The 72,089-nt window shown below is 36.9% G+C and overlaps 1 pseudogene; it reads left to right on the top strand.

The window, feature by feature from the left end:
* The first annotated feature begins 33,083 nt into the window (after nucleotides 1-33,083).
* On the top strand, nucleotides 33,084-33,769 carry LOC140523040 (smoothelin-like protein 2 pseudogene; annotated as a pseudogene).
* The last annotated feature ends 38,320 nt before the right edge of the window (nucleotides 33,770-72,089 follow it).

Here is a 72,089-nt window from a genome sequence, read left to right as displayed (position 1 = left end):
CACACCTATTGTTATCTAACAGGCAAGGTATTCAGGTGCAAACTACACAGCCGGAGAGCTTAATTAGGGTCAGGAAGGCCTGAAGGTGCTCAGCGTGGAGGGGCCCTGACAGACAGAAGGCCTCTCCTCCCTTTTTCCTCTCTTCGCTCTCCCCTCCCCTTCTCTCCCCACTTACACTTCTGCTTCCAATCTCTTACTGTAAGATCTTTGCCTCCTTGGGAGATTTCTCTCTCCCTCCTAAGGAAGAGCTCCCCCTGCACATGTAACCAGGACCCTGAATAAAGCTTAATCCTTGTTCGACTCCGGAAAGTCTCTTCTCTCATACGTTTATCCGGTTTGGCCAACCGAAGACCTGGGACAGGTAAGGTAAGACTCGGGTAGCCCTCAGGCCTCTAGGCCTGGCAGTAAATCAGGTTTCCTCTACCTCCCCTCCCCCCCAAAAAAGGTTTCAAACATCTTAGTGCCTTTTCTCATAATGAAGAGAGAGAGAAAGAGAAAATGAATTGTGTCAACCTCCAGGTCCTTTATAGGGTAATGACACTTATTCTCTGAATCACATTGTCACCTTGATCCCTCTGATAAAATCTTCTTCATAAAGCCTAAAATACTCCCAAGATCTCCTTAATAACAAACTTATCCTAAAATTTCACAGCTTGCCATATGACTAAACAATTTTCTCAATGGCTTTCTAATGTTTTAATGCAACAGTAGTGCCCTCTGATCTGCCCACGAGCTCTCCCTGTCCCCTAAAGACTGTCTCTGAGTTAACCTAAATGCAGAAATAAAAAAATTATACATACATACATATATATATGCATGTGTAATATATTTTGGTGTATATATATATATACATATATATGTATATATATATGTATATATACATATATATATATATAAAACACAAATGAATGAAAGAATACATAGATGAATGATTGAATAAGAAAATAAATGCATGAACAAATAGCTCTGGTTGTATCATTCTCAGAGCCCACAAAGCACTAACATCCTGGAAAGTCTGAAAATTGTAACCTTAATACCTAGGCCCAAGAGAAAAAAAAATATAAAGATGATAAGGTGTTTTCCTCAGAACGAACCTTTGAGATACAGTATAACTATTCTTATGCTTGTTTGGAATTTCAGGACCATCACAATTTGACTCTAGAACATCTTTCTAGAGATTACATATACCACTTCTTCTTGCTTCTCTCCCCCTCCCTCTGCAGAACACAACCTTGTACTCTAGACATCTCAATTAGCCCACTTTCTCTTCCCCACACCTAACATTCCATCTCTGGCTTCTCCACCGTTTAAAGGCTTCTCTCCATACCTGAAATTCTCTCTCTCTCCTCACTTCCACCTCTGAATTTTTATCTCTTTTTGAGATTGGCTCAGTTTCGCCCTCCTATAAAAGGTCTTTATTTATTCTCCTCGATTATTAGTATTCTTCCCAGGCTCTAATTACTTTGTATTTACTTTGCATTTGCATCTTGCTTCTGCCCAATAGAATGTAAGCTAAAGTTGGGGGAAGGGACTCTTTCAAACAGATATTAAACATTTAATAAATATTTGCTCGTTGATTTTTCTTTTTTTCTTTCTTTTTTCTTTCCTTTTCTTTTGTGTTTGTTGTTTTTCCTAACATGCAGCACAGTGACTGGCTTATCATAGACACTTAATAAATGTATATTTAACTGAGTGAGAATGAGAATTGGCATGACTTTTGGATACATAGCCATTTATGTTTCAGAGTCTAGCATATAACCCATCTCCAGTTATAAAGACCACTTATCTTTCAGTATGTTAGACTATCTCTTCAGATTCAAAAGTTGACCACTTAAAGCCTACAACTGAAAATGAAAAAAAAAGAGAAATCCTTGAAATACTTTACATTGACCACTTTTATCTAACAGAAGTCACATTTCAGAAGTAGAAACACCCTAGGACCAGTGTGGCTCATTATGGAAGAAAGCTTATGACAGGCAGCAGATGCAGTAAGACTTGGAGAAGACAGGACAACTCAGATACTTCTCATAGCTGCATGAGCCTTTGCAAACCTTAATGTGCTGATAAATGCTAATTATTATATAAAACCTTAAACATAGCTTTCAAAATGCTCTACATGCATTTTTTTCTCCTCTTAATCCTCACAACAACCATGAGAGAGTCATTCTATTTTTATTTTGCAGATGAAGAAACTGAGATTGAGATATTAAGTGATTTACCCCAAGTCATTTGACTGGAACTATCAAAATGTGGATTTGAGCTTATATCCTCCTGATTGAGGTAAATAATTGGCTATTGGCGCATACTTTGGCACCTGCCTGTTGATCTCAGTCATCATAGATGCCAGAATTGGATGGAGTTGTGAATTTTAGGCACACAAATTTTTAAGAATCTCTTTTATTCCCAATGACAAGAGGCCAGCTCAAACAGAATTGAAATGAAATGGGAACTCTGAATTTTGACTATGGCATTCACAGGACTTTTCCCTGTTGGGGTTCCTTTCAGGAGGTGATTGAGGAATTCTTAAAATATTTGCTTTGTCCTCTGGTCCTAATAGATACAGATAATTTTCACTTATTTTCTTTCTAACAGTATAATTTCCAGGCATTTTTTTTTAGTCATGCTTTTCAGAGAGTCTAATGATTTTTAAATTAAATTTTCTTGATCTGTCTTTCAGGATGCTTATTTTTGATATCAAATACTTTACATTTTCTTCTGTCATATACAAAATTCCAAAAGACAAAGTGTCTGGGTATTAAAAATCAATTTATTAATTAGGCTAGCTGATAATCAATAAATTGATGATTAGTAGTTTTCTTCATTATTAAAGGCCAAGACACAAAGTCTTGGATTGTTTTAAATGTCCCTGTCTTCCTGACAACACAGTATTAGACTATCCCCTGACTAGAAAAAGGCAACCCTAATTGGCTGACAGTTAATAATGAGGTGAGTTAGGGGCTCTCATCCTCTCCTGATTACCATATCACTTAAGGGGGAAGGTCAGCTGAGAAAAGAAACTTGGTCAAGTTTTGAGCAGCCTCCAAAAATCCAGGCAAGGATTTCCTCGCAGATCAGCAACTCTCTGGCTTTATTTCTTCTTCAATGAGCTAGGTTGCCCCACACTATAATGAAGGGAGAAAGGATAGAACCTCATCCCCCCATACCTCTCCAACTCCCCCTCCCCCCCATCTAACTCCAGCTGGGTAGCTGGGTCCTATTTACAGGCCCACCCCAACCTAGATAATGAGGCCATGCCCACAGAAGAGACTTGATGCTATGACATTTCTTACCTAGAATTGGCTAGGGAGTGGTTTCTCTTTAACCTAGTATAAGAGATGACCTTTTGATAGAGAAAAGAATTTTATAAATTAATATTAATAATCAAATTATGCAGCATTAAAATTAATTTTCCCCATTTTATGTTTTCAATCTTCTTTGTTCTAATATTTCTTGCTGTCTCATTGGATCATTGATTTCTCTTTCATCTACTTCAGTTTTTAGGCAACATAATTGCATGGGCAAGGTTTACCACTTTCTCTTCTAATTATTCTTGTCCTCATTTTTTTTTTTCCTACAGAGGTTTTATTTACCTTTTTAAAAAATTCCTTGATTTCTTCTTCCTAAGAATTCATGTGGAATTCATAAATTCACAATTCAAAAATTATGATTTTTTTTTTCCTTTGAGTCCCTGCCTGCATTTGTTGTAGGGTTACTTTTTCTTTTGGAGGTTTGGTCATGCTCTGTGTCTTCTGCATTCTTATGCTGACTTCTACCTCCAAGGATCCAGGGTTGGAGAACTTGCAGCTGCTTTAACTTGAGTGTCCACCATTTCTATGGTCTTTTAGCTTTTGACTGACCAGCCAGGATTGGGTTAGAAGAAATGCCTTATTAGAGTTGTATGTTGGATTTTTTTAATAATAATTATTTTGTTTGATGTGAACTTAAGGGATTTGCTATAGTAGAATTGGTAGCTAGACGAGGAAGCTGGATATTTAGGCACTCATCCTGATGGAAATTCTCAATTATCTAGTATTCAATAAATTTGAGAAAAAATTACTAAAGGAAGAACTCCTGATATAATTAGGTTCAGATCAGCATCTTGTAACACATACCAGAACAGTTAAATGTATATATATAACTTAATATTCAAGATACATGTCATAAATAGAGAGAAAGAGAGAGAAGACAATGAAGAAGAGAGAACAAGCTATAAGTACTTTTGAAAAAGTACTTTTAACAGCTACTGTCAGAGAATTCTTAAGGAAACAAGGGGTAATGGAAACATATATACATATATATATACATATACATACATATATGTATATATATGAATAATGTGGAGAAATAGAACCAGTATAGTACTTTTAATTTTCACACAAAGATTGTTCAATGATGAGCTCACACGTTTCATGTTCAAACGTAGGAAGCAATAAAATGACATCAGCTAATAGTAATGGTAGCAGATCACTACCAACTCAGCTCACTTTCTTGATTTTTTTACATCCTCAACAATTTCTTATGCACCCCTGCAAAACCTTGACCTTGATACTGACTTTCCTGGATTCCTAGCTTTGAGTATCATTTTGTGTATGTATTATCTATCACATATCAATATTCATCATACATCTACTTAAATTTGACTATACACAGATAGAGACACATAGATAGATATAGACACTCACACACATACATATAATTATATTATTGGTTTTGGTAGTTAAGTTGGTCATGTGAAGGTTTTCAAGCAGACCCACATTCCTTGAGGAATATATATTAACAATGAAGAAAAATTCCAAGTGAAATTTCAAAATAAAGGAACACCTCCATTTTGTGAATTATTATACTAAGAGATAGGATAGGAAGTAAGAACTACTCCAGGAGTTGAGACCCTGTGTTTGAAAATAGTGAAAGGAAAATTTTTCAATGGTATTTTGCCTAGAGTCTGTGAATATCCTGGAGATTGACTTAAAACTGGAAGAATTACTATGGAGCTGCTCTGGGTGTCAAAGCCCCATGAAGGAGGCCTTAAGCCACTTATTTCTGAGTAGGTGAATACATTGTAAAATGAGCAGTTAGGATCCAACCAAAAATCCAGGGACATCCTCATGAGACTAGACTGAAGCAAGTATCTTCTAGATAAGGCCAACACAGAGAACTAAGCCAGAAACCATAAATTTTTAAAAATTAACTGTCCAAGGAAATTGACAAAGATAGTGCTACTTCTTGGTTAAGATGCAGAAGACAAAGCACGGTACAGAGTTAGGCGGTGGGTGTGTCCTAATACCAAGCAGGAGCCAATTTCTGATTCCAGAATAGAACTATAACCAAAAAAACAGGAGAAAGCAGAGCCTAATTCAGGCATCCTCATATCGAGAACAAAGATCAGTAACTTCTGTACGGTGGAGGAGACAAGACCTATCACTGGTATAACATGATCCCACTCTAGGATTACAATGATACGTAAAATCTGACATTAGCTGCTCCTTGTAATGATATTAAAGGGGATAGACCATACCTGTGTGCCACAGTTGACACAAAGAGATAATTAAAAAACAGCAAAGCAAAGCAAAACAAAAATGAAGATGTAGATGTGATCAAATGGGGAAAAGCATAATTTTAAAATTTCTGTGTTGAGAGAATCCCAAAATCCTAGAGAAATAAAACAGCTGTGATAACTGTGAAACAGATACAAGCACAGGTTTTTTTGGGGGGGGGGGGCAGATTGGAGCAAAAATTAGAAAACCCTACCCAACTAGTTTACATTTGAAGGAAAAAAAAAAACAAACCTCACTTATTAGAAGAGGTACAAAGAAATAGGAAAACAAAGTTAAAAACTGAGAATGTAAAAAAGTAAATAGCATATGTACTGTCAAAAACAACTGAAAAGAAAAACAAGACAAGGAGAGATAATTTAGGAATCTTTTTTTCTCCCTGAAAACTATAATCATTTTTAAAGAAATCATGAAAGAAAATTGCCCCAAACTTTTAGAGACAGAAGGAAAAATTAAAATAGAAAGAAGGTACTGGTTAACTTTTGAAGTAATAATAATTAAAATAATAATTATTTATAATATTAAAGCTAACATATAGATAGAGATTAGGAGGAGTCAGGCACTGTGCAAAGTCCTTTATAATTACTATGTAATTGCTGTATCATATCCTGACAGCAACTATGGGGAGTGGATGCTTTTATATCCCAATTTTATAGATGAAGAAGAGGTAAACAGAGGTCAAGTGACTTGCCCAGGGTGACACATCTAATATCTAAAATTGGATTTGAACTCAATTCTTCTGACTCCAGTTTCAGCACTTTATCCACTGTACTACCTAAATGTCTGAAACACTCATAATATTAAACAATCAGAGAAACATCAGAGCACAAATCTAGAGTTTTAAAGTTCAAAAAAATATGCTATGCAGAGACAAAATAGGGGAAAGGCATACGTATTTATAAAGCACCTACTACGATGCAGGCATTATCTCATTTCATATCTCATTACAAATATCTCACTTCTCAACAACCTCGTACGGTAGTTGCCGTTATTATCCCCGTTTTACAGTTGAGCAAATTGAGGTAAACCAAGGTTAAATGACTTGCCAAGAGTCACATAGCTATATAGAATCTGATGTTGAATTTGAATTCAGTTTTTTTGGACGAGAATTCTATTCATTCTTACCCACTAGTTGCCTCGGAAATCAAGGATATTAAGTACAAACCAAGCAGTTAGGATCACAAAATACATAGCAAGAATTGATATAGAAGAAAAGGAAATTATGAAATACGATATACCAAAAGGTACAATTTAAAGCCAAAGTTTACGAGCATAAACAATTTATCCTGAAAAAGAAAATGTAACTATATAGGGGAGAAAATGTGCCTTCAATTAAATAGAGGACTTCAAAAATTCCTGTTGAGAAGACAAGACTTGGGCCTTTAAAACACAAAGATATGTACTATCAAAAGCAATGGACCTGGAAAATGGAAAGGTGAGACTTTTTAAATAATTTGAAAAGTATAAATGATAATTTTGCTATTACATTTTAATAAGGGGAAAGAGATTAGCTTCTTTCTAGTGTTCCTAGGTTGTGAAAATGTTCCATGTTTCCCACAGGTATTCCGATTTTCTCAATCTCAATTTTGACATTGGATTCCAATGTTTCTTGAAAGTTTATCTTCATTCAGGTTTCATTTTTCATGCTGTTTTTCTGCAACACCTATAATTCTTGGATTATCTCTTCACATCCTCTCTTCAAGTTCACCATTCATGTGTTCTTCTGATCTTAGGTATTGCTTGTAATTTCCCCCCCCATTATGTTTCCCCTGTGTCTGTGGAATTTTGTATTTTACTTTAATACTTTGCAGTTTTTAAAATTTACCGATATGAAGATTGCTTCTTCTTTTGTATTATTATCTTTAGTCCCTCATTAGACTTACTGATTTCTCTGACTTGTGGTCTAATGTCTACTGAGTTTCATTGTTTTTATTTCTGATGTTTTCCCTTTGATTGATCTTATAAACCAGTTTGAAAGTTCTCATTCTTCCAATGTCATTTCAGAAAGCTTTCTGGAGTTTGTCATGCTATCTTCCTCTTCTTTAGCAGACTTTGTCTCAGTTGCCTTTGTTGTGAAGTCTAGTGGTGATAGAAAAAATCCAGAAATTTTCTGCCCATTCCCTAGACATTTCTGTCTCTTTTGAATGAGTAGTTTGAAAACCCATCTTTGAATAATATCTATTACCTTCAGATGATAAGAGTGGTACCTTTAAGAGATGCACTCCTCTAGGCTTCATCATTCTTTCTGTCCTTTCTGCATCTGACTCTTTTTAGTCTTTATACTGGCACCTGGGAGCTGGTCACAAAGAAGTTGGGGAAGGGTCTCCCAGGTGCCCCAAGAAGCCCTCAAAATGAGATCTGTTCTCAATTCCTTTTCCACTCCCACCAGCTGCTTCTTTCTATCATCATGAATTTTAATCATCAATGAATTTATGATTTCCTCCCTCTTCTTTCTCCTCCTCTTTCTTTTCTTTCTGGCATCACAATCTTTCACAGCTGTCTCTTTTCCTTTTTCTTTAGACTTCAGCTGGTCAAGTTCACTGGCCTTAACTCCTCTTAAGTGAATTTCTCTATGTGGCATAGTAAAGACTGGATAAATAAAATTTCACAGGCCATGGATTGCACTGGGCCAGCAAGAGATAAGTCAGACAAGCCCACTCTCCCAGTACATCTCTTGCTCTTATATTTGGAACCATGGCTTGGAAAATGCAAAAGAGTTAACTCTGAAAGCTATGTCAAAATTTTTGGCAGGCTCACGTGTAGTGGGGTAATGAAAATCCTTGGCCCTTCTATAATTTGAGAGAGGATGATTGGAAATGCTGAGAACACTGTGAACAAAGTACTAGTGAATCGGTTTTCATTTAATTTTTTTTTTCTTTTTTGCAAGAATTCTTTATTTAGCCAACGATGTGGCACAGTAGGAAGTTTTCTAGACTTGGAGTCAGGAAATACTGAGTTCAAATCCTATGTCAGACATTTGCAAGGTGAATGACCCTTGGCAAGTCTCTCTCTCAGTTTCCTAATATGTAAGATTGGGGTACTCCATGGGATTGTTGTGAGAATCAAATGACATAAAATATGTAAAACACTTTGCAAATCTGAAGCACTATATAAATGCCAGCTATGATGATTGTTATTAAGGCTTTCCACATATCTTTTTCTTTCCTTCCAGTTGAAGAGTTTTGTAAATTTGAGAGCTGTTTTGGGTATGTTTGGGAAAGGTCACTCCTAAGAGATCTCATAATCTGCCATCATTCCAGGATTATCTCTGTGGAGTTCTCTTTAAATGCAACATGCCTATATATTTACTAGAAAAAATTGTAATTATATGGAGGGTCTTGGAAGTTAGTCTTTGAAAATAGTGAGAATGTTTCTGCACAGGGGACATGACCTTTAAATTTCCCCCAAAGGCCTTTATGTTTAGGCAAGAAAATAAGAGCAAGTTAGAGGATAGCTTCAACATGTGTGTTTCACTTTGCAGGTTTCACTTCCCTCTCCACATTCCTTTGTCATTCTTAAAGACATTACAATAAAAAATAACCCAACATCTGTGGTTGATGCTTCAGCCAAGAACTATATTTAAATGAATTCTACCCTTACTGTGCAAGCATTTCAACAGCCTAACCAATAATAAAGGAGAGGAGGGGTATTAAAGAGGTAGAAATCTAGATAAATATACAATAATTCTAACTAATTAATAGGGCCAAGTGGTTCATGTTGGCTAAAGGAAATATGTTGGGGTGATGAAGAGGAAATAAAACAGATGTATTCTGGGTAAATTTGCTCTGGGCCTGTTCATATTGCCAAAACCTTATTTCAATGAGTGCCAACACTAGAGAATTCCTCCAGGGAAATTCTTGTGCTGGGAAGGAAGGTATCTTATTGTTTTAGAAAAATGCCTCCATATTTCAGGTCACAACACAGCACTCTGATGAAATTGATTTACAGAACGTAATCCTTGTCAACCCATTTCCTTCTGAGAATCACAGAATATAAGAAGTAGGACAGCTTTATATATTCTGGGGTCAAGTCTGACTTCCCATCCAATCTATAAATCCATTACAGAACATGCCTCATATGTCTTCATCTAGTCTGTGTTGAATTCTTCTAAGGACAGGGAGATCACAACTTTACAAGGCATGACTTTCTTTGTTGGGCATGTTCATAATTGTTTTTTATGTTGAGCTAAGACATTAACATAGTTCCAGTTATGCCTGCTAGAACAACATAAAACTAGCTTACTGCATCTTCTACATGGTATCTGAATATAGCTATTATGTCTCATTCATTCATTTAACAATCATGTTTAACACCTACTGTTTGCAAGGCAATGCAGTAGATACAAATATGAGTAAAGCACCATTCCTAACTTCAAGGAGCATCAGTTTAATTCAACAAGATTTTATTGAATAATATTTTTAAAATCTATTTTAATATCTATTAAATATATATTTTATTGAACATCTATCTGTTAGATACTTTATCAGTAACTGAAAATAGAAAAATATGACAGTCCTTATTCTCATAAAAATCAGAAGATAATTAAAGCATACAAGATAATTATAACATAGAAAATGATAAGAGTATTTTTCTTTTTACCAGTTATGTAATTTCAATGTGAGAAGGAACTTCTTTATACCAAGAGAGAGCAGTACCTTCTCTGCAGCTTATGAAGCTAAGTGATTTACTCAGTCTCACAGGCAATATATGTCTAAGGCAGCATTTGAAGTAAGATCTTCCTGAATCTGAGGTCAACTCTCTATCCACTATTTCACACTACCTCTCAGCACACATAAGAAATACTTTTATATATTAAGCAGAAAAGATATTAGTAATATAGGGAGAAAGGAAATATTTTAGCTGGAGTATATTGAAGGCTTAATGGAGAAAGCAGCATCTGAGCTGAGCCTTGGAAGAAGGGAAGAGTTGTACCAACTGAAAAAGTGAAGATGCGGAGATGCAGAGACTGGAGAGGGTGCCATGTACAAATATATGAAGATGGATGATAGCAGATTTTCTGAGGACTAGTAGTCAGATTGGCTACAAGGCAGAGTCTATGAAAAGGAGTAGTGTGAAGTAAATTGAGAAGGTAGGTTGGACCCATGCATGTCAAACTAAGAATCTTCTATTTTAGTCTATATGATATGGGGAGCCATTGAATGTTTCTGAAGCGGTGAGTAAGCTGATTAAACTTGTGATTGATATGATTACTTTGGGAAGAGTGGAGCTAGGAATGCTGTGAAGATGTTCCAGGAAAGAAGTAATAAGAACCTGAACACATACTTGTTGACTTTAATTGAAAAAGAAAAAAAAAATGAGGTGGTCAGGAGTTTCAGAGACTAATGAAAAATCAATGACAATGGGAACTAAGGGAAGAGCCAATGAATTTATTTGTTCCTGAAGGGTATCAGTGGCTTTAACGTTATTCTATGGAAGAATTAGCTTGCAGGTGTTTGATGAATACGGGGAGAAAACCCTGGCAGTTATAATAGAATTCAAACTGGATATGGATCAACAGTGGCCAAGGAAATAAATGCATTCTTAGGTTTTCCCAATAGAAACTAGATTTCAGATGGAGGGAGATGATACTCTTGTCATATTCTGCCCTGGTCACATCTCTTCCGGAATATTGTGTTTTGCAGTAGGAGTCAAATTTTAAGGACCTTGGAGAGCTGAAGTATATCTACCAGAAAGCTGTAAGGATGGCAAAAGAACTCAAAGCTATATAATAAAATGATTGATTGAAGAAATGGGGAAAATTCACTCTGAAGAAAAGACAGATGAGATATGATAACTGTCCTGAAGTATTTGAAGGGTTGTCATATAAGGCAGAACAAGATAGGGCTTATTTGACTTTGTCTCAGACAATGAAAATAGGAGCAAGGGAGGAGGCTACAGAGGAACAGATTTTGGCCTAATGATAAAAATAAAAACTTTCTAAATCAGTTATTGTTGTTCAAGAAGGGAATTGCAAGGTAATAAATTCTTCCATCACTAGACATCTTCTAGTAGTACCTGAATCCTGGGAATGAAATTGAGGAAATTCCTGCTCATAGAAGAGTTGACAGTATATTGTCATCTTAAGGGCATTAACCTGAGATTCTATGATTGTGTGAGTTGATGGTGATGAAATGGAGGTACAAACGTAGATTAATCTTCCTGCGATATTTTTTTAGTCAAGGGGAAGAGAAAAACAAGAAAAAGTGGCAATGCCAATGGACATTTCTTTTCCAGGTAAAGAGTCCTGGGTATATTTGTTTAGAGAATTTAAAGACAAGTTGAGATGATAGAGTGAATATTACCAAGACATCAAGGTTGTGAAGGAGGTGGGAGGGACCAGGATCAAAGGCATGAGGAGAAGGGTTAAACTTGGCAACAAAGAGAACTATTTCTATGGTACCGGTTAGAAGGAGGAGAGAGGAAGATAATAGGTGGAGAAAGGTTTTGAGGTGTGGAAAAGGAAAATGAGGAAGATCATGAAAAGTAGCCTTAATACTGTTATTAGAATTTGAGGTAACAATTATTTCCTGAGAGTGGAAAGAATAGTAGAACTTAAAGAGAGAGAAGTTTGGGGAATATTACAGACATGTCACATAGGCTCGGTTGACTTTATTTAGCTTATATTTGCATTGTACCTACCTGATATTGTTTGATGACTTTTTTTAGAAGTGTTTGACATCTAGGAAAGTTGATCAGAGTAAATGGGTGGTGTTTGGGTCACCGAAATTGAAAAGTGGTCAGGAAGGTTCAACAAATGACCAAGTTGGCAAATGAATAAAGGATGGAGCTAAAAGAATTTCAGACCTAAAATGAATGAATAAAAGAAAACAAATTCATTAAGCCCTTCCTATATGCAAAATATTTTTCTCTGCTAGAGGGATACAAATAAAAAAGCAAGACAGTCCCTGCTGTCAAGAATTTCACAGTCTAATAAGGAGAGACAAAACATTAAGGAGCTTTTAACTGTAAGTCAGATGTCAATGATCTATATAGTGCAAATGGTACTGCACATTTTTAGTGTGTCTTCTTTGAAAAAATAATTGTGTCTGACATTGAGCCGTTTGAAAGTGCTAAGGACTTTGGTGGTACGAACTTTCTCTTCTATGTCCTCAGGAGCTGCAATTGATGGGGAGAAGGGGACTATATAACCTATTTATCTATATATGTGTAAGTACATATATATATTATATATCTTTATTCCTCTCTACAGATGACATAGCTATAGACATAGACATAGGCATAGGTATAGACATAAGCATTAGCACTGGCATAGACATACATAAAATTATTTTGACACCAAAATCCTTCCAACCCTAGCAAATGAGACCTAAAACCTTAGACCCTTTGACCAATCTTAATCCATAGGCCAGCATCTCAACAAAACTGTAGGCATTTTAGTCTTGGTCCTTCTCCAACACTTTCATTGCCTTCTCTAAATAACTGGATTTCTGTTTTCTGTCACATTTCTGTGGTGACTATATCTAGGCTCCCATACCATAATTTTCTTGGTTTCAGATACCTGATTCTGGATTTATTGATGCCAAATCTCTGTCAGATTAGACATTAGCTAATTAAGTAATATTCAGACACTTACATTTGGGCTGTTTCAAGCCAGCTTACAAATGATCCATTGGATCTTGTACACTATTAGAAACCTATTTAATGGTACTTAGGTCTTGCCTATTCTTTCCCTCCTAGACTGACCTCTATGTTCTGTTTTGGCCACCTAAATTAATGTGTTCCTATATCAGGCCCTTAATTGGTTCTCATATTTAGACCCTTTCATCTTGGTTAAAATTAGCATTTTTTGCTGGCAACAGCCTTGTCTTTTCTCCTTAGTCCTGCTATCAGCTGAGCATTGGTTATGACAGGCATCATATTTTTAAGGAACGCTTGTTTGTATGTAGCAATAGTCGTATATTTTCTTTTTAAAAATATTTTTCCAATTATGTGCAAAAACAATTTTAACATTTATTTATAAACTTTTGAGTTCCAAATTCTCTCTTTTCTTCCCTTCCTTCTTCTCTCCTTGAGAAGGCTTGCAAGTTGCTATAGATTATACATGCGCAGTTATGCAAAACATATTTCCACGTTAACCATATTGAAAAAGAAAATATACACCAAAAATTTCCAAGAAGAATTAAGAATTTTTTAAGAAGAAATCTTGAATTTTCACTGAGACTCTAATCAGTTCATTCTCTGAAGGTGATTAGCATTTATCATGATAAGTCCTTCATAAATGTCTTAGATCATTGTATTGCTGAGAATAGCTAGGTCATTCAGAATTGTTCATCATACAATCTTACTATTACTACGTACAATGTATTCCTGGTTCTGTTCATGTCACATCAATTTATATAATTCTTCCTAAACTTTTATGAAACCATCCTGCTTATCATTTCTTATAGTATACTAGTATTCCACCATAATTGTATACCAAAACTTATTCACTTATTCAGTCATTCCCTAATCGATGGGCATTTCCTCAATTTCCAGTTCTTTGCCACAACAAAAGATTTCACACACACATATGTGTGTGTGGATGTATATCTATATATCTATGTATATCTATATATACCTATCTATATCTATCTATCTATCTATCTATCTATCTATCTATCTATCTATCTATCATCTATCTATCTATCTATCTATCTATCTATCTATCTATCTATCTATCTATCTATCTATCTATCTCTTTCTCTATCTCTCCCGAGAGAGAGTGAGGAGAGGGAGGGAGGGAGAGAGAGAGTTTTATAATCCTTTGAGACTAGCTCCAAATTGTTCTCTGGAATAGTTGGATCACTTCACAATTACACCAACAGTATATTAGTGTCCTGATTTAGCTAATCCCTTCCAACATTTCTCATTTTTCTTTTTTGTCATACTGGCCAATCTGATAGGTGTGAGGTGGTATCTCAGAGTATTTTTCATTTACATTTTTCTAATCCATAGTGATTTGTAGCATTTTTTTTAAAGATAGTTATGGATGGCCTTGATTTCTTCTTCTGAAAACTACCTGTTCATGTCCTTTGACCATTTATTAGGTGGAGAATGACTTACATTCTTATCAATTTGACTCAGTTCTCTATATATTTTAGAAATGAGGACTTTATCGGAGGCACTGGCAGTAAAAACATTATTGTGATGATCATACAAATTTTTCTCCTGGTTCCATAAAGCCCCTTTTCTAAACATTTCTGTTTTCCTACCCTTTTACTTTCTTAACCTTACTCTCAGGCCTTTCATCCGAGCCCAAATGTGAGTGAGATAGGGCAGAGGTGGGGTAAAATGACTTAGTTTAATAAATTAAACTCTTTCAAATACCTGTATATGTGTAAGATTGCCTTGACTAGGCTCACAAGAAATAAATTCAAACAGCTAAATTTCTAGTTTTCCTTCATTCACGTCAACTGTTTTGTGTCCCACATGACCTCTATAAAGTTGAGTGATACAAAGCAAAGCTCAGAAAAACAGGAAGATAGTAAACCGCTACAGTCAAAATCCCTCCCATAATCTCCTATCAGTCAATTCTTTCTATGCTTTATCCATAATAAACATTCATCTTCTCAAGTACTTTCATTCTCTACATCTCACAGATATCTTCTCTCTATCTCTCTCATTCTTGCTCTGACTTCACATTCTCCCCCTTCATAATCTCTACTCAACAGTTAGCCAGTTCAAATCTACACTGACTTTTGCTTTCAATTCCTTTGTCCCTTTCTTATTGACTTCTTGCCAAATCTCCATCCGGAATTCCTCCTCTCATACTCTTGTGTTGTAGAGTGAAATTGGAGGAAATGATGAAACTGAACTGACTGGGTCTATTACAAATTAAAACTGTTTAATCTCAACTAGACCTTGACCTTTTATATCTCTTTAGTTGACTATCCCCACCCTCCAGGCTATTTCAAACCTTTTCTTCTTTCCTCAAGAAAAACTTACCATTGTCTCTCCTCTCCCTTACAGTTGAGAACCTCACCTCATATTTAGTGAGAAAATAGATCATTCATCATGAGCACCTTCTCTTCTATAGATTTGGCAGTGTATAGACATTATTTTCTCTTTACTTAAGTCTCTAGTGGAAAAAAAAATGGCTCTTCTTTTCACCAAGGGCAACTCCTTTACCTAGTACCCATGACCTCACCTCCAATTTTCTATAGGAAATTCTCCCTTTTATTATCTCCCACTCTAGTCATTTTTCCTACTGGTTCCTTTGCTGATGTCTATAAAAAAATACCCAAGACACCTCAGTTCTAAACAACAACAATAACCTCACTAGATAATGTCACCCCCTCCAGCTATTATTTTATAGCTCTCTTCTCTTTTTCAGCCAAAATTCTAGGGAGTGGGAGGGGAAGAGTGTTTATACCTACTGCCTCAATTCTCAACCCTTTGCACTCTCAATTCCAATTTCATCATTCAGTCTGAAATGCTTTTTCCAAACATACAAATTCTCTCGAATTCCAAATATAATAATCTTACCTCAGTCTTCATCTTTCTCCCTAGAATTTGACACCATTGGCCACCCTCTCCTAAATATTCTATATTTCTAGGTTTTTGTGAAATTGCTTTTTCTTGGTTTTCCAATACGTTTGACTGTTCTTTCTCCATTTGCTTTAATGATCATGTCTCATAGCATTACCTTCAACTATGGATGTATCTCAAGGCTGTATCCTGGGTACTTTTTTCTACATATATGTTTTTACTTGATAACATCAACTTCCATGGGTGTATTATTTCTATGCAAGAGACTCAGATCCCTATATCCAGTCCTAGTCTCACTCCTGACATCCAGCTGTGTATCTTCAGCTGCCCCTTGGTATCCTTATAAAGGATGTACTATTTTTGTGGTTATTATTCAGTTGTTTCATTCATGTCTAACTGTTCATAACTCCATTTGACTTTTATTTATTTATTTGGCAAAGATACTGGAGTGGTTTGCCATTTCTTTCTCCAACTCATTTTACAAATGAGGAACTAAGGCAAATAGGGTTGATGTCCATGGTCACACAGTAAATGTTTGAGGTCAGATTTAAACTCATGAAGATGGGTCTTCCTGACTCCAGGCTCAGTTCTCTATCTACTCTGCCACCTACCTGCCCAGTATTGAAAACAGGGGACAGAATAAAGACTAACAAAACACATAGATGGTGATAGAGAGAAAACTAGCATATACTTCCCACATAACAAGTCAATACTGTTGGGTTAATTGATAGATCAGCAAAAGCATTTTGAAGACACTGCTAAGAATGAGAACTAGGAAACATTTAACAAGATAATACGATGCTAGTAGGATGGAGCTATTTTCAAAATTGAATTTAATTTCTTTCTTTCCCCATCGCACAAACATCTTTGAATTCCTTTGTTACATTAATAGGATGCCAATGGACTCTGCCAGTTGGTTCCTAGCTATTTCATGAGCTTGGGAATTTCAACTTGTCACCTCTCCAGCTTTTATATGTGAGTGTACCTCAGGTGCCAGCAAGATTAGACAATGTTTGTGGCTTCAGCTAAAGTTAAATAGAGGCAAGAGCTTGTTCTCTTCTACAGATGAGGATGCCAAAGAATGAATGAATAGTCAAAGTCAACCCAAGTTTCAGCTTGTTGAGATACACACTGATTAGCTGACATGCGCTTTATTCTCAAAGTGAATGCATGTTCTAAGGAAACACTATACAAGGTCTTTGATTGCCACTGATACCCAATCTTGATTTTTTTTTTTATTTTTAAGGCACCATGGATCATATTCAGAGTTTCAAAAATGAGTTGTCATCCTCTTAGACCCACTAAAATATACACTTTTCTAAACCTAGAATTTGAGGACTAAAAAAGGAATGAGCTCCCTGATGTGTAAGTCAGAGGTGCCAGCAGAATATGGTTTGGTGGTTTTACAAAGCTCATAAGGTCTCTCAAGGTCAGACCTGTTACATTTTACCCCTTCAGGGCTTTCTGGTATCTTGAAGAGTTTGGAGAATCTATATTTTCTGTCATGACTCCAGTTCTCATTAGCTGTTTTCCCCATTTTAGCACCTCATTTGCTATCACCCTAATTTCATTTAACTACTTAATATCAGATTAGTTTTTTACAAAGGGATATTTACTTTACTAATAAAGCAAGAACAAACACAAACTTTTCCCTAGTACCTAGGAAGCATAATCCTCCCTATACCACCTTGTTCTTTAGAGAGGGTGGGGTAACATTTAGGCTCATAACTTAGCTCAGTTCCTACATAGCATTAGTCTAATCAAATTTAAATACAGATCCACAAATTATGACTCCTAGGTTGGCATTTCCAGACCTTACTCCTTAGTGCATCACCACTGGGATGAATGCAATTAATAGTCTTGATCCTTGGATTTCTGCATCCCCATTACTCATACTTTTGACCAGACAAGAGCCTTCACACACTGCATCTAGAATAGAAAGAAAAGGACAAAGACCTAAGCCTGTTTCTGGGGCTGCATGTCCTAAATGGGTAAAAGAAAGTAGGCAAGACTCATGTCTTCCCCATCCCCATGTGGAATGACTGAAAGAGTCCCTCACCCTCAAATGGGATATTGCAAAAGCTACTCATTTATTGAATGAGACTATTTTAAATAAGCTGGCTGTTCCAGTTATATACACAATTGAAAAGAAGCTGTTCCCAAACACATGGCAAATCAACAATGAATGTCCAAACATGCTCTAGGTCATCCGTCTCGTACAAAGTGGATCACAGCATCTTTCACTTGGATGATGCCATCTTAAATGATCTGGACAAGCAAATCCCCGTTAGAGTAGAATGATTAGCAGACCTGGAGTAATGAGATGTAGGTTTTATCCCCAGCTCTACCCCTAAGTGGCTATATGACTGACCCTGAGGAATCACCTTCCCCTCTACCTCTGTTTTCTTTTCAAGAAATAATAATAATTAACATTCATATGCCACATCAGCATTTATAAAGTTTTTACCTGTATTATCTCATTTGATTTTTACAATACTATGAGGAAGCTACTCTGATCCCATATTTTATTGATGAGGAAATCACAGTCAGAAAGATTAAGAGACATCTATGATCACACAGCTACTAAGTGTCAAAAGAAGACTCTTATCCCAGTTCCTATTTGTTCCAAGTCCAGCTCTCTTTTCAGTATGCCTTGAGAAAGTTGGACTGGAAAATCTAAGGTTTTTTCTAGCTCTAAAGCTCTAGATCTACCACAAACATTAAAGGAAAGAGAAAAATATCCAGTAAGAACATCTCCCCTTTAGCAGCTTTCTCTTTATTTTCTAAAAACCATATGCTAGCTTATCTACATAAAAAAAACTCCTTACAAAGATAGAGCAGAGACAAAAGAGGGAGATGTTATGGAGTTATCTGAATGGTTTTTATTTAGAAGGAATTGGTACACTGATAATAGAAAAGAATAAGAAATAGAAAAGTCTTAGGTAATGGTTCTTTATTATGATAGTGCTGCTGTGTCCAAAGGTAGCCTACACAGAGGCTACCTTTGGAAAAAACAACACCATATGCATATGTATATGTACACATATGTGTATACATGCATACCTATATATATATATACATACATTTATTAACACATATTCACAAATGTACATCTGTGTATGTGTGTACATTTATGCATATATGATATATGAATATATCATATATGCAAACATTATACATAGAGATGTATTGGATTCTTGCCAAGATGGGTTTAGCTTGGCTCAATGTTAATTATTTTGTGTAGGGCCTAATACAGTCCTAGTGGCTGGGGGAGGTGGGATGTAAAGGGATAGGATAAACTTAGGTTCTAAGTTTAGTTTTCTTTTTGGAGGATTTTAAAGTGAGAAAATTCTTTTGTGTCTCTATATGTAACCTTTGAACATTATAACAACCATAATGAGGGACTATTAAAATATTTTTCTGCTTCTTATTTTTTTTATTATCAGTATGCCAACAAAAAAGTATTCCAAGTAAAAATCACTTAAAGGAATCCATAGCAAATCGCTCTTTTGATCATTCATCTCAATTGCCCCTTCTCTTTCTTCTCCCTCCTTTTCAACCTCTCTTTCTCCTTCCTTTCCCTCTCCTTTTTTTCCTCTTACCTCTCTTCCCCTTCCTCTCCCTTTTTTTCCCCTCACCTTCCCTCTTCTCTTCTATTGTCCTGTCTCAACATGGTCTATCTTTTCTTCACATCCAGTTTGATCTATGAAGGTGAGTAAGGACAGAAAAAAGAAACAGAAGTGATTCACTGTAATTTCCTCTTTTCCACAGGAATAGTGATTTCAAAATCCATATGCAAAAATCCCTTACCTTTTTACTCTTTTCTGAATTTGATAGACTCAAGAGCTGTCATTAAGGCTGTTTTCCACTTAAGCAAGATAAATATATTATAAGGATATCTAGTAGATAGATAATTTTAATAATTCTATCCATCTTTCTTACCATTTCCAATAGTACTGGCATGTTACCAAGTCATCTACCAAATAACCTCCAAATTACAGTGGTTAGGAGAGTATGAGTGGCTCTTGGTTTCATAGCTGCTACTTTTACACTAGAGAAATGCCCACTTCTGATGATGTTTCCAGGACAAGTTTAAACATAATATATTAAAGGGTTATGCAATAGTTTGTCATAAAATGTGTAAGGCAGAGAAAGCTTTCAAAACAATCTCTGAAAATGGTGGAGTGACTACCATCCGTCTGGCAGAAGAGATAACAACATGATGATTGGTCACTGTTTCTCCCCCATGGAAGTTTCAAAAGCAAGTAGACACTCCTCAGCAGTGAAAATAACATCCAATCAAAGGGAAATTAGGGTAAAATAAGTGTAAACATATGAATGAAGAAAATCTCTGGAGGTACATGTATGAAAGGGAGATGGAAAAATCTGGAGAGCAAAGAAGCCATTTTCCAAAGGAATGTGAGCCACAGGCCTCATTCTATGAAAAGTTAACTCCCTGATTGGAGATTAGTCCCTGTGGCTTGGCTGGGTGCACAGAAGTTGTTTAGTGAGCAATAACGTGTGTTTCACCTTCTTCCCTAGGCAAGATAGGACAGAAACAAACAAACATGATTGTTCTCTCCAGAAAACGAAACAAAACCAAACTGCAGTCTAACACATTGGTGCAATATTTTCCCATTGAAAAAAGATCTCAGGGATTAAGAAGCACCAAACTCAAGCCAATGTCTCCCTTCCTTAACTCTGTTGTCATCCAAAGGTAGACTGCCAGCATGCAATTGGATTTTCTGAATTTAGTAGTTTATTGAGCTGCCCAAACAAGACCAAGCGGTAGTATAGACCAAGGAAGAAAATGTTAAGCCCACCTTTGACCTCATTTGATTGTACTTCTAGAAAGGCCATGGAAAACTGCCAAATTCACAACTGTTCCAACAGCTACAAAAGCAAATGTGGTAGATGAGTTGAGCAAGAGGCATCAACGAATAAAGTCAAGTATTTTTGAGCCTTCGGTTTTGTGATAGAAAACACCCCCACTTCTCTAAGAAATAAATAATGATCACAGTGATCAAGACAACCTCTTTGATATTTTGCCCTCTCTATGACTCCCATTCTGGAGGTTGGATTAAATAATTAAACAGGTGAACTCTCTCCTTAAACTAGAATCAAAACTGCTTATCATTCCTTTCTTGGAGGTCAACCTGTGTTGTGGAAGAGGTAGGGTGGAATACTGGGTTATGCCTAGAATCAGGAATAACAGAATATTGAATTATTCCTCTTCTACCAACTAGTTCTATTTGTTAGAGAGGGTTAGGTATTGTAGGGGATTGAGTACTGGAGACTAATCAGCAAGACAAGAGTTCAAATTTGACCTCAAACACTTACTAGCTGTGTGGCTCTGGGCAAGTCACTTAACTTAACAAGTCTGCCTCAGTTTGCTCAATTATAAAATGAGGATACTAATAGCACCGATCTCCCAGAGTTACTATGAGGAAAAAATGGAATAATATTCCAAAAGCCCTTAGCATAGTACCTAGCACATAATAGGTTTTAAATAAGTCTTTCCTTCCTTGCTTCCTTCTTTCCTTCCTTCCTTCCTTCCTTCCTTCCTTCCTTCCTTCCTTCCTTCCTTCCTTCCTTCCTTCCTTCCTTCCTTCCTTCTTTCTTTCCTCTATGACTATAAGCAAGTCACCCATATCTCTGGCAACTTCCTAAGTTCATAAATCTTTTTTAATATTTTTATCAGTGTCTCAGATAAATATATAAATGGGATACCAATGACTCACATTTCTTTTCACCATAAAGTTGTGAGGGAGAGAAAACTCTCAGAATGCAAGAGTACAGAATAGGGCTCCAAAAAGACCTTGATTAGCAAAGTTACTGTGTTAGATTCAGTCCGATGAAATTGAATAGGGGTAATTACAAAGTTTCACACTTGAGTTTAAAAAATCATCTTTGGAACTATAAAATGCAGCAGGAATAGTTGGCAGAAACAAACAAACCTTTAACGGAAAGCTAAATATGAGCTGAAAATGTGAAGGGGCAGCCACCAAATGAATGTGATTGTGAGCTGTATGAAGAAGGCAGAATTTCCTGAAGCAAGGAGGTGACAATCTCTCTTTATCTAGAGTATTGTCTTTGTTTCTGGGAAGCACAGCTCAGAAAGGAAATTGATAAGCTGTACAGTACCCAGAAGAGGTCAACCAGGAAAGAATAGGGTCTTGACTCAATGTCATCTTAGGACTGATTGAAGGAAGTTGGGATAATTAACCTGGAGGAAGGAAAGAAGGAAATGAAGGAAGGGAGGAAGGAAGGAAGGAAGGAAGCAAGGAAGGAAGGAAGGAAGGAAAGAAGGAAGGAAAGAAGGAAGGAAGGAAGGAAGAAAGGAAGGAAACAAGCATTTATTAAGCACCTCTTATGTGCCAGGCATACATACACATATACATATACATATATACACATGTATTCCAGGATCTGGTGACACTGGCTTCCTTGAGATTCCTCCCACAAAGCACTCCATCTCCTAACTACAACCATTTTCACTGGATGGAGCCTGTGACTAAATGTTCTCATCACTATAGTCTAATTTCCTTAACTTTCTTCATGTCTCAGCTAAAACTATATCTTCTACATCTCCTTAATCTCCAGTTTATCCTATGTAAATCATAGTTGCTTTAATTTTGTCTTTCCTATTGGGATAAAAGCTCTTTGCTTTTGTCATTCTTTATATCCCAACACATAATACAGTGCCTGGCACATTTTGTTATTGTTTAGTTAGTTTCAGTCATGTCCATTTCCTTGACACCTTATCTGAAGTTGCTTAACAAAATTACTGAAATGGTTTGCCATTTTCTTCTCCAGCTCATTTTACAGATAAGGAAACTGAGGCAAACAGGGTTAAGTGACTTGCCGAGGGTCACATAGCTAATAAATGTCTGGGGTTGGATTTGAACTCAGGAAGATGAATCTTCCTGACTCCAGGTTTGACTCTCTTATCACTGCATCACCTAACTGTCCATAGCCTGGCACATATCCATTATTCAATAAATTCTTGTTGACTTGACTTGTCTTCCTGATCCAGGGTACTTCTCTAAGGTGACCCAAGTCAAAAATATAGCCCATTTCTGGTCAATATGATTCTCTGGCTAGCTATGTGACAAGGGTCTCTTATCTCCACCCTGCTTCTGTTTCTGGGTCATCTGAGAAGTCTTCATGTTACTGTAGAAGCAGAAAGTTCTGTCCAATCCCACAGATTCTCTGGTGTCCACTGGCTCTCTTCCATCACTTCTTTGGACTAAACTACAACACAAAAAGTTGACTGACTCAGAGACACAAGTCTATCTTGATCTCCATCTCCACATCACTCAGCTCTCTGATAGTCTTTCCCACTCAGCCCCCCGAATCTCACCCTTTCTTTCCTCTAATCCATTGTCCCTTAATGTCTGTACCTCCTCTCTGGGATTCCCTTTAATTTACCTTGTATGTATCTTGTTTGTACCTGGTCATTTAGACATTGTCTCCCCATCAGAATGTGAGCTCCATGTGGGTAGGGACAGGTTTTGCCTTTCTTTGTATCCTTAAGCCTAGCATAGTCCTGGGACATAGTAAGCACTTAATAAATGTTTGTTGACCTCCTTACTTCAACGCTCTAGCTGAAGCACTCCATGACTGAGCTATGACAAAGGACATTTATAAATAATACACTTAAATAAAATATGTAGGAAGTGATAAACTAAGTACAGGGTACCCAAGAAGATGGGTGGACACAGTGAGTGGTCCTGGACTTTTTTCTCACATACAGTTATATTTCACCCAATAACTATGGAAATAATGGATGAATTAGATCAAGCATGTGGGAGTTAACAGACTATTTTTTTTCTTTTTTTCTAATTGTAAACAGAATACCAAAATCTTAGACATGGAAGGAAACTTAGCGATTAAGTAGTTAAAGAGTATGAATCATTTCACAAACACAGCACATTAGTGGCAAAGCAAGGGCTTGAACCCTGATTTCTTACTTCCCATTCCAAGGTTCTTTTCATTTTCATGGTTCTCTATGCTACTGTGAGTGGGAGAGAGAGAAGGCATGAGTTCCTCCATCCTAGATTTCTAAATACACATCCTGATTTCTTTAGAGGGAGACCAGTTCTGACTGCCAGTTGCGAAGGGAGAAAGGGAAAGGAGTTACTGGTGCTCTAAGAGACGCTATCTAAAAGTCCAAGGACAAATTATTTGCAAATGTAAGTATAAGAACTGGACTGATAGGAAAGAAGTTGATATAGTGGGAAAACCTGAGTACTCAGAATCTAAAAACTCAGGTTCTGGGAATAGCTCTAACATAAACAACAGATATGTGACCTTGGACAATCCATCTTCTTTCTCTGGGCTCTGGTTTCCTCATTTGTAAAATGAAGGGTTGGATTTAATCAGCTGTTCTTAACTAGGGTCTGTAGTTCCCTGAAAAGTATATAGATAAATTAGATTTCATGGGGTCCATGAACTAGGACAGGGAAAATATTATATTTTTACTTTCACTAACTTCGAACTGAAATTTAGCATTTCTTTCTATCATTTAAAAAATATCCTGAGAAGAGGTCCATAGGCTTTACTAGACTGGTAAAAGAGACCATAACATACAAAAATCATGTTAAGAACTCCTTCACCAGAAGAAGCTAAATGGTGCAGTAGATACAGTGTTAGGTCTAAAGTCAGGAAAACCTGGGTTCAAATCCAGCCTCAGACACACCCTAGAAATGTGATCTTGGATAAATTCCTTAATCTCTATGTGTCTGTTTTTTCAACTGTAAAATGAGGATACCAATCACACCCACCTCAGAAGGTTGTCATTAGGAGAAAATAAGACAACAGTTGTAAAGGTCTTAGCACAGTGCATATAGTTAGTGCTATATAATGTTAATTCTTTACCTTTCTTACTACTCACAACAATTCTATTGACTTGTGCTGTGTAGTCTGTTTCAGTTCTGGGATGAACTAGTCCCCTTTTCTGCTACCATTTTGTTAATCTGAGAAGAACCAAAGTACCTGAGGTGGGCTTGAATAGTAGGGGCAGGTGACACACTGAGTGAACAGTATTCAGATATAACAGCAATTCATATTTGAAAAGGTTTAGGGTTTTCAAAGTGCTTTCTTCACAATAACCCTGTAAGGGAAAATATCATTATCTCCGTTTTACAAAGAAGTTAAGTTATGGTCACATAGTTAATATCTGAAGCTGATTTTGAACCCAATTGCTCTGATTTCAGACAAAGTTATATTTTTAGTGACTTACTCAAGTTTACATTTTGCTCAAGTAGCAGATTAGGAACTGCTGGGCATGAAGTCAGAATGAGTTGTTTCAAATATGGCCTCAGGTAATCAATAGCTCTGTAATATTGAACAAGTCATTTAACTTCGATTGTCTTAGTTTTCTCATCTGTAAAATGGGGATAGCAAGTATACTTTTCTCTTAGGGTGAGGATCAAATGAGATGGTTATAAAACGATGAGTATAGTACCTAGCACATAGCAGTTAGTTAAGAAACATTTTCCTTCCTTTGTTCTGCCTTCTTTTTCACCTTTCCTTTTCTTTCTTTTCCTTTCTTTCTTTCCTTTCTTTTCCTTTCTTTCTTTCCTTTCCTTTCCCTCTCTTCCTTCTTTTTTCCCTCCCTCCCTATTTGAGTGAGAAGTATTGTGTATTAAATAGGAAAATCATTTCATCTCTCTAGACCTTAGCTTCCATTTCTATATGATAAGTTTGGACTAGATGATTTCCAAGTTCCCTTCCAAGACTAGCTTTATGATTTTATGAGTTGTAACTGAGGCCTATTAGACAGTCTGGTGTAGAGGAAAGACCACTTAACTCAAAGTTGGAGGGCCTGAGTTCAACTCCAGCTCTGTTCTTTGCTACCTATGTCATCATGGAAAAGTCACTTCTCTGGGTCAAAGTTTTCACATTTATAAAATGAAAATGTTGGCTTCAATCATCTTTAAAGTTCCTCTAATCTCTAAATCCTATGAAATATACGTGGATTAAAAACTTAAATATAAGAATATTCAAGAATATGAGTACAAGCATGGTGCACGCAGGAATGTCAAGGATACATTAGGTTTGTCTTCCACAGACTGAACTCACTAAATCCAATTAAAGAAGATGAAAACCCTCTAAGACAGCTAGGTAGCTGGTATTGAACTTGAAGTCAGGAAGACCTCTATCAGATACTTACTATCTATGTGATGCTGGAAAGGTCACTTAGTCTCTTTTTGCCTCAGTTTCCTCATCTGCAAAATAGGGATAATAGCATCTACTTCATAAAGTTTTTGTGAGGATCAAATGAGATAATAAATGTGAAGTGTTTTTGCAAATCTTAAAGTATTATCTAAATGTTAGCTAATATAAAAGGGGTGTGTGTGTGTGTGTGTGTGTGTGTGTGTGTGCGCGCGCACACGCATGCTTTTATCTGTGTATTACTCAGGAAGTTATGTCCCATGTCCATAGGAGTCTGTCTAAATTCAGCTCTCAGGAAGCCATACATAGAAATCTCTGAAATCTCACCCATCTCTCTCCAAGGGAGAACTTGAATCTTGCCAGCATAGGAGCAGAAAATTAGGGCCATGGTGTTGTCCTGCTCTGTTCTCCTCAGTGAGGGAAAGCCGTACTGGAATGATATTCATCTGTTCCCCTAAATGTTGTTAGTCTAGGTAAAACTTTCTATGTTTAAAGTTTTCCTGGTCAATATTTCTTGTGAAGGAGTATCCCAAGCTATATACAAAGACTTGACTCCCTTCTTATCAAAAGCCAGTTACATAAAGACCATCACAATACCCATTTATCCTAGTCACTAGCAATCAGAACTTGGAGAAGTTATGCAGATTATACTATACCAGGGATTATGTTGGCTAAGACCCTTCAGATCTGTGAAAATGTCCCCAATTTCACCCAAGGAGTAATTCCCAGAAATCTCTAGTGCAGCAAACAGGAAATAGGAGCATATTTGAAACTTCTTCCCAAGATCCTTTCTCCCTTCAAGATCTTTTCCCTGAAAAGAGACTGGAACAGCATTTATCTTTTCTCAAAGCTGGAAACTTTTCCCAAATGTAGTCCCAAATGCAATGGCATCTTGTACTCAATTTCTAGGGTTGAACCTTATTTTGCATTCATTAGACTCTTGTTTTCCCCTTTCAAATGGAGAATAACTATAATCCTAGTAAAGCAAGACTTATCTTAGCCTCCACCCTGAATGCCTGGTTACTCTGAGGTACTGCAGGAAAAAGAGAGCTGCACTGGAAATAGCCTCAAACATTTGCTTCTTGGTAGGTGCCTAGAATGATATCATCACCACTCCATGTTTAGTTTACATAGTTAAGAACCTAAGGTTTTGGTGCCACTATGGACTTTAGAAGCAAAATTCTGAAGAGTCCAAGAGGAAAAAGGATGCCAATGAGACAATATGGAGACCAAGACTATTATTTCCATTTATAAAGTTCCCTTTAGGGGCAGTCAGGAAAGAAAGAGGATAAAAAAAAAGGGACTCCTGGTCAATTTACATTCTGTCATCCTCATATCATATTTTTCAATTGTTCATTTTACTAGTTGAAAAATGTTTATTTTTTTCTTTTTTCCCAAAAACCATTAGTGGAAAGAGTACTTTTAATACATCTGCAATCAGTTAAGCACTCAGTTATAATGGTAATTATGGTGCAGACATGTCACCAAGATAACTTACCATCTTTTGTTTACAAGTCAGACTGGTTTAATTTCCTAAAGTGCTATAAAGTTGGAGCCTCCTCTACTCCTCCAAAGACAATAATGTCATGATTTTATTTCTAAGGCTGACAGTGGGTTACCGTTTAAATCAGGTAAAAGGCTACATTTGGATATACATACACACATATACATATATATATACACATATACTATTTTTTTTACTCTTCCACAATTTCCCTCCAAACCAAAGATTTATTTCTCAGGAGTATTATCTCTGTCACTTTCTCTGTCTATAGTAATCTTGAGGTGCTGAGAGGATCCCCTTTGTTCTAAACCTAACAGAGCAGAGCCTATATCTAGAAGTTATTTCCAGACTGTGCAATAAAGGCATTTTACTATGCTCAGACATTGTCATTCTTACTCTGCTATGAGCTTTTTGATCCCTATACTGAGTTGAAAAGTCATAGAATCTAATCATATCACTTATTATGAGTGCGATTCTAGAGAAATCACTCATCCTTTCTGGGCCTCAGTTTCCTCATCATACAATGCAATCCAGTCCAATCCAACAAACATTTATTCAATACCTACTAAGTGTAAGGCACTGGGTTGGACCCTGTAAAAGTAAGAAAAAAAAGTTTCTACCCTCAAGAGGTTTATATACTACTAGGGAGATATAACACATACATTGATAAGAACATGCAACATAATGAAGGGATTGGACTAGACCTCTATAGTGGTCATTTCCAAATGAATTTATTGATGGCATATAAAATATAGCATGTCCAAAAATAAACCCAGAAACTTCCCTTTTCAAATCGATTTCTAAGTTTCCAGTTTCTTCCACTTTTTCCGTAAGCTTGAAACTGGAAAGCTGTCATTCAGTCTTCTCTGTCTGTCTCTCAATCTTCACATCCAATCAGCTTCCAAGTCCCGGTGATTCTTTGTCCTGCATGCATTTACTTCCATTTAGACTACTACAGTTGTTCACTTATATTCTTCCCATTTCTAGTTCTCCAGGCCCCTCTATGTCCTATACAACACCATAACAATTCTGCACCTATTTGTCCTACACAGAATAATTCTTAATGCTTAGAAACCCTGTTGTCAGCATTCCCTGCTCAGAAACCTTCAACTCCCCCCATTTTTCTCAATGCCAACTGTATATGGTTCTTAGTTCTTAGCTAGGAATCCAAGACTCTTCCCAATCAGTCCTCAATATGCCTTTTAAGGCTTACTTCCCACAAGCTATTTTTTGCAGTTTAAGTTGTAGTGGATGGAGATCTGTCCTAGAATTCAGTAGGGAATGAGTTCAAATCTTGCTTCAATTACCTGCTGGCTATATGACCTTAGATACATCACTTAACTTCTCAGTGTTCTACATAACTTTCAGAGAAGATGAGTTGCAGAGATGGTATAGACCTACATTGTTAGTTAAGATTTCTTCACTTGAAAATGTCCTATGACACTGACATCACAGTTTTAGTCCTCATTACTCTTAATTTTTGAGAAAGACAAAATCTCTGCTGTTCCTGCTCAGGCTCTTGTGCTTCTCCATCACCATACCTATGATGGCGCTATTCATTTCTTGATATACTTTTCCTTATATCTGTGCCTGATGAAATTTTGTTACCTATTCAAGGCAAAATTCAAATGCTAATACAAAGTCTTCTCTATATGATCTCTTCTTCAGAATACTCATTTAACACTACTTATTCTTATAATGCTCGCTACTTCTGTTTGGTGAATGTATCATATTCTGCATTGCAATTTAAGCATAAGACACACATTTGTGTATGTACACTTAATTCATCTTCCCTACTTAATGGTATGTTTTGTTTATCAGGGTCAACATGCTATTCACTTTTTTATTGAATTTTGTTGTTAATAATTAATGTGCTAAATGAAAAAAAATAATTAATATAGGAACATTCATCATCTAAATAAAAATATGGGAACCTATAAACTAAAGCTTCTCAAGAGACCAATCTGGAAGGCACATAGATTTAAACTGATATTCCTTTCTCCTCACAACTTTTGTTAAAATAGTGAGAAATATTTACAATGTTATCACAGAGGCAGTGTGTTGTAATGGATCAAGGACTGACCTCAAAACCAAGAAGACTTGAGTTCATCATCTCACCTCTGATGCATACTGCCTGTGTCATCCTGGGAAAATCATCAAATCTGAGTGTTCTCAGCAACCATCTCAGAAAGTAAGTTGCAAAAAAGGTGCTAACATTTATAAATAAAAGGAATTTCAGGTATGGAGCTAACATGGTAGAGTATGGGAAGCACTATAACTGAGCTCTCCCTTCCAAACAAAGTTAAAATAATACCTCAAATTGAATTCTGGAGCACCAGAGGAAAAAAAGGTCAGGATGAAACAACTGCCCAGCTCAAGACAATTTAGGAGATTAGAAAGAGAGGTCTGTGGCACTGCAGTAGGCTCAGGCCTAGAGCCCACATGATGGCAACACTGAAGTGGACCTTGGACATGGCAATGGTAGCAGCACCAACTTTAGGAGCTCTTGAACAAGACATGGTAAGGGGATCATAAAAATGGTGAGAAAGAGATTACAGGGGACCCCTACCATAGCAGTAGGCATAACACAAGGCACTATTTGGTAGTTCCATTGTCTATACCCACTTCCAGATCAGTTCCAGGGTGGAGAGGAGTGCTTGCTGACGCAAAGAATTGGATGCCCTGAGAAGTAGCATCCTTCACAATCACAAGGAATCAGAAACCTTGAGAAACAGAATGATTTTGTCACAAGAGAGCAATGGTCACACTTCTCCCCATATAACATCACCTTAGAAGCACTGAAAGCATTCAAAGCCTGATGACTGATTCTGAAAACAGTAGAACAAAAACGTCTGAAGTTTGGAACTGTTCCATCCTGACATGCTAGGGAACAGAGTCTGACTTCAATATAAAGTTCAAGGTCAAGAACTGAGATGAAAAATGAACAAACAACAAAAATAGGACCTGACTGGGAAAAGCTATTATGGTGACAGGAAAGGTCAAGACACAAACTCACAAGAAGATAATGATGTCAAAATAGCTACATGCAAAGCCTCAAAGAAAAATATGAATTTGACACAAGCCCAGTGAGAATTCCTGGAAGAGTTAAAAATAAAAGACTTTAAAAATCAAATAAAAGAGGTAGAGCAAAAATTGGTAAAAGAAATGATAATGATGGAAGAAAATTATGAAAAGATAATTAACATCTCACTAAAAGAGGCACAAAAATACCAAAAAAAGAATACCTTAAAAGCAAAAATAAACCATCTAGAAAAAAGAGTAACAAAACTTCACTGATGAAAATAACACTTTAAAAAGCAGAATTAGTCGAATGGAAAAAGAGGTACAGAAACTCACTGAGGAATTGGACATGTGGAAGTTAATGGTTTTTATGAGATATCAAGTAGTAATAAAACAAAGTAAAAAGAATGAAAATAGAATAAAATATGAATTATCTACCAGAAAAAAAATTACTTGGAAGAAAGAGGAGAGATATTTTAAAAATTATTAAGTAGTCTGAAAGTCATTGATTTAAAAATAACCTAGCCATCATGTTTCAAGAAATTATAAAGAAGAATTCCTCTTATATCCTAGAATCAGAAGGTAAAATAGAAATTGAAAGAATCCACCAAACATCCTCAGAAATAGATTCCCAAATAAAAACTCCCGGGAATATTACAGGCAAATCCAAAAGGTCAGAGAAAATAATTCAAGCATCTAGAAAGAAACTATTCAAATAAAATGTACCACAGACAGACTCACACAAAATTTGGTAACTACCTTGTTAAAGAGCATAGGGTTCAAAATATGATATTTTGAAGGCAAAGGAACTAGTATTACAACCAAGAAAAATCTGCCCAGAAAAACTAAGTGTAATCCTTCAAGAGGTAAAAATGGATATTTAGTGACATAGAGGACGTTCAAATATTCCTGATCTAAAAAATAAAGCAAAATAGAGATGAATAGATAATTTGACTTCCAAATTTAAAATTTAAGAAAGCATTAAAAAGTAAACGAGAAACCACAAGGAACTCTATACTGTTCAACTACTTACATTTCTATATTCAAAGATGATTCATGTAACTATAAAAAAAACCTATTAACACAATTGGAAGGACTATATAGAGGGTTATAGGATTGAGGCAATTATGTTGGGATAATGTAAAAAAATGGATTCATTAGAAAGAGGGATACATTGGAAGAAGAGGGAAAAGAAAAGAATAATGAGAAAGTTTTTTCACATAGAAGAGATGCCCAAAGAACATCTTTTAGAGTGGAGGGGGAAATGGTATTTGGAGGGGGCCAATTCTGGAACCTCACACTCATCTGAGTTGGTTAAAAGGACTAAAAACACACATTAACACTCTTTTGGGTTTAGAAATTTACCTTACACAAGAGAGAAGTAAAAAGGGAAGGGGAAGAGAGAATAATAAAGGAAAGAGAGATTAAGAAAGAAGCAAAACAGACTTTTGGGGAGGGGTAGGACAAAAAAAAAAAGGATAAAATAGAAGAAAACAGAATGGAGGGAAATTCACAGTTGGGCTTCATAACTGTGAATGTGAATAGGATGAATTCACCCATAAAACAGAAGCAATTAGCAGAATGGATTAGACACCTGAATTCAATGATATGTTGTTTATAAGAAACAGACTTGAAAGAGAAACACATACAGTTAAAATTAGGGGCTGGAGCTGAATCTATTATGCTTCAGTTGAAGTAAAAAAAAAAAAAGTCAGAGGTAGCAATCATGATCTCAGACAAAGCATAAACAAAAATAGATGTAATTGGTGAAGTCCTGTGCAGAGCCCAGGGTGGAATGGCCAGGACATGGAGAGCATGTCAGGAGAGAAGCCTGCTGTGGCAAGGGCTCAGGTTTGAGTCTGACAAGGCACCTGCAGGGCTGCATGAGGGCTTCCAACATGGCTGTGGAGCACTGCATGGTCAAAGTGCTGGGGAGGGCAGGGCACTGATACTCACCTTGGCTAACAAGCAGAGCAGTGGCTAAGGGTCCATCTGGGGCAACTGGCATGCCACATGGAGGTGCTGGCTCTGGTCATAGTACTGCCCCTGGACAGAGGGTCTGAACCCCTGGTCAGACCAGCATCCCTTCATCCCATGGGCCTCATGATTCTTAGGCCATGGGCACAGCCTGGATCAGGAAGAACGGGATGATTCAGAAGTGAAGAGAGTCTCCAATGACTCAGTCACAGAAAACAGGCATCAGGTGAGGGCCGAGCTCCTTAAGCCCTTCCAGCCACCCCTCTCCTCCCCCAGAGTGTCTCTTTGAATGCCCCACCAGTCACTCACTGCAATAATCAGGGGAAATCGTGCCCCCAAACGTGTCCTGCTCTGGGGCCTCCATGGCTAACCAAAGGCACAACACAAGCCCCAGTGAATCAGTGAAGACCTCTGGCCAGCCAGAGAAGAGCCTCAGGAACACCAGCTTTGGGATAATCAATGCCTCATTCAACAACAAACGAAGATTCCAGCAGGTGGCCCCTCCCAAATCGCCATCCCCACCACTACCAGCCATCAGCAAGTGGAGCCTCGCAGGGAGTTGGTGAGATTCAAAAAGCTGTGGTGGAACCTGCAGGGCTTGGGTCCGTAAAGCACTCTTTGAGAAATGGGAACAAGATGCTGGCAAGGGCTGAGGAGAGTCACAGGCCAAGCTCAAATGCTCACAGAGCTTTGGTGTGGCCACTGCAACGAGCATCAAGCACATGCTTTGGGAATGGTGCTGCTCTAAGACCAATGGTTACTAGAACGTCGACCTTCAAAACTTGTCCTGTAGGTGAAGAGATGGCATGGCCTTCTGCACCCTCATCGAATCCTTCTTTCCAGAAACCTTTGACTATAACTCCTTGGACCCCAGTGAGAAGAACAAGAACTATGAGCTGGCCTTTGCCATGGCTGAGAACCTAGTCCAGTGCTACCGCTTCCTTTTTTGAGGTACACTGCATGATGGTGATGGATCACAAACCAGACTCCTTATGTGTCTTCACATATGTGCAGTGCCCTGTATGATCACTTAAGGTGCTTAGAGTGATGTCCTGGACCTGCATGCCTAAGGCTGTCCCAGAAGATCCTGCAGACCCTCTAGGTCAGTCCCTTCCATACATGGGGACAGCAATGATAGTGGCATTCCTGAACTGGAGCAGGAGGAGAAAGGATGCAGATATTGGTGTTATGAAATCACCCCCTTCCCCAGGAGAGTCCAGAATGGGAAAGGCTGAGGTGGCCCTTAGTTTTTCAGGGGCATTAGTACAAAGTGTCTTTATGGTGGTGTACCCCAGTCCAGCTGTGGAGCCTGCTGTGAATTCAATGTCAAAGCCCCCTCCACTGAGTGCCCAAGATGTGGCTGGGCTTCCCTCCCTGGGGGCCAGGGCTGGCGGGCTGGGGATGGCTGCTCTCTTTTTAGAGGGCTACTACAGATGTTTATGAGGTGATATGACCTCTGTTGATGCCTGTCTGTACATAAAAAATGTACCCCCAGGCTCAAAAAAAAAAGCTCTAATTTAAAACGATAAACAGCAAGCTGCATCTTGCTAAAATGAACTATAGACAATGAAGAAATAATAATAGTAAACATTTATGCACCAAATGTCATAGCTTCCAAGAGTTGGAAGTTGGTTGGATGTGAGGATTGAAAGACAGAGAAGATTAAGAATGCCTTTCCAGTTTAAAACTTATGGGAGAAAAGTATGAACAAAGGGGGTGCCTCTAAAAGACTTCAGAAACTTAGGAATTGATTTGAGACTGTGGGAAGCTTCTGGGTTTAGTTTTTGACGTGTTCTATTTGATGTGCATCAGAAAGTCCATCTGAAAATGACTAAGATATAGTTGGGATTGTGAAAATGAAGTATCAGAGGATCCATGATTAAAAAAAAATGCTATTGGAGGCAGTGTCAAAATGGTGGAGTAGAAGGACACACCTCTAACAACTCTCTCCCCACAACCCATAAAATACCTGTAAAAAATGACTTTAAACAAATTCTAGAACAGCAAAAGCCACAAAATGACAGTGAAAGAAATTTCCAGCCTAAGGCAGCCTGGAAGGCCGACAGGAAAGGTCTATCACACCAGATTCAGAGCAGAGAGCAGCCCAGCCTTGGCCTCCACATGGGGGGGACTGGACTAGAGCAGGCTTCAAGGCAACACCAGTAGTAGCAGCGATTCTCAGATTCCTTAACCCACAAATGCCAAAGGCAGCTTCAAAGGTCAATGAGAAAGCTCTTTCACCTGGGTGAGAAGGTAAAGCAGTGGTCTAGCCCCAGCCCTAAGCAGTAGCAGCTTCTGTTGTTGGAGCCCTGGCCTAAAGACCCTGGGGAAATCAGCTGCTGATCTGCATGCCAGCCCTGAGTGGCAACCCTGGGGTGAGGAGGAGGACTGGCTAGTGTGGTAGAGCTGGTGGAGGCTCGGTAGAGGGAATTCTACTGGCAGATCCTGGGCAGAAAATAGTGCTTGTAGTTGCTCCCAGACCAGAGTGTAGGTCAGGAGAGGGATAAATTCCTCTCCCTTGATTATGCTATGTTGAGGAACTGAGAACTTACAGGTCCCCAGAGTATACCTTCCTCTTGACGAAGAACTCCAAAGTCAAGTAACTGGCTGGGGAAAATGCCCCAAAAAAGGAAAAAGAATAACACCATAGAAGGTTATTTTCTTGGTAAGCAGGTATTTTCTTCCACCCTTTCAGATGAAGAAGAACTATTCATACCACCAGAGGAAGACCTAAAAGTCAAAGCTTCTACATACAAAGCCTCCAAAATAAATATGCTATGGTCTCAGGGATGAAAGAGCTCAAAAAGAATTTGAAAATCAAGTAAGAGAGGTGGGTGAAAAATTGGGAAGAGAAATGAGAGCAATGCAAGAAAATCACGAAAAGTGAGTCAATAGCTTGCTAAAGGAGACCCCAAAAATGGTGAAGAAATTAACAACTTTAAAAATAGACCATCTCAAATGGCAAAAGAGGCCCAAAAAACCAATGAGAAGAAGAATGGTTTAAAAAACAGAATTAGCCAGATGGAAAAGGAGGTTCAAAAGCTCACTGAAGAAAATAGTTCTTTAAAAATTAGAATGGAAGAGATGGAAGCTAATGACTTTATGAGAAATAACAAAACAAAAACCAAAAGAATGAAAAAATAGAAGACAATGTGAAATATCCTATTAGAAAAACAACTGACCTGGAAAGTAGATCCAGGAAAGACAGTTTTAAAATTATTGGACTACCTGAAAGCCATGATCAGAAAAAGAGCCTAGATATCATCTTTCATGAAATTATTAAGGAAAATTCCCCTGATATTCTGGAAGCAGAGGGTAAAATAAACATTAAAAGAATTCATTGATCACCTCCTGAAAGAGTTTCAAAAAGAAAAACTTGGAATACTGTTCCAAGGTCAAGGAGAAAATATTGCAAGCAGCCTGAAAGAAATAATTTGAGTATTGTGAAAATACAATCAGCACAACACAGGATTTGGCAGCTTCTACATTAAGGGATCAAAAGGCTTGGAATATGATCAAGAAGTCAAAGGAACTGAGATTAAAACCATGAATCACCTACCCAGCAAAACTGAGTATAATACTTCAAGGGGAAAAATGGTAGTTCAGAGAAATAGAAGACTTTTAAGAATTCCTAGCAAAAAGACCAGATCTGAATAGAAAAATCTGACTTTCAAACACAAGAATCAAGAGAAGCATGAAAAAGTAAACTGGAAAGAGAAATCATAAGGGATTTACTAAAGTTGAACTGTTTACATTCCTACATGGAAAAATAATATTTGTAACTCGTGAAGCTTTTCTCAGTGTTTAGGTAGTTGGAGGGATCACACACACACACACACACACACACACACAGAGCACAAGGTGAGTAGAATAGGAATGGATGATATGTAAAAAAGTAAAATTAAGGAGTGAGAGAGGAATATAATAGGAGGAGAAAGGGAGAAATGAAATGGGCCAAATTATCTCTCATAAAAAAGGTAAGAAAAAGCTTTTTCAATGGAGTGAAAAGGGGGGAGGTGAGAAGGAAAAAGTTAAGCTTACTCTCATCACATATGGTTTAAGGAGGGAATAACATGCACACTCAATTTGGTATGAAAATTTATCTTACACTACAGGAAAGCAGAGGAGAAGGGGATAAATGGAAGTTGAGGGGGATGATAGAAGGGAGCACAAATGAGGGGGGGGGCATAATTAGAAGTGAACACTTTTGGGGAGGGGTAAGGTCAAAAGAGAGACCAGAATAAATGGCGGGGAGGAGCAGGATAAGATGGAGGGAAATATAGTCTTTTATGGCATGACTATTATGGAAGTCTTTATCAAAACTACACATGTAGCCTATATTGAATTGCTTGCCTTCTCACTGGAGTTGGGTGTGGAGGGAGGAAGGGAAAGAAGTTGAAACTCAAAGTTTTAGGAATGAATGTTGAGAATTGTTTTTGCATGTAACTGGGAAATAAGAAATACAGGTAATGGGGTATAGAAATCTATCTTGCCCTACAAGAAAAGAGAGAAGATGGGGATAAGGGAAGGGAAGAGTGTGATAGAAAGGAGGGTGGAAGGGGTAATCAGAATGCACAGTGTTTTGGGGTGGGGGAAGGGGAGAGATGAGAAAATTTGAAACTCAAAATCTTGTGGAAATGAATGTTGAAAACTAAAAATAAATAAAATGGAAAAAATGCTGTTCACCTTCAGAAATGGTTCTGATTAAATCTAAGTACAGGTTTAAGCATATGTTTTTCACTTTCTATATGCTTCTTCACTAATATGTGAGGAAAATAAGAATTTTCTTATCTGAGAGTTCCCTATACCAAAGTATTTAAAAGGGTCATCCTATCCATAAGGGAAATGTGCAAGAGTCCATGTAATATTACATTTACATGTGCTTCACTTCAGAGGAACAGTCCAAATTTGTAGTTCACCTTGCCAAAGATCATTTAATATTAAAAATTAGTTAAGAATGTGGCTATGGGAAGTGTGAGGAAAGAGAATAAGGCAATGGAGAGCAAAGTGAACGAGAGCCATATATGGCTCCTGCCATCTGTCTTTTATTTTGGAGGGCAATCACAAAAATTCTTTAAGCAGTGTCAGCTTTGTGGTGGGTTAAGGATATTGATATAACCTTGCCAACAACTATGATTAGAAGGAAGCGAAGAAAGGGGAAGACAAAAGTGAAGATGAATTGCAATTTTACAGTGCCTTAACATCATTTACACTTTACAAAACACTTCAGAGAAAAGTGATTCTGAAGAGGATTTGAATATCTGATTTGATAATAGAGGGGTCTATATGGGAGAAGGAATCAGATTATATGATTTTGCAAAGTTCTCTTGACTGAAAGTTTCTGTAATTTTATTATAGCATGTTTCTTTGGGCTCCTTCTTTAAGTGTTATAACTCTGGTTGCATCCTCAGAGGATACCTGTGGTTCTGTACTCCTAGCATTATAATTCATAAACCCCAACTAATATTCATTTTATTAATTAATAGTAGGCATAATTAACTTTTTAATATTTTTATTCTTTAATTCATTTGTTTTTAGTTTTCAACATCCATTTCCACATGATTTTGAATTTCAGATTTTCTTCCCAAATCTGCCCTCCCTCACTCTGATATGGCATGCATTTTGTTTACCTTATTGACCAGTCTGCCTTCCCTTTTATCGCCCCTCATACCCTTCACTCTTACTTTCTTATAGGGCACTATAGATTTCTATATCCCATTGCCTGTATATCATTTCCCAGTAGCATGTAAAAACAATTTATCACATTTGTTTTTAAAACTTTGATTTCCAAATTTTCATCCTTCTTCCCTCTCCATCCATGCTCATTAAGAAGGCAAGCCATTCAATATTGGTTATGCATGTGTATAGTTATGCAAAACACTTCGATAATAGTCATGTTGTGAAAGACTAACTATATTTCCCTCCATCCTATCCTGCTCCCCACTTACTGTATTTTCAGTTTTGACCTTATCCCTTTTTGAAAGTGTTTGATTATGACTACCTCCTTCCTCAATCTGCCCTCCCTTCTATCATTCCCCATCCCCTTCCCCTTATTTTCCTGTAGTGCAAGATACCCATGAGTGTGTATGTTATTCGCTCCTTAAGCCAAATCTGATGAGAGAAACGTTCACTCATTCCATCTTACCTCTCCCCTCTTCCTCTCCTTTGTGAAACTTTTTTCTTGCCTCTTTAAGGTGAGATAATCTACCCCATTCTATCTCTCCCTTTCTCCTCCCAATATATTCCTCTCACCCCTTAATTTTATTTTTTTAAATATCATTCCTTCATATCAAACTCACCCTGTGCACTCTCTCTCTCTCTCTCTCTCTTTCTCTCTCTCTTTCTTTTTTCCTCCAACTAACCTAATAGTAAGCAAGGTCTTATGAGTTATAAATAAGAATACAAACAGTTCAACTTTAATAAGTCCCTTATGACCTCATTTTCTTGTTTACCTTTTTTCATGCTTCTCTTGATTCTTATATCTGAAAGTCAAAATTTCTATTCAACTCTGGTCTTTTCAGCCAGAATACCTGCTCTATTTCCATGAAATTCAGTTTTTCCCCTGAAGTATTATATTCAGTTTTGCTGGGTAGGTAATTCTTGGTTTTAATCCTAGCTCCTCTAACCTCTGGAATATCATATTACATGTCCTTTTATCCCTTATGTAGAAGCTGCTGGATCTTATGTTTTTCTGATTCCATTTCCACAATACTTAAATTGTTTCTTTCTGGCTGCTTGCAACATTTTCACCTTGACCTGAGCTCTGGAATCTGGCTAAAATATTCCTAGGACTTTCTGTTTTGGCATCTTTTCCAAGAGATTATCAGTGGATTCTTTTAATTTCTATTTTACTCTCTGGTACTGTAATATCACGGCAGTTTTCCTTGAAACTTTCTTGAAAGATGATGTCTACGTTCTTTTTTTGATCATGGCTTTCAGGTACTCCAATAATTTTTAAATTATCTCTCCTGGAGCTATTTTTCAGGTCAGTGCTTTTTCAAATAAGATATTTCACATTATCTTCTATTTTTCCTTCTTTTGGTTCTCTTTTATAATTTCTTGATTTCTCATAAAGTCATTAGCTTAAATTTGCTCCATTCTAATATGGCCTGTGACCAATTCATATTTTTCTTTCAGGCTTTTAATGGAGGTGCTTTGACTTTGCTGTCTTCTTCTGGTTATATGTTGTCATCCTCTTTGTTACCAAAGTAAGATTCTGTAGTCATAAGTTTGTTTGTGTGTTGTTTACTGATTTTCTCAGCCAGATACAGACCTCTCTGTTGAGGTAGGACTCTGCTTCAAGTGGGGGTCAGGTTCAGGGTGGAATTGGGGCTACTATTCCAGGTTTGAGGGATTTTGTATTTTGTTGAAGGTCTTTGCATAAACCCCCTGAGGGAACTGAGCCTGAGAGGCGGCCCTGCCCTGACCTGAGCACCTGAACTTGATCTCACACTGAACAGCAGACCCACCCCCACACAAAGCCCTGAGGCTGGGAAGCAGCATTTGATTCTCAGACCCCAAGTGCTGGCTGGGCGGATCTGGAGGCAAAGTGGGTGTGAAGAGAATATTCAGAAGTCAAGTCACGGGCTGGGAAAATGCCCAGAAAAGGGAAAAGAAATAAGACTATAGAAGGTCATTTTCTTGGTGAACAAGCATTTCCTCCCTTCCTTTCTGATGAGGAAGAACAATGCTTACCATCAGGGAAAGACACAGAAGTCAAGGCTTCTGTATCCCAGCCCACTCAATGGGCTGAGGCCATGGAAGAGCTCAAAAAGGATTTTGAAAATCAAGTTAGAGAGGTGGAGGAAAAGCTGGGAAGAGCGATGAGAGACATTCAAGCGAAGCATGAACAGCAGGTCAGCACCCTGCTAAAGGAGAGCCAAAAAAATGCTGAAGAAAATAATGCCTTGAAAATGGACTAACTCAATTGGCAAAAGAAGTTCAAAAAGCCAATGAGGAGAAGAATGCTTTCAAAAGCAGAATTAACCAAATGGAAAAGGAGGTTCAAAAGTTCACTGAAGAAAATAGTTCTTTCAAAATTAGAATGGAACAGATGGAGGCTAATGACTTTATGAGAAACCAAGAAAACACAAAACAAAACCAAAAGAATGAAAAAATGGAAGATAATGTGAAATATCTCATTGGAAAAACTGACCTGGAAAATAGATCCAGGAGAGACAATTTAAAATTTATGGGCCTACCTGAATGCCATGATCAAAAACAGAGCCTAGACATCATCTTTCCCGAAATTATCAGGGACAACTGCCCTGAGATTCTAGAACCAGAGGGCAAAATAAATATTCAAGGAATCCACAGAACACCGCCTGAAAGAGATCCAAAAAGAGAAACTCCTAGGAACATTGTGGCCAAATTCCAGAGTTCCCAGGTCAAGGAGAAAATATTGCAGGCAGCTAGAAAGAAACAATTCAAGTATTGTGGAAATACAATCAGGATAACACAAGATCTAGCAGCTTCTACATTAAGGGATCGAAGGGTATGGAATAGGATATTCCAGAAGTCAAAGGAACTAGGACTAAAACCAAGAATCACCTACCCATCAAAACTGAGTATAATACTTCAGGGGAAAAATTGGTCTTTCAATGAAATAGAGGACTTTCAAGCATTCTTGATGAAAAGACCAGAGCTGAAAAGAAAATTTGACTTTCAAACACAAGAACGAAGAGAAGCATGAAAAGGTGAACAGCAAAGAGAAGTCATAAGGGACTTACTAAAGTTGAACTGTTTACATTCCTACATGGAAAGACAATATTTGTAACTCTTGAAACTTTTCAGTATCTGGGTACTGGGTGGGATTACACACACACACACACACATACACACATAGAGACAGAGTGGACAGAATGATTTGAAGAAGATGGGATCATATCTTAAAAAAATGAAATCAAGCAGTGAGAGAGAAATATACTGGGAAGAGAAAGGGAGAAATGGAATGGGGCAAATTACCTCTCATAAAAGAGGCAAGCAAAAGACTTATTAGTGGAGGGATAAAGAGGGGAGGGGAGAGAAAAACATGAAGATTACTCTCATCACATTCCACTAAAGGAAGGAATAAAATGCACACTCATTTTGGTATGAAAACCTATCTTACAATACAGGAAAGTGGGGGATAAGGGGATAAGCAGGGTGGGGGGGGATGATGGAAGGGAGGGCATGGGGAGGACAGAGCAATTTGAGGTCGACACTCATGGGGAGGGACAGGATCAAAGAGAGAATAGAAGTAATGGGGGACAGGATAGGATGGAATGAAATATAGTTAGTCTTATACAACACGACTATTATGGAAGTCACTTGCAAAACTACACAGATTTGTCCTATATTGAATTGCTTGCCTTCCAAAGGGAAGGGGGTGGAGGGAGGGAGGTAAAGAAGTTGAAACTCAAAGTTTTAAGAACAACTGTCGAGTACTGTTCTTGCCACTAGGAAATAAGAATTATAGGTAAAGGGGTATAGAAAGTTATCTGGCCCTACAGGACAAAAGAGAATATGAATACAAGGGCAGATAGGGATGATAGAAGAGAGAGCAGACTGCTGATAGGAGCAATTAGAATGCTTGGTGTTTTGGGGTGGGGGGAGGGGACAAAAGGGGAGAAAATTTGGAACCCAGAATTTTGTTAAAATGAATGTTAAAAGTTAAATAAATAAATTTAAAAAAATACTTACTATATGTAAGAGGTTGACCTTGGTTTTAGGAATGGATATACAAAGGCAAAAGGAAAAAAAATAAGATTGGCCCTCAAATAGCTTTCATTCTCCTTTAAGTAAGTATGTTCATAATTACTTAAATATATACATAATAACTAGAGGAAATAAAAAAAAAAAAAAAAACAAATAGCCAATCAGGAAAAGCTTCCCAGGAAGTGACAAGTTGAACCTTGAAGTAATATAGGAATTCTAAAAGGTACAGTCATGGAGATGACACATTTAATTCATAGGAAGCAGTCTATGAAAATTAGGGGGCAAGATGCAGAATTGTGAAAACTTAAGTAGAACAGTTTGAAAAATAAAGAGATGCTGATTGGTTGTCCTTCATTCCTGAAGAGGGATCACTATGTTGGGGTCAGGTATAATATATCCAATTGTGGCTGATGAGACCAATACAAGCTCAGAAGGCTCTGCCACAAGTGGGACACAAATAGTCCACGTGAACATTGGGAATAAAGATGCCTCAAAATTTGTACAGCTCACATTTCTTTTTAGGTACTGAAATTCTGCTTTGTTCATACAGCTTTGTATCTTCTTTGATGTGGGCATACCATGCTGTGCCATTTTCTCCCATGTCTTGTAATCAATTCCAGAATTCTTCAGAGAGATCTTGAGAGTATCCTTATATGGCTTCTTCTGACCTCAATGTGAGCATTTGCTTTTTATGAGTTCTCCATGTCTTTTAGGCAACTGTATATTTGTCGTTTGAATAACATGTCCAGCCAATTGAATTTGTGCTCTCTGAAGACAAGTTTGAATGGTTGCCAGTTCTGTTAGAGCTTGGTTTTGCCATTGACCCAGATGGGTTTCTTTGCTGCCTACCATGTGTGTTCATTGAGAAACTGGTTTATAGTAGCAAAGAGGTCAAGCCTTGTATGAAGAACTTGAGTTCCATTAATGATCAGTAACCAGAAGTTTAGACTGAAGCTGAAAATTGCATCCCCTAGACTCATAACATTTAAGAAACTAGATAGATATAATTCTAGTCCAGTACCACCTCACTCTAAGGAGAACAGGCTGACCAAGCTTCTGGCTCCAATCTCTTGCGTCCTCTCCTAGCAGGAAAATAAAATCTTCCTTGGAGAAGATGGAGGCAGGAGAGGTAAGACATGACTTATTCTATCACAGAAAAACACCCATCCCCCTGATACTACTTGTGAGAGAACGACTTCAATTGAGAGGGATGGCTCAAATTTACTTAAGTTATATTCATAGATGGGGCATATTTCTGAGCTGTTACTAATGAGTTTTATTTTTCTTTGTGTAAAAGTAAAAAACAAATCTGCTAGGGTCAGAGTCCAAAGACTAGAAACCAGAACACCCTAGAATTATTTAAGAATAGGGACAGATTAGTAAGAGCCTGAATTTATATTTCTAGCTGTCTATTGGTACATTTATATCCTCGGGTGTCTGTATTTTGGCATTATTTAACTGGATAAAAGTTCTATCCAGCAGTGAAAACACCCCTGACAGGGTAATGTTCATTTAAATAAACAGTCTTTAATGAGATCTGTTATTACCTGCTATTTTGTCATGCCTCAACATGCTGTCCTGAGTCTAATGTTTCTTAATGCAATCATAAATCTTTTTAGCCTAATCTGTTTCAGAAAATTTGAGCTAATGTCTCTCATACTTCATAGTAAATTACAACCAATATTGCCACCTGTGGTTGAACTGCAATTTGTCCTGGATGAAAGATAAATACTACACAACCATTGACTAATTTTGAGAATATATTCTTCTCATTTTAAAATAGGTTGTATCTATATAATTCATTGATAGCTCTATATTAAAGAGAAGTATTTTGAGTACTTTGCTTGCCTAACAATAATAATTACTGCTGGGCTGAGGCTGACTGGGCCAATTTTCCCCTCCCTTTCCACTAAGGGGCCCCTCTGCTCCGCACATAATCCAGACAGGGCTCAGTCCTAGAGAAGGCTGACCACCTAGAAGGAGGGCTAAACTCCTTTTTTTACTAGCATTAGGTCTCCCACCCGAGTGCTCCAAGGAAAAATTCCTGAAGCATCAGGTTTTAGCTTATGTCTAGTAACATAAATTGAAAGAAAAACAACCACAAAACAATCAGAAATGAATGAGGCTAATTTACAAAGAACAAGTTTGGTATTAAAGAAGATGCTCCTGTCTTACTCTTTTGCAGAAGTGGGAGCTTCAAAGGTGTGAAACTTTGCATCTACTTTCAGACTTTTTCTATGTGTTGATTTGTCTTGCTGATTCACTTTTTCTTTACTAAAGACAGAAAATGTCAAGAAAACTTGTAAAGCAAAAGTCCCAAATATACTTCTCCCCAAAGATATCTCTTTCTCTCTCTACCTGCCTCTCTCCCTCCCAAGAACAAAGCATTCAGGAAAAAAAAAAAAAAGAACTATTCACCTGAGAATGGAAGTATGGGATAAAATTTCAGGTACAATTGACAGAGACTGAGAAAATAAAGATAGAGATAGACTGATAATCAACTGTAGGCTTATAGATCTGTAAGTTCTATGTAGATATCTACCAATTTATATAGAGATATAGGTGTATATCTATACAGATATATCAATCTTTAGATCTTTCTATGGATCAATATGTCTCTTTAGGTATCTATATCTGCATATAGATAAATGCATATCACCATCTATAGAAAAATATATATTTATAGCACATATTATACATATACATACATATATATATACACACATATATATGTATATATATATATATACATCTCTCTCTCTCTCTCACACACACACACACTTACACACACACACACACACGCACACACACACACACACCTATCTAAACTATATCTTGAATTTCTGGCCCATACGTCCATTCTCAGCTTCCTGTTGGAATTTTCTTCCTGGATGTTTTGACATTTTTTCAACCTAAGCACACCTAATATTAAGTTCATCTACAAAGAGCAATGTGAGGTTATTAGTAAAGGATGAGGGGGAGAGGAGAGAGAAAAAAGGGAGAAATAGAAGTAGAACAAAGATAAGGATAAAAAAAAGAGGAGGAAGAGAAGCTCCTTGAGCAAATTTCTAAGATTATAAATTAATTATGTGTGTGCTTGCTTTTGTAAGTGTTTGAGAATTTTGTGGAAAAATAAAACACAGAGAGAGGAATAAGATCTGTGATTTCACTGCCATTGGGAGCATCCAATTAGGAACTTTCTCTACCATTGCAATTTGACACTTTCTCTGGAGCTTCTAATCGTAAAGAGTTACCTAGAGCACTAGGAGGTTAAGATACTTGCCATGTACTTTGAAAATATATTTATTTTGTTCTGAATTTAAGAAACAAGTATTTGCATGACACAGTAGAATAGAAAAAAAAACATGGTAGGTCACATAGCACATACAGCTGAGAGGTAGGATTTGAATCCAGGTGTTCCTGGTCTGAAGGACAGCTCACTCTCCATTATATCACTCTGCTTCTCATTGTCTGAAAAATTGCTTATTAAAATACTCGTAAATAAATAAAATTAAACTTACAACTCTCCCCTTTCCCTTTTAAATCACCTCTCTCTCTTGACTTTCCTATTTCTGTCAATAGCACTATCATTTCTTCAGTCACTTAGGTTCATAGACTCAGTCATCATTTATTTTTCTTTCTCTTACTCCTTGGTGCTTAACACAGTGTCTTACAAATAATAAATATTCAATAGATGTTTGATGATGATGATAATGGCAATGATGATAAGATGATGGATATAAGGCCTGCCACCAGATGGTCTGAAAATAATCAATCACTGGGTCTTGTTGATACTTTCTTCATGAAGCATGCATCCCTTCCTTTTGATTCCCATTGCCACCTGCCTATTTCAGACCATATTTACCTCCTACTTGGACTATGACAGTTGTGGAAATGCTCTCCCTGCTACTAGTCTCTCTCTCTTCACATAAAAATGCAAACTGTGCTGTGAGACTATTTTATTTTTCCCAAGACATGGTTTATGGCATGGTTAAATTCTTTTATCTCTTCTAGATCTTCCAGATCAAAATCTGTGATCCAGTCCACTTTCACATGGGACCACAAGGTAGGCTGACCTAGATTCAAAGTACTTTATAGCTCCAGATCTACTCAAAACCATAACCCATGAGTCCCCAAAGATATAGTTCTCTTTTCTAGTAAGAAAGTATAAGTTCAAATCAAAGCCATTTAAAAGAAGCAGGAAAAGTTATAATAGAACGTTTCCTCAGTATGTGTTGGCTAAACTCTCCCACTGGATATTTACATTTTCAGCAGAAAAAAATGAGCACAACTGTGGAACACATATGGAGAAATCTGTAGATCACATTCGTGATTAGAGGATATATACTTAGGGAAAACATTTAACCAGGACATACATGTAGTGGAAACCCTACATTACTATACAGCTACCCAAATCTTTTGGTGACTCCATTACACTTATCCCACTTAGTTTTGTCCCCCAATGTCTTACATGTCATGTAGTCTCTGCCAAGTAGATGGACATGGAGTACTACCACTCCCTGCTCATGTGCCCTATGTTGATCCTGTGTTTGTGGCAATCATATCTTTCTGGAGGAGGCGCTTGTGTTTCTCTTCTTACAGCTAATGAATATACTGTAATCCTTACCTAGGCTACAGCCTCTTTGCCATAAAGAGGAGAGTGGACTCTATCTATCATCTCTCTTTTGGTTTGGATCACAGAGGCTTAAACTTTAACTCTTTCAGGGTGTCAGAACCCTCCCATACCCAGTATCAGACTAGGCAAAACACTTAAGTGCTTTTTCTTTATATAAGCAGAGTGTGTGTTTCCAGAAAGTTGGCTGTGGTAAGCTTCCTTTCTCTCTAGAGATCTTCCAAGGCTAATTGGATCTGATTCATGGCCCAAATCCCTGACAATCTTTCTGATCTTGCAAATAAATGGGAAGACAGCAAGCAATGGCATAAAACAACATGGCATTTAAGGGCGTACACTAAGAAATCAGAACTTATGCCAAGTAGGCATCTTGTTAATAGCCCTGCCATAGCTTCCCTTCCTAGTCATTAGTCAGTCAGTCAGTCAAAAAATATTTACCAAGCTCCTACTCTGTAAGGGGCAATGTGATAAGTACTGGAATCTTTCAGACCAGTACCTCCAGAAATATACAATATTCCAAGGACCTTCCAAATGCAGGGGAGGCTAGTTTTTTCTTTAAAGTGTCTTGGAATAGTCCTTGAGATTGTATGTCACAGTCGCTATACCTTTGCTTTTGCCATTTGCCTTGCCTTGAATGCATTCTTATCTCCTCTTTTCTTATTTATAGAAATTCTCTGTCCAAAGTTACCAAAGAACTCATAATTACCAAATCTAATTATTTTTTCGCAGTCCTTATCCTCTTTCACCTCTCTGCAAACATTGACACTGTTCATCCTTCTCTTTCATACTCTTTTTTCTCTATGTTTTTATGACCCTCCTCTATCCTGGTTCTTCTCTTGCCTAATTATTATCAATCTTCCTTGCTGGATCTTTACCCAGTTCATACCAGATAAATACGAGTATCCCCCAAATTTGTCATGGGTCATGTTCTCTTTGCTTTCTCTCCTATTTCCCTTGGCAACATCATCAATTCCCATGTATCTAATTATAACCCCAAAGGTGATGGTTCTCAGGTCAATCTACTCTTCTTAACCTTTCTCCTAACCTCTATCTGAAACTTCTTATTGGACATCTCAAACTGTATGTTTTACAGACATCTTAAATGCCATATGTCCAAAACTGAATTCATTATTTCCTCCTCCCAATCTCCTCTTCACTACTTTCGTATTACTGTCGAGGTCGTGATCATCCAACAAATAAATCATATCCACAGCCTAGATGTTATTCTCAGCTTTTCTCTCTCTAATACTTTACATTCAATCAGTTGTCAAGTCCTGTTATTTTTACCTTCATCCTTTGTCATATCTCTTGTGCATCCCCTTCTTTCTTTTGACACTGTTATCAGTCCAGTGCAGGACTTTATCACCTTAGGCTTCCCTCTTGTCTATGTATCCTTCATGATAATTTTTATGTCTATTCCATCACCAATAATATCATTTCCATCATTGTCACTACCAACATTATTGGCAGAGCACCTGTCACATGTACACTGTTCCTTTGCAGGTGAAAAATAAGGCAAGAGCCAAATTATATGTAAGGGGAGTGGGATGTGATTTATTGTCCTGGTAAATATGGTATGTCCATGTAGGCCTACCTTTCTAGGTGTGATTTCAGGGAAACATGAGTGTCTATGGTCTCTCCAAGCCATCATTCTCTAAAGGACACTTTGATTCCTTCCAAGAAGGGAAACAGGAACTGTGGCCAGAGTTTAGCTTTGCTTGCCTCATAGAAAGAGTATGGGATGAGAATTATATTTATCTTCTACCTTAAATACTGTTAGTCTTGGAAATTAGTTTCTTTTTATGTTCAAGTTATGCCCTTAATCACTTTCCCTTAACAGAGTAGTGTTCAAAGCTATATATATCCAAAGCTTGAATTCCTTTCAACTGAATGCTACATTCCACAATGAACACATAGCAAATAAGCCCATTTATATAAGACGATAGTAAACAGATATCAGTGTAGGTACCAGACAATACATAATGAATGTACTCTCCCATTGGGACCAAATGTCTCAGTGTAACTGAGACAGTCCCAGATCTTTCCCAATGAGAAATTTCTTGAAGTCTCCAGTGTAAAAAGTAGTAGATAGGGACATGATCCAGATAGTGGTTCCTCTACATGTCAGCTTTTCCCTTCAGGCACCTGAAGAATCTGTCCTGTCTCAAAGTTGGAATCTAGCAAATAAACCTCTTTCTTTTCCCAAGTGTTCATCAACTCTATCCCTTAATTCAGGTTCAGAATCTTTTTTTTACATATAATTTTTATTTTATTTTTCTTAATTTCATGTAAACAACAATTTTTAACACTCATTTTTAAAATTTTGACCTCCAAATTCTCTCTCTCCTTGAGAAGGCAAGAAATTTGATATAGATATTATATGATCAGTCAAGCAAAACAAATCCAAGGATAATGAAGAAAATGAGAAAAAAAGAATGGTTCAATCTGCATTTAGATTCCAAAGTTCTTTCACTGGAAGGAGATAGCAGTTTTTAGCATAAATCCTTCAGAATTGTCTTGTATGATTGTATTGCTAAAAATTGCTAAGTCACTCAAAGTTAATGTTCTACTAGTTCTTCTCTCACTTCACTTTTCATCAATTCATGGAAGTCTTCCTAGTTTTTTTTGAAAGCATGTCATATGTCATTTATTATAGCATAATAATATTTCATCATAATCATATACCACAACTTGTTCAGCCATTCCCTAATTGAAAGACATCCCCTCAGTTTCTAGTTTTTTGTCAACACAAAAAGAACTGCTATAAATATCTTTTGTCCGTGTAGGTCTTTTTCCTTTCATCTATTCAGAGTACAGACCTAATAGTAATACTGCTGGATCAAAGGGTATACAGAGCTTTGTAGCCCTTTGTGTGTAGTTCCAAATTACTCTCTGGAATGGTTATATCAGTTCACAACTCCATCAATAGTTAGGTACAGAGCTTTGAATACTTGAACTACATCAAAGAAAATAATCTTGTGCAAATGGTTTCGGAGTTGCAGGTGGTTTGTACTGTTGGTTACTACAATTTCTTTTCTCTTCACATAATAGATCAACCTTGCCTTGACATATCCTTTAATTGCTAGGAAGGAACAACATATCTTAATGATACAAACTGGAAGTAACTCTGTCAGTATGGCCCCCAAAGCAAGGATCACTTTCAAGGATAAGGATCCTCAGGCTGACACATTTTCCCTTGACAGAATCATTTGTACTTTCATTCTAATGCCATGTTTTATGGCATTGCACTGAAAAACTGAATTTTCCCTAACTTCTTTAAAGCCTCATCAATTTTAATTGTCAGGAAAACTGAGAGCTCAAGTAAGGCTTGCTGGGATAAGGGCTTGCTAGGGTGTTCACTGCTCTTCTTGTGGAATGAGATTGCTACATTCTGGTCCTAACATCCATCCACTCTGCAATGTGTTCTGTCTTCTCACGTCTCTAAAGTGGCACATGGCATCTGGTACAGAACTGATGGGGTCAAATAATGTTCTCACCATTAACTCCAACCACCAGTCTGTTGCAAGTCCCCAGTGTAGCCAATACAAGCAAATCAGGGCCAAGGAGAAATTTCTCCTCATTATTAAACCAAAATCTAAGTACTTGTCTGTCTGTAAAAACAGAGCAAAGAGAGGAACACTGAAACCAGCAAATAGGGTCTGAGGTTTCAATAAATGTCAGGGAGCGTCAAATTTGTTTGGATTACAAATTATTGCTGGCTGACAGTCATTACTTTTCAACAAATGATTGCTGTCAAGCGAAAGGGGGAGGGGAAAAGATCTCAAATGACAGCCAGAGGGGAACAGAAGTTAGCAAATACTATAACAATCATGAAATTATAAGAGGGACTTCGACGTTTTCTGGATTTAGCCTTTCCATAAGATGCATCTCAAAAAATAATAGCCCAAGTTGCTCCAAGTTTTCCCACAAAATTTTCTGAGATACATAGATTGAGTAGCAGCATGACATACTGATTACATTGAAAACAATATGTAATAATATCTTTCTCAGGAAAACATCTGAGAATGATTTTTAAAAAAAATGCAATAGCTTCAAGGTGAACAGATAACTCAGTGACTTGTAAAAATAGACACCAATAATTTGAATTTACCTTTACAATTGTTTTTCACATAATTTAAATGTGTAGACAGTCATTCCTTCTCCTCCAAAAAACCCAAACAAATAAATGAACAAAAACTTGGAAATCATTGTTTCACCCGTGCATTTTTGAACGTTACCACCATTGTCTGAATTCCACTGAGGTAAGGCCAGAGGTTATTCTTGGGTGGGAGTTGTGATATTGGCCAGTAGAAAGAATAAATAGGACAACATTCAAGTACAAAAATAGTGCTATATGTCTTCATTTCTATCTATCAAATGAGAAACTCGAAGTGCAGGGATGCAAGCCAGCCAGTGGAACTTTCATGGTAATAAAAACTCCTATTCCTTCATTGTTTTCTTTCTAAGATGACCTTCAATCCTTTACTTTCTTCTGGCACTTTTCTGATCTGCCTCTTTAGGCAAGAGCATGAAATACATTATAAATTAGGAAAGAGAATCCTGGAACAAGTTACATGCCCAAGGATATCTTAGATAGTGACAGGCTTAGAATTAAATCTCAATTTCTTTGACTCCCAACCTATGAGTTTTCCCAATATACTTTTTTCTCTGAAGCAAAATAGTAATTTAGGGTCATAAGATATAAATAAATTCCCATTTTACCAATAAAGTTCTGGGATTGTTATAACTTTGCCTTTGGAAGTCTACAGGTAATTTCAAGAAAACACTGAGATTGATTTAACCAGTTCCATAAATTTAATCTTTGACTCAGTTTCCTCACTTATAAAATGAGGGGCTTACACAAGACGACTTCTAAGTTCACTTCTAACTCTAACATTATGTGTTTTAATAAATAGTAATTATAAAGTATCTTTGCCTTTGAATTTATAACTTTGATATTAATATGCCAAAGTATTTTATGTAACAAATGTGCTTTTTTCTTCAATCAAGATAGTGTGTGCAATCTCAGAAAATGTATAATCCTAAAAGAACTTTGAATTGGAATTTTTTTTTTACTGTTTTTGTGTTTGACACCATCGTTTCCTTTGTCCATCTGCCTGTCCATCCATCTCTCCAAAATACCACTAAATGTAGGGTAATTTGTTTCATTACTTACTCTTTGTTTGGTAATTTCAACTTGAATATTCTGATCAACTCTCCGTCTCCCCTTCAAAAAAGCATCGAATGTCTCTCTTCCTGAACATTCATCTTTTTTCATTAATAATTAAGATCAGATTTTCAGGGTATGTAATTCAGGGTTGTACCTTTATTTCCCCTGCTTTTTGGAATGTAATATTTCATTTCCTTCTTTAATTTCTCTCAGTACAGGAAAATCTTCTGTTATTTGAACGTTAGATCCTGTGTATTTAAATTTAAAGGTTTTGGGGGGTTACTTGCAGAATTTCCTGCTAGTCATCAAAATTGTTCTTTCTCAAAATTTAGTCTTGGATTTTGTAACGCATATTGATTTTAGTGGTTTGTTTGTTTTCCAGAGATGATACTTGTATTTTCTTGATTGGCATTTTGTGTTCTGTAACCAGAAGTTCTAAGAAGTTTTTTTGTATTGTTTCCTGCATTATGGTGTTTAGATTTTTCCATTTGTTGTGTTCTGTTAGCTCGATGATGCTTATATTGTCAGTATATATCCTATCTGTGAAGCCAACTATTTTGGCTTGTATAGAGTTAATGTTTTCTTTTAACATTGTTGCCTTTTGCTTCATTTCTATTAGATATTTCTTTACTTCACTATTTTTGTATTCTAAATATGATAATCATTCTTTCACATCATTAGAGCGGGTCTGCATTGTGTGAGCAACATTTTCTATTCTACAAAATGATTTTTTAAATTCTGCTTCTAGGGCTCTAAGTTCTGATGTAATCTTGTGTGTGATTTTTTCCTTTATGAATTTCATTTCTCTTTTGACCAGTTCTGGATTCTTTTGTGATTGTCCTTTACTTCGTTGGTAATCAATAGGCTTGTGTTTTTCATGAGGCATTATTTCAATTTTTTTTTGGTTTTGTAATATTTAACATATGTTTCTATTGTCATTGAGATTCAATTCTCATTCTTCCCTCTGGTGTGCTTTTTTATTGGAAGAGTTTGACTTGAAACTTTTGGCCTTGGGTTTTTATTGTTTTTTCTTTTCTTTCTTTTTTTGTATTACTCTATCACTTTCTTTTACCTTTAAAGTCCTTTTACCTTTGCTCATGGACACATCTCACCCTTGTCCAACCAAGAATGTGCCTTAGAGCTTCTCCAGACTTCTTGCTGCAGGGAAATAGGTTACATTCAGTCTGTAGCTCCCTTTTCTTTCAAGTGCAGTCACTAATGCTGGCTCTTGTTCCAATTCCTCCCTTAAATCTCCTTTTTGTCTCATGACTTGATTGAATTTGTCTCATTGCGAGGTTGAAAGAGAGGGCAGATGTCCTAGGTCGAAACTTTATTGCTTTTTGTGTCCCTGACCTTGCACCAGGACCCAGTCAGAAGGCAGCATGTTCTCAGCTGTACTCCTCTTCCCCTATATGTTGGTTACATATGTTCTATCAGAATCTCTGCATCTGAGGTTGGGGTAAGAGGTTCCAAGATGGACCCAGTAACAAATCTGTGAGGCAACCTTGTGCCTGCCATGGTGCAAGATTATTGGAATTACCTATTGAAATTGCAGTTTGCACGTTGCTCAAAACAACACTGTTTGGTAGCACACAGTCATGCCATTTTATCCATCATGAATGAGACCCTAATTTTGGAAAGTAAAATTTCAATTCTCCTCCTTATCAGCACAATTCATCTATTCTGTTCACCAAAAGAACAGGAGTGGGAGGGTAGTGAGGTCTGCAAGAAGAGCAAAAATATCTATAACTTCTAATTACATTCTGTTAATCTCCCAAGAAGGCACCAATATTTTCTTTCTGGTAAAGGAAACCTTATGAAATGACCTTTTTTTTTTCTATTCAGTCTCTTGATATGAACCCAATTTGTGATCTAATGTTATGAAGCCAGAATGCCTGGGAAATATTTTTTAACCTGGAAATCAAGTCAGCCTCAAAAATATATAGTATATATTTGGTAGCAAGTTGGGTTAGACTGTTTTGGTGTCCTGATTTACTGGGTGTTGATGCAAAGTGGATGTTCATTTCTAAGCTGCTCTCTATTTCTCTTCTTTCCCTTCTTTGCCCTTTTCTTGCATCATTCTCCCACCTACCACCCTTCCTCTGGCCTGATCAAGTGTCCAAGGAAGTCTAGTTCAGATATCTTCTTTCTTGACCAGGAATTTTATTGTATGGAGTTTTGATTTTCTTTTCTTGAAATCATGAAATTATGCATCTTAATGTAGCAAGGTTTGTTAGCAAAACAATGCATCTTCAGATTTCATTAAAGACCATGATCTCTAAATTGCAGCCAATATCTCTGTTCATTTGAGAAATGACCAGTCAATTCATGGATAATTGAGACAGACTGTTTGGAATAAAACAGCTAGCTACTCAACTGAATTTTTCACTTTTCAGCAACTGATTATTATGTTGCATTGAAATTGTCCAGGCCTAGAGACAGAGAGAGAGGTATTAAGGTAGTATTATACAGTGAAAAGAACATTAAACCAGGAGTTGAGACATGAATTTGGATCTCAGCTCTTTCATTAACTAGCTCTGTGACTTTGGGCAAGTTACCTAACTTCTCTTTCACTTCATTTCTAAAATGAATGATTTTTCTCTGGGGTCTCTTCTATCTCTCACTGTCTGTAAATCTGTCTGTGTATTTATGAATAGCTAATGATTATGGGACGTACTAGAATCTTGTTTCCTTTTACCACTCTAATCCAATCTCTTTGAATATCTCTTCTAATTCCTTGAGTCATAAGATTTAATTTTGAAAGGGCACTTTCCAAGACTTTCCCAACTTTTCCAAATCTTGCTTCTCCCAATTATTAATACAACCTCTTACTTGAAATTAGTTGGAATAACTATGCGCTTATTTGTATATGTTGAATTTTCCACATAGAATACAAGCTCCCAAAGGACAAGGAAAAGTTTCTATGTCCTCAATGTCTAGCATAATGCCTAATAAGTGCTGATTTAGGTTAAGTTGTTAAGCTGAATCTAGTCCAGTCCTCTCGTTTTCAGAAGTGTATGGGAACTGAGGCCTAGGTTAAGTTCTCTAAAGCTCTAGAGGAAGAAGCAGTCAAAGAGCTCTTTCAGACACAGGATACCAGACAATAGCCAGGTGTTGGAATCTGGCCTTGTATTCTTGAAATAGAACTAACCCCTGACAGAAAAGAATTGTGTATTATAATCGTCTGTCCACCAAATAGGTTTGGTATTAGAGGTTGCCATTGACTTTGGGTAGGATACAAACCTAATTAGGGACTGCAGGATAAAATCAATTATTTCTTGAGGCTTGGTCCAGTAGAGTGATGATTCTTTCAATGGTCCATTTAGTCCAGCATGGTACAAAAATCAATTTGCATATTGAGGCCTGATCAGTTATGGTGCATGAATTCGCTTTCTTCCCCATGTAGCTACATTAAAGATTACTTTGAATGATTGTTTGTCCTGTAATTAGAAGAATTGCAAGATAACTCTTTCCCATTGTAGTCACTTAAAAATACTCATTGAATGAATAAATAAAAGTAAAGACAATAATAGGAACAGAGTAAGTATGGAACTTGGTCTAATTCTACAACTTTGAACAAAATGGAATGATTGACGCTTAAGTCCAACAACCAATAATGATACACTAGTTAGAATAAGTGAAAGAATGAATCACAAAAATTTAAATTTCAAAAATTCAACACTAATACGATGTGAATGAGTCAAAAGCCATGCATTATAAAGGTGAAAAAGGCCCAAGGCCTAAGGGAAAAGGAAAATGGTACTCATAGCATAGTCTCTCAATAAGTGAATGAGTCCTTTGCCCTTAGACACTGTCAGAGGAGGAAGCAGGACTGTTTCAGTCAGATAATTTTAAAGATCCATCTGGGTCCAGCTCTGTAGTCCATAGACAGAAGCTATTTCCAACTACACGGTACTTCAGTCTTTCAGAAGCTGGTGTCTCTGGCATCCCTAATAGGAGTATATCCAGTTTAGGTGATTTTTGGCATACACCAAACATCCATCACATTTAGATATTGTTACACATTTTGCAAATTGCTTTGAATACATTTTCTTGCCTAAGATTTTCAATAACCTAATGAAGCAGGCACAGTAGGTATTGGTATCCACCTTTAATGGATGAAGAAATTGAGACTCAGAGGAGTTAAATAAATTGCCTGTTGTTCTGTACTTAATAAAATGGTTTTTAGCCCTTAATCAGAAATGAAAAAAATAGCCTCAGACCTAGAAATTCAATCAATGGTGCAATGGATTTGTTCTTCTTTGGGTTTCATTCAGTCCCTTGAAAGAACCCCACAGAGCTATCCATTTGATGTTAGCACATGAATCAAGCCTTTCGTCAGAGTACCTGAAACCTATATTTATACATCCATATCATGGCACTGCCTTCATTTTATTTGTGACTTAGCTGGTTCTTATTAATGATTCATTTCTTTTGTTGCGAGAAGCTACATTTCAGTACTTCTTGGGTGGAAGAAATTTGGCAAGTAGAAAATCCACAGTGGATAGTTAAACATTACATAGATTAATACCCCCTCCCCCATCACTTGTTTAATGGATGAAATGCATTGATTGCTTTGAGAATTATGCTGAGGTCTACAAGTTATGAGCAAAAATGTCTGATTTGACATTTTTTAATATGTCTGCACCACACCGTATCCCCAATTACACAACAACCCCACCAAAGCAGTGCTGAGTGTTCCCATTACAGTAGTAACATGTTCGAGAGGCTCAAGTTTCAGGACAATTAGCTTCTGGCTGCAGTTTATTACCCCATTTGAGATTTAAAACATAGTGGGGTTTTTTCATTGCATTCCAATAATGCTTAAGTGTCTGAGACTCACACTTTAAAACAATAATGGAGTGACAAATATCTGTCTGTCTGGGATTTGACCAGGGTGATTCAAAGCAAAGCACACAAATAAACACCCCCCCGCACCCCGAAAATAGAGAAAATGGGAAAGTCCAATTAAATGAATGCTTTAAAATTGGTTTCTTGTTCTGTCAAATTGACCATATCAACATTTTACCAAAAAATGGACAGATGTCTCTTGACTCATACTTGATGATGTCAATGGCAAAGCTACAGTTTGGAAAACTGTCAACTTTGAGATTCATGCAAATCTCCATTCACAGGCAGGGAAAAAGAAATTGAAGCCACAGTTTGTACTGGTCCAAGTTCCCATGTGTTGTTATATATAGTAGATACATTCAAAGTTTATCAAAGAATTTGTACAGTCCTCTTAGTTGGGATAAAGTGTTGCGGTAAAGACATAGCAAATTCTCAGAGGTCACAAATCAGATCAAAGTTCATTCCATTATAGAACATCTAACACAGCAAAGCACACTTTATCTTTTGTTGATGATGGTGATTGCAGCAGCATAGGAGATGATAAGGCGACAATGACTGTCACAACATCAATAACCACTCACACTCAGCGCTTTAAGATTGAGAAAGCAGTTTTCTCTACGCCAACACATAGAGGTAGATTGTGCAAGACTTTGCTATTATCCTCATTTTATAGATGAGGCATCTGAGGCTCAGAGAGGTAAAATGATTGGACTGTTAACACAGCTATTCATTGTCAACCAATGTAATACAATGAGGAAGAGAAGGAAGCATGGAAAACATATATAGAATATTCCCTATGGCATCCTTCCTCTGACTGTCAAATTGTGGAGTCTTCTTTTTATTAGGAATCTATGGGGCTAATTATGGTTTGAGGTTCTCTGTCACTTTGGCTTCAGACTCTTCTCATAATTTCTTGGATTTCAACCTGCTTATCCTAGCCATTCAATTGGTGATTAGTGTTCTCTTCTCACCATCACTTGGTAGAATTTGCTTATATATTACATACACTTTGATCTCACTCTCCCAATTCATGCTGACTAGCAGTTTGGATCTCCAGAGTAGAGTTCTTTCTCCACTTAAGGTTACAGTTCTAATCTGGAAGAATTGAGAAGTGGTTCCTACAGTGCTATCATTCCAAAACCCTCACTCTTCCTCCTTCTATTATCAATCTGCAGTTAATATCTTCTAATGTAATTTGTGACACTACTTTGGTTTTAAAAAGAAATATTTACTAAGAATTCAGAGTAAGGACTGAAATGTAAGAACATCCCCTACTAAAAGTTCACTCATTTAAGCATCTCAGGCACTGGGGAAAATGGGCTTAATTTTAAATCGTTGCTATGAAACATTATTCCTACCAATGTGGCGTATCTGATGATTATAGCATATCTGATGAATAAGGCTTTACTTGCTTTCAGGACAGTGTCTTTGCTATCAGATTTATATACTGACATGTTGGGCATTCATCAGGGTTAGTTCCTCACCAGAGTCAGCTACTGATGCTAGCAGGATCTGTAACTAGCTCCAGTGACTGGATCCCTAATTGACCTTGCAAAACTCATGTGGTTATAACCTAATCTGTTCCACATTTGATGTGCATTCACCTAAGACCAAGAAAGAATAAGTACAACTGTTGCCCAACTACTACTCCCAGAGCAGGTGAGTGGGCCTAGGTGAAGCATAAAGGTCCTCTAATATAGAGGAAACAGGTAGCATGAGCCAGGCAAGTCAAGCTACCACTACCCCTTTGAGCACTATCTCCCCTTCTAACCTGGTGCAGATAACCTAAGATCCTGAGCTTAAATGTCTTAGGAGTGGCATTACTTCTAGTCCAGTGCCATCCACCATCATCCTAGGAAGCAATCCCTTTGCAGGTACAGTCTGGCAACTGCTACAGCCATGGCTACAGATGATCCAAAAAGGTAAGCTCTCACTATCAAAATCCTCCACACTGTCAAATAGTTTTAGAATATGATATGCTTTTATGAGGGCAAATTACATTAAAGAGACATCAACATAAGCTTTGCCATGGTACTCTAAGTACTGTTGAACTTTTCCACATAATTTGCACCTGAAGCTTTCCATATAGTGAGCTCCCTGAAATCAGGAACTTTTTGCTTTTCTATTTGTATTTCCGAGCACTTAATACAGTACTTTTTACAAAGTAAGAGGAGGAGGAGGAGAAGATGAAGAAGAAGAAGAAAAAGTGAAAGAGGAAGAAGAAAGAAGGAAGGAGAGAGAAAGGGATGGAAGGAAAGAAAGAGAAGGAGGAAGGAGGGATGGAGAAAGGAAGGGAGAAAGGAAAGAAAGAAGGGAAGGAAGGAAGGAAAAGAAAGGTGAGTGGTTGCAACTCTTGTCTTGCTGAGGAGTAGGGGCCAAGGTGGAGGGGGAGGAAGAAGAAAAGAGCGAGCACACAAGCATGCAATTATTTGTTTGAACTTTTTGTATCCACTTGGTTCTGTTTTGGTTGTCAATGAAAACACGTTTTTTTTTACCATATAGTAAGCTGACAGGGGACATCCATTTTTTTGATGAATTTTATTGATTTTCTTTTCGTAACATCTCTTGTATTTGTCATCTTCCTACTACCTTGTTTATTCCTCTTCACCTTCCATCCAGTTTATACCTTCATCACCTTTCAGCTGGACTATTGTGATGACTTTGTACTATATCTTCTTGCCACCTCAATTGCCAAATAGATATTCCTAAAATTTTGTTTTAGGATTTCTTTTTAGAGCTCATTAAGGTTTATAAAATATTTTCCTTATAGTAACAATGTTTTATGATGAAACAGGTGACCTGTTCAGCAGCACTCCCTTCATTCTTGGCGAATTCCAATGCCTTTCTGTGTGTTCCCTCTCAGGGTGTTCTGGGGCAGAGGTCACTCCTCACCTGCAACCTAGTTAACCTATTGATTTAGCTCAGTCCTTAAATATTCAGCATAGAACACAGGGACATATAAGCAAATTATGTCCAAGAAAAACTGCTAAGTTGCAGCTGTATTTTGTGGCTGCAAGTAAATCAGAGCTATAAAATTTACTCTTTGGCCCACTGAGAAAACTACTTTTGGTTTCACTGTTAAAAAAAATCCATTAAAACCTCAAGCAGTGTTTGTATTTTTGTAACCAATGAGCTTGTGCTTAAAAACAATATCAATATAAGTAATGTTTTATGAGAGAATGGATTGAACGAGGCTCTGACATAACTTAAACCAAATGGGGCTCTTATTAATGGCTCATACTAGGCCTCAAAGCAGCACTGACTGATTTGTGCCAACCACTCTTAAAGAATCCTATTTTCACAGTGCTCATGGACTAAAGAAGAATTTCCCAAACTATTATTCTGAGGAAACTTGGATTTTTTTGATTTGTTGAATATAGGTCCAGGGATAAAATTCTGGCTGTCAGAATAAGAGCTGTTAATTAGAGAATTAATTTGGTGAATCCTCTAGTCAATGAGATATGATTATAAGATATGAACTTTTGTCTAGAAAGGTATTCCCCATGGAATTACACTTACAACCCTGGCACCTTGTGGAAAGGACAAGGGAATTCTTTTCATTAGTTCCCAGCACTTAGCACAGTGCCTGGCACAGAGTAAATATTTAATCAATGTTTATTGATTGACTGGTTCCCTTGCCTTTGACTATCTTTATGATGATTAGTGCCTGAGAATCAAGAGAGAGTGGACTCACTTGTCAGAATAATCACTCCTTTTGTCATCCCAATTATCAAGTTATGAAATGGCTTGACCCACTTTGTTTCCCTTTGTTTCTTTCATTTAGACTTCCAGACCAAAGTGCAGTATAGCAAGGAAGGGGAGAAAAAATTTCTTCCTCCTTGTTCCTCCCCCTACCCCAGTGGAAAAATGGTGTCTTGCAGGAGAGGCTAATGATCAGTAGCCTGTGCTTGCCCAGGACAATATGAAAGAGAGGCTTCTTCAACCTCGAGTTCCTAGGGATCTTCATTTCATTTTTCTGAGCATAACAGACTAGAGCTCCTGATAAGTCCTGATAATAGACTTATCATGGGATCATAGTTTTAAAGCTGAAAAGGACTTTAGAGGGCATGAAGTCTGACACTTCATTTTATATATTGTGAAACTGAGGCACAGAGAGATAAGGTAACTTACTCATGGTAATATATATATTACTCATGGTAATATATATATATATATGTATATATATATATATATATGAGTCTGTAAATCACTGTGCAACCTACTTGTCTCTAACTGACACTAACTTTTCATGCAAATTTGGCCATTACCAAAATAAAGAGAGTTCATCAGTTTGATATTTGGGATACTGACCTTCTAGACATCTAAGATTTTCCCAATAGCAGACCTGTTAAAGAAGGAAGAGAATATTCAAGAAAAGAAGGACGGATGAGACATTAGGATCAGATCAGTAGTTGTGACTAAGAGAAGAACACTTTGCCAACTCAGTTTTTTCTCCAAGTTGCTCAGAAGATGAAAGTCCAAGGTGAATCAGAAGTAGTTGTACAACAGTCCTCTAAAGTGGGGACCTTCTGGGGGAGTGTCTGGATGGCAATTTGAGCACTTTAGAGTTCTACCATTGTTCATGACTCCTTGTTCTATAGTGGGTAATACATATATTATCTCATAATAAAAGTATTATCTTGTATTTGATACCCACATTATATACTAAATGTCTTTGTGAGATCTACAGACCCTGTGATCCACATTTGAGGAAACCTAGGCACAACTGATGTGTTAGTTTTATTTGAGAATCTTTTCTTAGAGAACTTCAGATCTAGTTAAAGGCAAAAGAAAGGTAATAACCCCTTTGGGTCAGGATGTAAAGATCAAATTCAGTTTACAGATCCCAGAGTTCTTAGAGAATTCTAGGCAATTTATGACAGTAGCAATACACACATACATACATATTTTATATATATATATAAAACAATTATATACAATTTATAGATATGCACATATATGCAATGTATGTATATGTATATAATTTATATAGTTAGATATAGGCACAATTTGTATGTATTTATGTGTATATATACATGCATTTGCATATTTGTATATATACACACATACATGTATATACGTGTATGTATATTTGTACGTATGTGTATATAATTTTCCCCCAAACAAAATGATAAATATGAAACTTTGAAGATGATGAGGTAGCTAGTTTGACAGAGTGTTAGACTTGGAGTCAGAAAGACCTGACTCCAAGTCCAGTCTCTGACAGTCACTAGCTATGTGACCCTGGGCAAGTCACAACCTGTCTCAGTTTCCTTGTCTGAAAAATGGGTACAAGAATAGCATCTTCCTCCCAGGCTTGTTGTGAGGATAGAATAAGGGTCTTTGTAAAATTTTTGCAATCCTTAAAGTGCTATATCAATGCTAGTTGCTTTTATTATTGTTTGAAAATATTTACCACTTGCAGAAAGTTTCGGTAATATTAGGTAACATATAGCATTTTACGTCCTGTGCAATATTTTACTACATGCACTATCTAATTTGATCTTTTCAACAATCCTGGAGTACTATTACTCTTATTTTATAAATGAAGAAACTGAGAGATAGAGAGGTTAGTGTCTGACATATGGTCTGACAGAAACTAACAGTGAGGTTTCGAACCCAGACCTCCTCGACTCCAGCACAATTTTGCAGACGTCACATTTCCTCTCAACATAAATTGTACTATTATTAACCTGTGATTTCTTTCCAAGGACTGTGGACGTATTGTTAAAAGAGAGATAGATTCAGAAGAACAAGTCTGTATCTTGAGCAAGTCACTTTACTTGAGGGGCAGCTAAGTTGCACAGTAGATAGAGTGATTGTCCTGAAATCAGGAAGATGTGAATTCTAGTAGAACTTCTGATATTTATTAGTTGTGTCACCTTGGACAAGTCATTTCATCTCTGTGTGACCCTGTTTAATCATTTGCAGAACGGTAATAATAATAGCACCTACTTTCCAGGGTTGTTAAGAGGAGCAGATGCAGTAATATTTAGCATAGTGCCTGGCATGTAGTAGGTATAATATAAGTGCTACTGTTAATATTACTATTGTCGCTTTGACTGCTCTTATAATTGTTATTACTGATGTTAACTCTATGTGCTTCTATTTCCTCATCAATAAAATGAGCCAATCAGGCAAGCTGACTTTTCAAGTCTTTTCTAGCAGGGAAATTTGAGGATAAAATGGGAAATTGGGGATTTTGAGCTAGAAAAGACTTTCCAGTCCATTATCCCAGAAGTTTCCTGTATTATGAGGTTTTTCATAAGAGTACGTATGGGATCTATCTTTATATTGTTCAGTTATTTTTCAGTTGTGTCTAATTCTTTATGACCGTTTGGAATTTCCTTGAAGAAGATATTGGAGTGGTTTACCATTTCCTTCTCCATGTCATTGTATAGATGAGGAAACTAAGGCAAACAAGAGTGAGTGACTTGCAGGGTAACATAGCTAGTAGGTATCTGAATCCTGATTTGAACTTGGAAAGATGAGTCTCCCTGGCTCCAGGCTCAGCACTTCTATCCTCTGTGTCACCTAGCTGCTTAGAAATCATTACATCACCTGTGGCCAATTTAGTTTGGAAATATTGGACTGAGACTTGGAGCTGTTTCATGAATCTTATTCTCATTGTTTAATTTTCTTTCTTGGCTTACAACTCCTAACTATGCTTTCCATCCTTACTGTGACCTCTAATTCTTCCTTCCCTCAAGTCTTTCCCAGGCCACAAACTCTGCCGTGGTTACACTGTCCTCCTTTCTTCATCTTGATTGCTTTTAGTTCAATTCTATACTATTATCTACACTACTGATTCTCAATCTTTTTAATGTCAGTATCCTTTCATTCTCCTAAAATTTATTGAAAACACCTTAGAACCAGAGCTTTTTCTTTATGTAGGCTGTATCTACCAGTATTTACTACATTGAAAAATAAGATGTCTTGGTATTATTATGAAGATAATCTTGACTTCATGGACCCTTAAAAAGGTCATAGGGACTCCCATTGGTCTCTGAACTATAATTGGAGAACTGCTGCTTTATACTCAAGCATCATGCCTCATTATCCTATCACCTACCATGCTTTGGAACATCCCACCTTTTTATTACTCCCACCATCTACTTTTTCTCATGCACTACTGAACAACTAGAGAAAAATCCCAAAATTATGCTAACTGGGTCCACTACAAATTTGTGTTGCATCATCTCAATAGGAACCTCAGTGAGACAATTCTTTTGCAACCCCTGTCCCCATTCAATTAATTATTTTATTAGTGACAGAGACTTTTTCCAAATCTTTTCATCCTTCCTCAAACCTCTCACATTACCCCTCCCCTCCCCTCAGCTAATAACTTTGTTGGGAGCTCCCTCTTACCTTCTCCTCTTCCTCATTTCAAATCATTCAGATGTCTTCCACCAAAATTTTATCTTTCATCCCTGTCTCACATGAAGACATAGCCCTTTTCCTTGCCACGTCAAACCCCTCCATATGACATCATTCCATTTCCTTTTTCTCTAGTATATTGCCCTCTGTTATCCCCACTACTTCCTTAATCTTCAGTATCTACCTATCTGGAAGCTGCTTCCTTAATGCCTGCAAATAAGTTCACACTTTCCAGCCATACTTAAAACAAATAAAAAACTCACCCCACTTGTTTTCACATCCTCGCTAGCTATATTCCTAATAACTTCCACCCTTTTGCTAGTAAGTGTTTGAAACTCCTTCAAAAACTAACTATAATAAATGATTCAATTTCTTTGCACTCTCTTCTAAACCCTTCGCAGTTTGGCTTCTCACCTCCTTCAACTAGAAAAAATAAAGTTCTATCCAGAGCTACTAAAGATCTTTTAATTGCTCAATCCAATGGTCTTTTCTCAATCCTCATTCTTCCTGATTTTTTGGAGCTTTTTTACTGTTAATTACATTCTCCTCTAACTTTTCATGATGTTACTCTCTCCTGGTTCTCCTATTGGACTACCCTTTCTCAATTTCCTTTGCTCTTTATCACTCCCAGTAAATATGGGCATCCTCCAAGTTTCTGTCCTATGACTTATTTTATCTCATTGATCTCATCAGTTCCCATGGATTTAATTATCATGTCTATGCAAATGATTCTTAGATCTGATGATCTAGCCCTAACCTCTTTCCTGACCTCAAGTTTCCCATCACTTCCCATCATTAATTAAAAGAATGCTTTTAGTTAATGAGATATAAGATTGATTTAAAAATGTAATTTTAAATGAGGACCTGTTACATCCTGATGTCTCCAACTGGAATCCCTAGATGCATGATAAAGATCTGGAAATTTCTTAGCCAAAAGCTGACAAGAGACTAACTTAAAAAATAGTAAATTAGTATGTAGTCAGGTGTCTATGAAGGTTAGAAACGTGACTGAAAGTTAAGACAAGCTTATTTACTTCCTCTTAGTTAAGTTCTACCTTTGGAAGCGGGGCATAACTGGCCCTCCAGAGCCATTCAGCTTTTTTCTAACAGATGATACCTTTTTTTTTTTCTAGTAACCATCTTTAACTCCAGTCCTTCAGAGAGACTGTATATGGATGAGGAAATAATGGAGAGGGCAATATGATGCTACTGTACTTCCCTATCCCCTTGATAGACCAACAGCAATTTTGAGCTCTTAAGGCTCGGATCAAGATTTGGCCTACATTGGGAGCTATATTATTAAATAACAAACCAATATCAGTTAAGGTCTCTCTTATTTAGCTACTGTGATCCCTAGGGTTATCTAGGAAGAAAAATTCTTTCTGCCCTGATATTCAGACAGAGAAGGTCCATCTTCACCGTTTCTTTATATCTCTCTTCTAGATATATAAGTGACTGGTAGTGACCAGTCACCGTATCCCGTCTCTCTGAGGCTGTTCCTTTCGTATTAATGAAGCACACAATCAGGAGCAGTTCTGATCATTTCTTTATCTAGCTGGCACTGGTATGTGTTAAAACAGAGGCTATAAATGTCAGTATTAAAAATGACAACTTTGGAACAGTGATTCATTCTTCTTGGAAAGAGGAGAGTTAGAAGGCAAAAGGGGATGGGAAGAGCATGTTTTCAGAGAACTCAAGTAGTCAGGGTTCATTTTCTGTTCATAGTCACATATTCACAGAGTTTAGCCCCTCAGTCATGATAGATGTGGCACCTCTGGTGTGAGAAATCTACTGTTTCATTCTTTTTCTCACTGGAATCTTGCTCTCCTTGACTTCTCCCAAAGCTGCATCCCAAGGCACATATCCCTTTCATAATAATCTCTCCTTAAGCAAGAGGAAGCAAAGTTACCTACTTGATATTCCATCTACCAGAAACTCACGAAGCTACCTTTCAGAACACTCTGACCACAGAGATTGTTCTCCAAAAGCCTGTTCCTCTAAAATGACACAAAATGTCGGTTAAGTTAGATTTCCTGTTAACTCTATTGTCTTTTCTGATCACTGTTTTACTTAATGATCAGTTGAAGAAGAATAGGTTTAAGTCCCTCATTCAAGAAGAGAAAAAAGAATAATCCATCTTTTTCCCATGTGATATATGGCATATCTAAGCTCGTGTGTAACCTTTCTATTAAGCTTATTATTCATGGGCTTTAAACAAAGAACCTAAAATAAGAATGATCCAGGTATCAAAACATTTCCCATTTATTGGTCTGGTTATAATAACCTCATACTGTTGTACATGGAACCTCATGAATAGAAAACTTCTTCAGGATATCCTAAAGCTCTGAGCCTTAATATTTACACACCATTGCTTGTAGACAATTCTGTTATTTCCAAAGAGGAAAGCCAAGAGACATCCTGGGATAAGAGGAAATACTGCAAACAGAACTAATCATTTCAGAATCTGTCAAGGTGAATTGGTAGTGTTATTTATGAACCATAATGAATTTCCCCTTTCCTTTAGCAAAACAATTCGTGATTGTCAAACCTAGGCCAACAAGGAATGAGAGAGAGAAAGAGAGGGAAAAAAATGGCAGTAATAAAAGCAGATCTGCTAAAACAGAACTTTAACGTGGACAGGCAAAGACCCTGTAGATTACAAAGGCCCTCAAACCTTTGAATCAGTGGTGAACCTGGAAAAGCTAGATATAGCACATTATTTCCAGACAATATCTCTGGTCTTTTCTGACCATTCTGGGGAAGGGACTAGGCTTCCACTGAAAGATTCTTAAATCTCTTTTAAACATCACAAGATGACCTCTTCTTCTCATGCACAAAGGTTAAATATTTTGCTTTTATATGGTGCTTCCCACTTTTTTCAAAGTAATTTCACATACATTTTAATTTCCATTTTAAAAATAAGGAAATGAAAGCATAGGGAAAATAAGTGACTTGATCAAGGTCACAGAGCTAAATATATATGACAGAATCAGAACCAGAATGTCAGTCTCCTAATCAGAATACAGTTTTCCAGTCATTAGAGTATACTGTCCCTCATCTACAGTATCTATCATTTCTAACGTGTTTGGATGAAATTTGGGGGAACAACACAAGGGGTCAAAGATAATAAGAAGCTCCCACCATTCTATACATAATCCTGAATCCAAATATACTTTGCTATTGTTCAGTCATTTAAATCAAGTCTGACTTCTTATGACCCATTTGGTGTTTTCTTGGCAAAGATGTTGGATTAGATTGCTATTTACTTTTCCCTTTCATTTTACCAATGAGGAAACTGAGGCAAATGTGGTTAAGTGATTTGCCCTGGGTCACACAGCTAGAAAATGTCTGAGGCCAGATTTGAACTCAGGAAGATGGAATCTTTCTGACTGTAGGCCCAGCACACTGTCCACTGTGCCACCCAGCTGCTCTGATGCCTAGTCTAACTTTAATTCAGTTGAACAAAGATTGATTAGATGTGTTAGGTATACTTTCCATTTAGTCCACCCAAATTTGTATGGTAGAAGATATTTCTCTCAAATATCTTTTCTTTCATCCAAACTGAATTTCTACTCAATTACCCATATTGCAGATATGAAATCCTTTTGAAGAAGAAATTTTGCTAAATATCTTAAACATTTTTATTGATATCTTTTTATGTTTCTAGCAAAACTATTTAATGCATTGTAATTAATGCTTCCCTATTACAATTCTACTTATCCAACCTTTGATTTCAGTAATATAAATTCATAATATACCTTTCTAAGAAGTATTGCATTAATTCCATTCCCTTTCTTACATCTTATTTTTCTAGGATTCCCTAGAATCTATACCAGGAATATTAATTCTGGATGGAGTCAGTAGAGTACAGGGGGAAAAAGTATTCTGTAGTCCTAGTTTGGGCCCTAATCCCATTCTCTTAATTTCCTTATCATGTACCCCTTCCCTTTGCTATCTTTGCATCCTTCTTATGAAATGATACTTCCCTTTTAAACTTTTTTGAGTCATATCCTCACTATCTGACAAAAACTTCTGGGAAAATTGGACGTAATTGGACAGTTTGACATAAAATAGGGATATTAACCAACATCTCACCTTATATATCAAAATAGAATCAAAATGGGTATGTGATTTAGATATAAAGATGATATAAGCAAATTAGGGATGATATAGGCAAATTAGGGGTAATATAAGCAAATTGTGGGTGATATAAGCAAATTAGGGGAGCATTTTACTTCTCAGTTCTATGGATAAGGGAAGAAATCATGACCAAACAAGAAATAGAGGGTATTATCAGATATAAAGTGAATAATTTTGATTGCATTAAATTAAATAAAATATGCACAAAGCCAAATGTAGCCAAAATGAGAAGGAAAGAAGGAGGTTGGGAAAAATTTATATCTCCTCTGATAAAGATTTCATTTCTTAAATATCTAGAGAACTGAGTCAAATTTATAAGAACATAAATCATCCCTTAATTGACAAATGATCAAATAATATGAACAGTTCATTTTCAGATTAAAAATTTCAAAGCTAGCAATATAGGAAAAAAAGCTTTAAATCTCTATCGATTAGAGAAATGCAAATTAAAACAACATTGAGGAACTGTTTCATACCTATCAGATCGGCTAATATTACAAAAAAGGAAAATGACAGGTATTAGAGAGATTGTGGAAAAAAATGAGACACCAATGCACTATTGAAACTATGCCCAAGGGACTATAAAACTGTGCATACTCTTTGACCTAACAATACCATGACTAGGTCTGTATTCCCAAAAATATCAAAGGAAAAGGAAAATAACTTACATGTAAAACATTTTTATAGAAGCTCTTTTTGTGGCAGCAAAAACAATGGAAATTGAGGGGATATCTTTCAGTTGGATAATGGCTGAGCAAGTTGTGGCATATGATTGTGATGGCATACTATTTTACTATAAGAAATGATGAGCAGGATGTTTTTGAAAATACAGGGAAGACTTATATGAACTGATGCAAAGTGAAATGAGCAGAACCAGGAGAATATTAAACACAGTTGTTACAATATTATAATGAAGATCAGCTGGAATGATTTAGGTATTTTGATCAAAGCAATGATAAAAATACATTTCAGAAGGCCTGATGAAGAAAAATCCTATGCACATCCAGAAAAAGAACTGACAGAGTCTGAGTGCAGATTGTGGCATGATTTTATTCACTTTATTTTTTTTGCTTTATTTTCTGAATGGCTCATATGGAAATATGTTTTGTATGATTTCACATGTAAAAGAAGGAAATTACTACTTGTCACTAACAATAATAGCTAATACCTAGCATTTCTATAGTGCTTACTATATACCAGGCACTGTGCTAGTGCTTTACAAGTATTTTTGATCTCCACTAACCAGAGGAAAGTAAATTTTTTTTGTTATTATTGGGGCTGCTGTCTTTTGTTTTGTTTTGATAGGTTAGTTTTTACAGATAAAACTAAGGCAAACAAGTGACTTCCATATGGTTACATAGCTAGTAAATGTCTGAAGCTCGATGATCACTGAAAGAACATAATTTCCTTAGCTCTGTTAAGGGTTGCAGCAAACAAAAAAAATATGATTTTTGTCAGTGACACTGGCTTGAGAAAAGAAAAAAGAAGAGTCCAATAGAAGAGCAGTGTGGAATAGAAGGGGAGCAAAGAAAAGAGGAAAAGAGGAACCTTGAGAGATGTAGATCATTCCTGAAGGGACCAAGGATATCAAAGCCTGGTGTTCAGAGTTGTGGATAACTCTAGCCACAAGAGTTTCTCTGGTCATTAGTCTCCCTGCTCATTTTCTCCCTGAGTATGTATGTATTCTCCCTAACAAACACTATGTACATTGATGGGAAAACATAAATCAAGTTTATGGGTGAACTATAACCTTAGGATTATGATTACCTTTGCCTTTGATATTGATTACTGAGTAATGTTCTGATTATTATTGTTTTTGCCTTATTTTTGAGCATGTTTCATGTTTAAAGTTAAAAGTATCATAGTAACAGATTGTTTGTATATAGAAAGCACAAGAGCCTAGGAGCTATAGCAGCCATAATGTATCACCTCCACCCCAACTTTGTTTCTAGAACTGCCAGAGTTTTGAATTTTAACAGTGTGTCTGTTGCTACCCCCTTCCTCAAGTTTGGTGATGAAAATGAGACCTCATATTATCATATGAGGGAAGTTTGGGGGGGATAGAAAGAGGGACAGAGATATTGGCTATGTGACCTTGGGTAAGTCACTTTACCTCTGATGCCACAGTTTCCTCATCTTTAAAATGGGGCTAATAATAGCACTTACCTACCAGTGTTATTGTAAAGATAATATTTGTAAAAGAAGAGTGAGAGACAGACAGACAGAAACATCGGCAGAAATATATTGAGACACAGACAGAGATAGAAGTAGCAAGAAAGAAGGACAGAGAACTAAACACACACACACACACATACACACACAGATTTCAACAACCAGTAGTAATACGTCCTGTGTGAATGGGTCTCAAAAGATGCTAGATTGCATATAAAGACATACAAAGCTTCAATTTCCAGAGAAGTAAATCTGTTACCTTTAATTAGAGTCAATTGACCTTAGAGGCAACTAGGTAGATAGAATCAAAAGCTGGAATTGCAGAGACCTGAATTCAAATTCTGCTTCAGTTACTTACTAGTTGTGTGACCCTTGGCAAGGCACTTAACTGTTATCTGCCTCAGTTTCCTCATTTACAAAATGGTAGTAATAGCACGTACCTCCCAGAGTTGTTGTAAGGATGAGGTAATATTTGTAAAGCAGATTGCAGCCCTTAAACCACTATATAAATGCTTGTGATGAAAAATTCTTAAGGAGGATACATATTTATAAAATAGAGGCCATTGAAACTTACTAATTAGTAGGATTCAGTTGGATTTATCTTCAGAAAGATTGTCACAATTATCTGATTACCACTCAATGGGAAGAGCTGAAACCAGCACTAGAAAAATATTGTTAGTTTTATAAATTTTAATAGTCAGGTTTAAAATAACACACGCAAACAGCCTGCCCCCCCCCATGCTTTATTATTTTTGTTTCTGAGTTAACTAGGTGCAAAGAGTCAATTTCATCTTAAAATAAACTTAAATAATATTAACCAAAAAGTCAACAACAACCACTAAAACTAAAAGTTCTATTTGATTAATGTCCAAAATGACCAAAAGTTGCAGAACAAATACATTTTCAAACAGCATGTTTTAGTACGAATCTCTTACTGATTTTTAGGCTGGAGAATAATCATTGTAAGAATATAGATTTTGAACCAGAAGGGACCTTAGAGCTCATCAAGTCCAGCTTCTTTATTTTAGGGATAAAGAAATGGAGTCTTAGAAGAGTAAAGAACCTTACCTAAAGTCACACTGGTTGGAAGTGAACAAGTTAGGATTCAAAGCCAGGTCCTCTAACTTTAAATCTAATAGTCTTTCCACTTTACTGTACTGTCTCCCATTAACTGCTTCACAATCTACTTTTCATTTGTTAATGTGAAGTTAGGAAAAGTCTGGCTTGTGTATCATGGTAAAGAAGCCACGTGATAAACAGAAAGGTAATTTGTACTAGCAGCCAGGAAACTGTCATCTTAACCCTACTCCACTTACTGTTGGTGTTAAA

This window comes from Notamacropus eugenii, chromosome 2 (genome assembly GCF_028372415.1).
Source record: "Notamacropus eugenii isolate mMacEug1 chromosome 2, mMacEug1.pri_v2, whole genome shotgun sequence".
Taxonomy (NCBI): domain Eukaryota; kingdom Metazoa; phylum Chordata; class Mammalia; order Diprotodontia; family Macropodidae; genus Notamacropus; species Notamacropus eugenii.
This window is presented reverse-complemented; position numbering and strand designations above follow the sequence as displayed.